This window comes from Mytilus galloprovincialis, chromosome 14, assembly GCF_965363235.1.
Source record: "Mytilus galloprovincialis chromosome 14, xbMytGall1.hap1.1, whole genome shotgun sequence".
Lineage (NCBI taxonomy): Eukaryota > Metazoa > Mollusca > Bivalvia > Mytilida > Mytilidae > Mytilus > Mytilus galloprovincialis.
Genome location: NC_134851.1, coordinates 10,976,114 through 11,043,252, shown reverse-complemented (window position 1 = coordinate 11,043,252; position 67,139 = coordinate 10,976,114). Strand labels below are relative to the sequence as shown.

The 67,139-nt window shown below is 33.3% G+C and overlaps 1 protein-coding gene and 1 long non-coding RNA gene across 4 annotated transcripts; one reads left to right on the top strand and one right to left on the bottom strand.

Annotated features, from left to right (window-relative positions):
• Positions 1-37,318: 37,318 nt before the first annotated feature.
• LOC143059672 (uncharacterized) lies at positions 37,319-57,632 on the bottom strand. 3 transcript variants are annotated; one of them, XR_012973552.1, is made up of 7 exons: positions 57,494-57,632; positions 57,065-57,166; positions 48,032-48,196; positions 46,995-47,262; positions 40,410-40,532; positions 39,665-39,758; positions 37,319-38,866 (listed from the first exon to the last, which is right to left on the bottom strand). XR_012973552.1 is itself a non-coding variant. In XM_076233210.1 (7 exons), the coding sequence occupies exons 3-5, from the start codon at positions 48,162-48,164 to the stop codon at positions 40,457-40,459; spliced, it is 360 nt and encodes a 119-aa protein (XP_076089325.1). In that variant the 5' UTR covers positions 48,165-48,196; positions 57,065-57,166; positions 57,494-57,626; the 3' UTR covers positions 37,319-38,866; positions 39,665-39,758; positions 40,410-40,456. The 3 variants fall into 3 exon arrangements, 2 of the variants coding, with proteins under 2 accessions (XP_076089325.1, XP_076089327.1); XM_076233210.1 differs by having other exon boundaries at positions 46,995-47,145; positions 57,494-57,626; XM_076233212.1 differs by lacking the exon at positions 57,065-57,166 and having other exon boundaries at positions 46,995-47,145; positions 57,494-57,625.
• On the top strand, positions 52,654-55,619 carry LOC143059673 (uncharacterized). The gene is made up of 2 exons (XR_012973553.1): positions 52,654-52,983; positions 53,220-55,619. It is a non-coding gene; the product is annotated as an uncharacterized LOC143059673 (long non-coding RNA).
• Positions 57,633-67,139: the final 9,507 nt, after the last annotated feature.

Below are 67,139 nucleotides of genomic sequence, written 5' to 3'. Positions count from 1 at the left end.
GTCGAAGCTACAATCCCTTTCCCTTTCATGAATGTGACCTATCGAATTAGACTATTTACCGGATTTGTTATCACATAACCAACACGACGTGTGCCACATGTGGAGCATCTGATATCACCCCTATTTTTGGTGGGGTTCGTGTTGCTTGTTCTTTAGTTTTTTATGTTGTGTCATGTGTACTATTGTTTGTTTGTCATTTTCATTTTTAGCCATGGGATTGTCAGTTTATTTACGATTCTCTGTCCCTCTGGTATATTTCGTCCCTCTTTTAGATGAGTGATATGCAAGATCGATACCGTTAAAGAACACTGAAACATCAACCGTAGTTGTGGCCAATAGATGACCTAATACAGGGCAAATTTTATTGCAACATGTCTGTCCTTAATGAAGACGCCTTTTTCAACAAATGATAATTCAAGCCCCCCTATTTATCCATTGCATGCAAAAACGGGGAGTGGACAGGGGATCCCGTATTTTTTTCCCTACGTCAACTCATACTTCCCAACACGCTCCTCACAATTCCCTCTTACACCCACAATCTTCTCTTTCACATTTAAAAAAAATATCACTATTTTTATTCCCCCCGTCTTTGTCTTCTGCCCGTTCCCAAGTCACAACATGCTCAACCTCTTTTAAAATACAATGGTTCTCCCTTACGTGTACGCCCTCTGCTAGACGAACATCATTATGTTTAACTCCAACAGACGATTCCTGACATAGTATTCACCATGTTCACATTGACGAAACTCTGCATGTAAAAGTAATATGTTATATGTGCCAGTGGTATTTTGTTCTTGTTGTAATTATTGTAGTTCTTAGATTTTTACTCGCCCTCTTCTCACTGTTTCCATCTTCCTTTTTCGTGTTGCCTAACTTCTTTTTCCAGCTACTTGAATATGTCCTCTTCTAGACATCCATCATATGCAACTGCTTAGTTAGTTATACGTTAAACTCAGCAAATGATTCTTGATTCACACTGATGAAACTCTGTATGTTAATATAATGTTATATATATCAGTGATATGTTGTTTCTGTTGTAATTATTGTAATTCTATGATTACACAAACTATTACATAACAACATGATATGATATCCTTAATGCAAAAGTTACATTTCCACCACGATAGGATACATAAATCGAATTATAAATAAATTGCAGATATCATGGATATATTCAAGAAAATTGTAAATTATTAAATCTGAATAACAAATGAGTGCACAGAAATTGAAGATTTAGAATTTATATTGTTTTATTATACAACGTCTTTTAATTTGTTTTATTAGATAACGTCATAATTTGGAGAACAACGAATTTTATTTATAGTACTTTTTTGTAAAATTGCGTGATATTTTAAATGACAAAAGGAGAAGTTGTCATTTTCAATAACGAAAACTCTGTATTGCATTTGATTTTAAAATTATTCTGTTTAATGAAGTTTCAAATATTACAATTATTCTAAATTGATAAATTGCTCGCCAGACAAATTTTCAATACATTAAGTAGCTTTTTGTGTCTTCAAGCAAAAGTATAATTCAAAATGTTTTATTTATATGGTAAATAAGATCTGTAACAGACTGGACCGAGACGAAAAGCATTAGAATACCACTGTCTTTTGAGCATGGAGATGTGATGAAGACATTATGCCTTCCGTCAGGCTATCAGTAGTCCCATATAAAGCTGTTACAAGGCTTCTTTAAACGTGCATAGAACATGCTATTCCTGCAGGATTGGATATAATACCGGACATGGTTGCATATTTATACATCCCACAGAGCAAAATGTGGACGTCCCACTTCAACATTTTGTTTTATGCGAGAGATGGTAATTCCAGGGATGACCATGAAATGTGAATATATACCCCAGTTATCCCTTGGAATTTTTTCACTTTACCTTACAAGGTAATTCAAAAGCCTCCATTTTGCTGATTGGAAATTGTAAGGTTCGTCGTTTGATCCATAACACCTTCCGTGTATTCTATACAGCAACATTTGGTTAAGTGGCAATCTTTTAAAGTTAACCAATGAATTTCTTCAAAGTCTCCAAATTTCATGTTTGTATACATTACAACACTTAAAGTAAGAATTAATGTGTATATCTAATATACAAACACTTTTCTAATTGTATTAGTAAATGTTTCGCCAATTCATTTCGTTTCAAGTCGATTATTAATAGTATACAGACATCAAGAAGAAAGAGCTGCAACCAAAACTATTGTCATAACAGCTCGAAATGGAATTAAAGATACTTTGAGTTTTATAATTATAACTGAATTATTAGTCTACACATCTGACGTCTCGAATATATATAAATAAAAAAGTGCTAGCTGATATTTTTATATACATTGATATACCATACTGCTAAATGGAAGAACGCAATAAAACTAAAATATTGGTGTTTTAAATAACAGTGTTTTAAGTTGTAAACTGATAACATGATGTATGTCTGGTCTATTATTACCAAAAATAGATTCCAAGCGTATTGAATATTGTACAGCATATGATTTACAGGAAAAGAGAGACAATATTATTGTAAACCACGTGACAAATTACATCTGTTTCAGACTCATTTTAAGGTCTCAATACTAAAACAACAGAGAAATGTCTAAAGCAGTTACGTAATATTTGTTATATTGTCTAAATTTTGTTTTGTAATTGGAAATGTATTTGTTGTTTCTCATTTAAATCAGACATAAATTTCAACAAGTTGGCGTCTGTCTTTTCTCCATTTGTTTTTATTCTCGTTACCAGAATGAGTCAAGATGTGAGCAGAATCTTGTCTTCGTTTTTTTCCTATTTGAAACCATTGCTCTTTGTCTTTATTCTTTACATATGATTTAGTTCTCTTCCAATGTTTCTATATTTTCAAATTCCTTTTTATATATTTTCTCTCTATCCTGTGTGGATCCATCCAGGCCCTCATAATTTATTTACATAAAGGCATTTACTAATGTTTCTTCGGATGTCAATTAACACTTTGTGTAGAAGATATTTTCGTAGAAATTATTATCTTGCTTTCGATGATAGATCTGGAATATGCAATTAATTACCCAAAAATGCATACTATACATATAACTGTTTTTGTTTGAAAGGATCAACATACTTGTTGGGTCAATAATCAATATACAGTAATTATCTACGTGTGTTTTATTCTGGTCAGTGTTTGCCGGGTGTCCGGAACCTTGTCAATTTGTCGTGCTTCGGAAACTTTGTAAGGAATTTTTTACCGCGACGAAAACCATGTCACTGTTTGCCGCGTGTCTGGAACTTTGTAAATGTTTGCCGAGTGTCCTGAACAATGTCAGTGTTTGTCGCATGTCTAGAACCTTGTCAAAGTTTGCCGCGTGTCTGGAACCATGTCAGTGTTTGCCGCGTGTTGTGTAACCTTTTCAAAGTTTGTCGCGTGTCTGGAACCATGTCAGTGTTTGCCACGTGTCTGGAACCTTGTAAATGTTTGCCGCGTGTCGGGAACCATGTCAGTGTTTGCCGCGTGTTGTGTAACCTTTCCAAAGTTTGCCGCGTGTCTGGAACCTTGTCAGTGTTTGCCGGGTGTCTCAAATCTTGTCAGTGTTTGTCGCGTGTCTGCATCCTTGTACGTGTTTGCCGCATGTCTGGGACTTTGTCAGTGTTAGTTGCTAGTTGGGAATATGTCAGTGTTTGCCGTGCGTCGGGAACCTCGTCAGTATTGATCGTATGTCGGTAACATTGTCAATGTTTGAAGCATGTCTGAAACCTTGTCGGTATTTATCCAGCCTCGAACACCTTATCAATACTGTCAGTACTTGTCAAATGTCGGGAACGTTCTGTTATCTCTCCTGCGTCATAAACCTTATAAGTGCTTGTCGCATGTTGGAAATGTTCACGTTGTTTGTCCCGTGTCCTTAATATTGTAGTTCTTGTTGCATATCGGGAACGTTCTCGTTGTCTGTCCTGCATGATAAACCTTGTAAATGCTTGTCGCATGACGGGAACTTTATAAGTTCCTGTCACATTTGGGAACCTTGTCACAATCGGAACACATATAAGAAGTTGTACAAAGGGGCAATCATTAACAATATGTAGTACTAAAAAGACAAAAAAACATACCGGCCACATAAACAAACACAGAAAATATACCATGTAAAAAGAACCCTTTAAAACTCAGATGGACATAGGCTTATGATCATCTGATCCTGCACCTCTAGCCGAGAGATCCGTCGCACCAATACTGTAATTGAAATTGTTTCAAAATAATGGTCTGTATTAAAATTATGTTTTTAAATCTGAGCTCATATTAATGATGCACCGCTAACCAAACTACTGGATCATTCAATCGGTTTATGCATAAAACATAAATAGTTTAAATCCTACATGCATTTTAATTCAATTTAAGGAATGGCTTCGATTATAGAGTAGCGTAACAAAACGAAAAATGGGAAGAGAAAAGGACATACAGATGAACGAAGAACCAACGAAAGAAGGACAAAAGAAAGCTAAAGGACATAAAAGACTTTTAGCCGTCAGCTTAGAAAATGTTCCCATTACGAACTTACTTTTAGCATGTTTAGTCACTTTATGCTTCAACCCGATTTTTGGACCTATAGCTGCGTACTATTCCCTAACTGCGGCCAAATTGTACAGTGACGGTGACAAAAGAGACGGTGAAAGACGCGCACTTATATCAGTGATGATAAGTTTAGTTTCTATAGTTTTCACTGTAGTACTTGTAATGACCTTGATATTGGTTTTCACAGTTTACACAGAAACAAGGCATTAATTTTTGTACTTAAATACACGTTTACAACACGGATTTACACGTTGTGCACGGTGCACGGACACGAATTCATACACGTTTGGCTATGCTTAGGTCTGAAAGACCTTCTACAGTACGAATTAAAACCAGTTTGTTTTTGGCGGGAAATGTCATCGTATTGTGACATGAAACAGATCAAACCACTAGTATAGGTTTTAACAGATCATTTGAATATATAAACACATTGCTTGTTTTACTTTGTTCATTTTAGTATAAATTGTAACATTTTAATACTTTACGGAAAGCAAACATAAAATCATTTCAAAATGGGGTTTTTGTAGACAAATTTGATTTGCTTTTATAAAACGCTATTCCGAACAAATAAAGGCAACAGTAGTATACCGCTGTTCAAAACTCATAAATCCATGGACAAAAAACAAAATCGGGGTAACAAACTAAAACCAAGGGAAACGCATTAAATATAAGAGAACAACGACATAACACCGAAACGTAACACACACAGAAACGGACCAAGCATCAGACAAAACACCACGAGAATAACAAATATAACATGAAAACCAAATACATGAATTTGGGATAGACAAGTACCGTGCCACGTCTTATCTCAATTTCTCAAAAATAAGAGAAAACACAAACGACTCAACGTCAAAAAGTTACAAAACTTTGCAGATGTGCGCTTTAGAGTATATCTTTGAGTTTCATGCTCAGATTGATTATCATAGGAAAAATTAATTCAATATACACATTGGATCTTTATGATCACTTATACCCTATACAATAGTGGTCTGATGAGTTAAGCCTTTTTCAACTGAATTTTATAGTTCGTTCTTATGTTGTACTGTTATACCACTGTCCCAGAAAAGGGGGAGGGTTGGGATCCCGCTAACATGTTTAACCCCGCCACATTATTTATGTATGTGCCTGTCCCAAGTCAGGAGCCTGTAATTCAGTGGTTGTCGTTTGTTTATGTGTTACATATTTGTTTTTCGTTCATTTTTTTTTATATAAATAAGGCTGTTAGTTTTCTTGTTTGAATTGTTTGACATTGTTTTATCGGGGCCTTTTATAGCTGACTATGCGGTATGGGCTTTACTCATTGTTGAAGGCCGTACGGTGACCTATAGTTGTTAATGTCTGTGTCATTTTGGTTTCTTGTGGACAGTTGTCTCATCGGCAATCATACCACATCTTCTTTTTTATATGAACATGCAAAAAGCAGATAGAAAACCTGAAAGGTCTAAATATGACAATATGGTAGTATTATAATGATTTACATTTTCATGATACATTTATATGTACATTTAGAATAGTTTTATATTTGTTTTATGTAGTTTTATAGACAATGCACTATCTATGCAGAGTTACCTATGCAAATGCACAGTGCCTTAGTATACAGTATACATGTAGTTTATAGATATTACGTTCCAAGCATTTACAACTGTCACATATAATATATATACATAAATCATGTTTGTAAATGTGGCATAATATGCACTATCATTAATATATTCATTCATCATGTGTAATTATTATAAAAATTTCTTTGAAAAAAGTGAGTCTTTTGTACTATTTTGAATTGATACTCAGTTGACTTAGTTTCTTAATACCGGTATGAGGGTTAAATAGTTCTTGTACATACTTGTGTTTCTCAAATCCGAGTACATGATGTGGTCCCATAAAATAGGGGCGAAATATATTAAAGGGACAGTCAAACTCGTAGATTGAAAATAAACTGACAACGTCATGGCTAAAAAAAGGACAAACAGACAAATTATAGTACATAACACACAACAGAGAAAGCTAAAGACCAAACGACACTAACCACAACAAAAGATGAGGTTGATATCAGTGTCCGGAAGGGTAAGCAGATCCTGTTCTAAATGTGGCACCCATCGGGTAGCTTATGTTATAACAAAACCGGTAAATAGTCTAAGGTATTTGAGAAATCTTGATTGAGAATACTGTTTTCCGTCAATATGAGGATCAGAATATTTATGGAGAAAACATACCCCCACACCTCTTCTTTATAATGTTTATAAACTTGCACCCGCTAGATTAGTAATAACATAATTGGAACCAATTTTTCTGCACCAGATGCGCATTTAGACAATAAAGGTCTCTACAGTGATGCTCGAGGCCAAAATATATGAAAATCCAAAGCTTACGTTTTCTGTTGGATAGTAGTCTCGCTACCAATCTTACAACATCATCTTATTTTATATGTTTATATAAACAATTCAATATTTTGTGACTAAAACATATGTATTTTATATTAAGGCCGTCTGAAATGTTTTACATTTGTCATTTCGTCGCCTTTTATTAAGGGCCTTTAATGACTATTCGGTATGGGTCTGTTCATTGTTTGAAGCCGTATGGTGACTTATGGTGTTAATTTCAGTGTCATTTGGTCTCTTGTGGAGAGTTGTCTCATTAACAGTTATACGACACCTATTTTGTTTTAAATATGACATATATTTCAAGGCAAATCAAAGCAAACACACATCATACCAATGTGATGAAAAAAAGGTAGGGGCATGAACATTAAGCTGATATTGCCCTCAACTTGAAGAGCTTCTTTGAAATGAGGACGTAAATGCGTCGGACTAGGAGAGTGATATGTTTTCACGTTAAGAACATTTGTTACATCAAATCTTTGAGTGGTCGATAGGTGGTCTAACGCAGGGTAAAATCCAGTGCAAAAATGTGTGAGATGTTCGAATTATATATTTATCAAAGGTACCAGTATTATAATGTAGTACGCCATACGTGCGTTTCTTCTACATAAGACTCACCAGTGACGCTCATATCAAAATGTTTATAAAGCCAAAGAAGTACAAAGTTGAAGAGCATTAAGGATCGAAAATTCCCAAAAATTGTGCCAAAATGTGGCCGCGTCTTGTCAGAATGATGACGACAATTCAATTTGCCCCGAGTTAGAAGAGTGATATGCAAGATCTGTACCGTTAAAGAACTTTGCAACATCAACCGTAGTGGTCAATAGGTGGCCTAATACAGGACAAATTTCATTGCATGATGTCTGTACTTAACATGGACGACTTTTCCAATTAATGGTAGTCTTGGCTCCCCTATGTATCCATTGCATGCAAAAACAGGGAGTGGACAGGGGATCCCTTATTCCTTTCCCTACCCGAAATTCATACTTCCCTTACCCGCTTTTCCTAATTCCCTTTTACACCCATAATCTTCTCTTGCACATTAAAAAAAAAATGTCGCTATTTTTATTCCCCTCTTCTCCCCGTTCCTTAGTCCCCCCTCATTCCAGTGTTAACTTACATCTGTCATGTCTGTCCACTCCAACAGACAATTCCTGACATAGCATTCACCATGTTCACACACTGACGAAACTCTGCATGTAAAAGTAATATGTTATATGTATCAGTGGTATGTTGTTCCTGTTGTTATTATTGTAATTCTAAGATTACACAAACTATTACATAACAACACGATATGATCTTCTTATATTAATGCGAAAGTTGCATATCCACCACGAAAGGATACATACATCAAATTATAAATAAATTGCAGATATATTCAAGAAACTGCAGTGGAGTAGACTGTAAATTATAAAATCTGAATAACATATGACTGCACAGAAATTAGTGATTTAGAATTTATATTGTTTTATAAGATAATGTCTTAATTTGTTATATTAGATACTGTCTGAATTTGGAGAACAATCACATTTATTTATAGCACTTTTACATGAAAATGCGTGGTATGATTTTTTTAAATGTCAAATGGAATAGTTGATATTTTCAATAAGTTAGAACTCTATATTAAATTTGATTTGAAAATTCTTCTGCATAGTGAAGTTTTAAATTTTACAATCATTATGACTCTAAATTGATATATTGCACGCTACACAATTTTTCAATAAATGAAGAAGCTTTTTAGTGTCTCGCGTATTTTTTTTTTTTTATTTGAAATGTTTTTTTTTACAATTTCAAATTTTACATAATAAGTCAGATCTTTAACATAGGGGATCTAGACGAAAGACCGTCAGTGAAATAGGACTGTCTGGCGAGCATTGTCATTAAGATGTGATATATAGCAAACATACATTTTGTCTTCCAACAGGCTACCAGCAGTTCCATAAAATGGTTCTAGATCTTTTATATATATCATGCAAACAGCATGTTATTCCTGCACGCGACATCTGATTAAATAAACCCATTCCGATTTGACGTGGCTGTGTCTTTGAACATCCCACAGAACCGAACTGACGTTCGACTTACGTAATGGTTTTAATGCTTGCCAGGGAAAGTCTAGGGATGATTCAGGAATGTATATGTATACCCCCAGTTAACACCTGAGATTTTCTTGTTTTGTATATCTACTTGTTCATAAATATTTCACTTTATTTAACAACGTGATTCAAAAACAGTTTACTCCATTTTGCTAATAAGGACTTGAAAGGTTTGTCGTTTGATCCATAAAACCTTTCGTAATTTCTTTCCATCGAAATTTGGTTAAGTGGCAATCTTTTAATACCAATGTATTTTCTTCAAAGTCGCCAAAGGAGTAGGGGAATTAAGGCCTGGTTTTGGCCCGAGAAAATAAAATGGTTGATAACTATTTCAAATTGGCGCATAATGGTTAGAATTCATAGGGTCAAGAACTATAAATGAAAAACATCAAGATTTTATCTGATGACGTCACAATTACGTCATTAAATGTTCTGTTTTCACAAAAACAATGAAAATACAGAATTAATGCTGTTTTCTATCTCTTCTTCTATTGTAAAAATAGCCTGTTATTCTTAAAACTATCTATAGTCATAAGAAGAGTGGATCAGTTTGACATTCTAAAGTTCCGTGAACTAAGAATTTAACACAAAATACCTCTCTGATTTGTTGTCATCCATAACTTTCTAACAACACCACGTTGTTTTTACGGCAGGGATCCGTTATCTGTTCACAAAGGAGCCGCGTACCACCGAATTGCGCGTAAAGGATCCGATATGGATAGACACCGTGAAATATAGAGTTGTTTCTTGGGTGCGCACATACTTTTCCCATCTAAAATATACTAAAAAGTTGATGACAAACAAGGAAAAATCATGACATTTTACAAAATATGCAAATTAAACTCATGATTTGTTGCCATTGTAACTTATTCAATGTCAATTTTGTTTTTTTGTTTTTCTGAATTCCTTGTACCTTAGTCAAGTTTTCAGTAATTTAAGAATATGTATGATAACTTTTAAAATTGCCGTAATTTTTGGGCCAAAAAAGGGCCTTATTGCCCCTACATTTCAACACTTGAGGTAAGAATTAATATTTAATATATCTAATATACAAACACTTTTTTAATTGTATTAGTAAATAATTTACCCTTTGATTTCGTTTCAAGTTGATTAATAACAGTATACAGACATCTAAAATATGAACAGCAACCAAACTATTGTCATGACATCTCGAAAATTGAATTAAAGAAACTTCGGTTTTATAATTATAATTGAATTATTATTCTACATCTCTTACGTCTCGAATATATAATATACTAGACAACAAAGGAAACGATACAAGGCAATGTACTTTCCATATAAATTGTAAAGAAATTGAATACACTGTACCGAGGTAAATAATTGCCCTATTGGTCTAATTTTTTACAGAGTGTTATTATACCCCGCTTTAAAAAAAGTGGAAGTATACTGTTTTACCTCTGTCTGTCCATCCATCCATCCATCCGTCAGTCCGTCCGTCCCATGAATATTTTTTCGTCGCATTTTTCTCATGAACTGCAATACAAGGATTTGTGAAATTTGGTTTCAGGGTTTATACAAGTCAGCTCTAACGTGTGGTGTGTTTTTCAGATTCATCTTTCAACAACTTCCTGTTAACAGAATAATTACGTATTTTTACATTTTCTTTTAAATTATCCACTTGCGGCGGGGGTATCATAAATGAGCAGTAGCACGCAGTTTCACTTGTTTTCTCATCACAACCATTAATTTAAGACAAACATTCAAATTCATGATTCCAAAATCTGTCGATACCTGTATATTGGCATTGCAAAATGTCATGTTTTTCTCTGACTGTTTATGACGTCTTTACACTAAATCCATTGGATGATGGTTGTGTACGGATTAATAATTTAGTCTTAGAAGCATGAATTTGTTTTATTAGTTGTTAGTGGCTTTGAACTAGCTGTGAATTAACTGCGAGTACTCTCAGATCTGTACCTATTGTCTTTTTGTTGCTGGGATGTACAAGTACTCGGCCACGTCAAATTGTATTTTTGTACATCTGATGAGTAAAGCCTTTTTTAATAGGTCGTTATGTTGTACTGTCATATCACTGTCCCAGGTTAGGGGAGGGTTGGAATCCCCCTAACATATTTAATCTGGCTACATTATGTGTGCATGTGGCTTTCCCAAGTCAGGAGCCTTTAATTCAGTGGTTGTCGTTTGTTTATGTGTTACATATTTGTTTTTGTTCATTTTTTTGTACATAAATAACGCCGTTAATTTTCTCGTTTGAATTGTTTTACATTGTCATTTCGGGGCCTTTTATAGCTGACTACGCGGTATGGGCTTTGCTCATTGTTGAAGGTCGTACGGTTACTTTTTGTTGTTAATTTCTGTGTCATTTTGGTCTCTTGTGTAGCGTTTTCTCATTGGCAATCATACCACATCTTCTTTTTTATAAATAAAATATTTGGAATTTTTATTCTTTCAAACAATTTTATTTTCACCATAAAATTCAAAAATCGATAATAGAACTAAACCTTTACACTAAACCTGATCTGCGGAAAATTTTGAATGTTTTTGCAGATATTTGAATACTTCATTGTACTTTGACCCCAGTGTTCATTAACTTGATATTTCTAAATTTCCAATATGATCAAATTCTTTTAACCACATGCAATTGCTTTGTAAATGAATGTTTATATTTTGGTTCACACTTGTGTATCGTATCTTTCGTTGAGTAGTAAAAAAAAGAGACAGAGTTGATATTTTTGATGTATACACAACATCGATTTATCTCATTGCTAAATGGAAGAAAGCAGTTAAACTAAAATAATGGTGTTTTAAAGGCAGTTTTTAAAGTTGTAAACTGATATATATGATATATGTCTGGTTTATTATTACCAAAAATAGATTCCAAGCGTATTGAGCATATGATTTACAGGGAACTGGAGACAATATTAATGTAAACCACGTGACAAAATACATCTGTTTCATACTTGTTTTAATGTCTTTATACTAAAAAACAGAGAAATGTCTAAAGTAGTTACGTAATATTAGTTTTATTGTCTTATTGTTGTTCAGTAATTGGAAATATATCTGTTGTTTTTCATTAAAACCAGCCATAAATTTCGACGTTATTTTCAATCCATAAACAAGACTATGTTTGGGTCCTCAATGCTCTTCAACTTTGTACTCCTTTGGCTTTATAACTATTTTGATCTGAGCGCCACTGATGAGTTTTATGTAGACTAGAAGTGCGTTTGGCGTATATAGCTGGGTACCTTTGATAACTATGTATACCACTGGGTCGATGCCACTGCTGATGGACTTTTCGACCCCGAGGGTATCGCCAGCCCAGAAGTTAGCACTTTGGTGTTGACATGAATACCAATTAATCAATTTCCCTTTACAAAACTTTGAATTTTTCGAATAACTAAGGATTTTCTTATCCCAGTAATAGATTACTTTAGCCGTATTTGACATACTTTTTGGAATTGTGGTCCTCGATGCTCTTCAACTTTGTACTTCTTTGGCTTTATAACTATTTTACTCTGAGCGTCACGTATGAGTCGTATGTAGACGAAACGCGCGTTTAGCGTAAAAAATTAAAAGCTTTGTATCTAGTTGTTTGTCATAACACTACATACCCAGAAAATAGCAGCCTACTCAAAATCTATTGCATGTCCTAGTGTGGAAAAAGTTTTTTTTTAATCAGATAGGTATGAAGACAAATAAAAAAAAAACTTTGACACTTCAGTTTTACTTTATCGAAAAGAAAGCAAATACCTATCCTACCACTGTCTCGACACTTGTGTAGGGTTAGTGAAATACTAAAATATTTTGAATTGTAGCCCGGCTTCGATATTTATTCCTGTTACCAGTATTGGTCTAGATGTGAATCCTGTCTTCGTTTATCCTTTTTGAAGTCAATGCCCTATTTCCATATTCTTCAAATTAATTTCTAATCTTTATTTTTCTACCAATGTGTCTGTATTTTCAAATTTCTATCCATTTTTTCTCTATCCTGTGTCTCCATCCAGACCCTCAGATTTAATAATTTGTATACTTATAACATTTTCTAATATTTCTTCTGATGTCAAATAACACTTTGTGCAGAAAAGATTTCCGTAGAAATGATCATTTTGCTTTCGATGATGGATCTTGAATATGCAATTAATTACTTAAACATGCATACTAGACATATAATTGTTTTTGTTTGAACAGATCAACATACTAGTAATTATGTACGTGTGTTTTATTCTTATTTTCTTAGTTGTTCACTTGGCTTAGTCACTTTATGTATTATATGTATCCTTACGTGTATATCGCACACCTCACTTTTAATGTTTTAGAGGAGATTGTTTAACGAGTTTAACCTTCTATATGTTTATATGTGATTGTCACATGAAAGGAAAATTGACAATGTTTGTCGAGCGTCAGAAACCTTGGCAGTATTTGTAGGGCGATGAAACCGTGTCAGTGTTTGCCGAGTGTCCGAAACCTTGTCGTTGTTTGTCGTGCTTCGGAAACTTTGTGAGGAATTTTTAGCGCGACGAAAACCATGTCAGTGTTTGCCGCGTGTCTGGAACTTTGTAAATATGTGTCGCGTGTCTGCAACCTTGTCAGTGTTTGCTGCGTGTCTGGAACCTTGTCAAAGTTGCCGCGTGTGTGGAACCTTGTCAGTGTTTGCGGCGTGTCTGGAACTTTCCAGTGTTTGCCGAGTGTCTTGAACTTTGTCAGTGTTTGCCGGGTGTCTGAAACCTTGTCAGTGTTTTTCGCGTGTCTGAATACTTGTCAGTGTTTGCCGCGTGTCGGTAACCTTGCCAGTATGGATCCTATGTCGGTAACATTTTCAATGTTTGACGCATGTCTGAAACTTTGTCGGTATTTATCGAGCATCGGAAACCTTGTCAGTACTTGTCACATGTCGGGAACGTTCTCGTTGTCTGTCCTGCATGATAAACCTTGCTAGTGATTGTCGCATGTCGGGTACTTTGTAAGTGCCTGTCTCATTTGGGGACCTTGTCGCAATCGGAACACATATAAGAAGCTGTACAAAGGAGCAAACATAAACAATATATAGTCGTAAAAAGACAAACAACATATCGGTCACATAAACAAACATAGAAAAAAATATCATGCAAAAAAAACCCTATAAAACTCAGATGAACCTAGTCTTATGATCATCTGATCCTGCTCCACTAGCCGAGAGATCCGTCGCACCAATACTGTAATTCAAATTGTTTCAAAATAATGGACTGTAATAAAATTATGTTTTCACATCTGTGCGTATAATAAAGATGAACCGCTAACTAAACTGATCATTCAATCGTTTCATGCATAAAACATAAATATTTAAAATCCTACATGCATTTTATTTCAATTTCAGGAATGGTTTTTGATTATAGAGTAACGTAACAAAACGAAAAATGGGAGGAGAAAAGGACATACAGAAGAACGAAGAACCGACGAAAGACGGAAAAAAGAAAGCTAAAGGACATAAAAGACTTTTCGTCGTCAGCCCGGAAAATGTTCCTAACACCAACTAATTTTTAGCATGTTTAGTGACTTTCTGCTTCAACCCGATTTTAGGACCTATAGCTGCGTACTATTCTTTAACTGCGGTCAAATCGTACAGTGACGGTGACAAAAGAGACGGTGAAAGACGCGCACTTGTATCAGTGATTATATGTTTAGTTTCTATAGTTTTCACTGTAGTACTTGTAATGACCTTGATATTGGTTTTCACAGTTTACACAGGGACGATGCATTAATTTTTGTACGTAAATATACGTTTACATAATTGACTATTTATACGTTGTACACGGTGCACGGACACGGAGTCATAAACGGTCTTCATACACGTTTGTCTATGCTTAGGATTGATAGACCTTCTACAGTATGAATTATAACCACGTTGTTATGGGCGGGAAATGTCATTGTATTTTGACATGACATAGATCAAACCACTAGGTTTTAACTGATCATTTGAATATATAAACACATTGCATGTTTTACTTTGTTCACTTTAGTATAATTGTAACATTTTAATATTTTACGGAAGGCAAGCATAAAATCATTTCAAAATGTAGACAAATTTTTAGAAATTTTTATCGTGAGCAAAGTTTAAATTGTGATTTGCTTCTACATGTTCTATAAAACCCTATTGTAAAACCCTGTCCTGAACAAAAAGTTAAAAAATTTTTTTAGCAGATGTGCGCTTTAGAGTATATCTTTTGAGTTTCATGCTCAGACTGATTATCATAGGAAAATGAATTCAATAAATACATTGGAACTTTATGATCACTTATACCCTATACAGTAGTGGTCTGATGAGTTAAGCCTTTTTCAACTGATTTTTATAGTTCGTTCTTATGTTGTACTGTTATACCACTGTCCCAGGTCAGGGGAGGGTTTGGATCCCGCTAACATGTTTAACCCCGCCACATTATTTATGTATGTGCCTGTCCTAATTCAGTGGTTGTCGTTTGTTTATGTGTTACATATTTGTTTTTCGTTCATTTTTTTATTTAAATAAGGCCGTTAGTTTTCTCGTTTGAATTGTTTTACATTGTCTTATCGGGGCCTTTTATAGCTGACTATGTGGTATAGGCTTTGCTCATTGTTGAAGGCCGTACGGTGACCTATAGTTGTTAATGTCTGTATCATTTTGGTTTCTTGTGGACAGTTGTCTCATTGGCAATCATACCACATCTTCTGTTTTATATGAACATGCAAAAAGCAGATAGAAAACCTGAAAGGTCTAAATATGTTTGGTTTTGACCACTGATGAAAATATGGTAGTATTATAATGATTTACATTTTCATGATACATCTATTTGTACATTTAGAATAATTTCATATTTTTTTTTATGTAGTTTTATAGACAATGCACTATCTATGCAGAATTACCTATGCAAATGCACAGTGCCTTAGTATACATGTAGTTTATAGATATTGCGTTCCAAGCATTTAAAACTGTCAAATATAATATATATACATAAATCATGTTTGTAAATGTGGCATAAAATGCACTATAATTAACATATTCATTCATCATGTGTAATTATTATAAAAATTTCTTTGAAAAAGTGAGTCTTTTGATATATTTTGAATTGATACTCAGTTGGCTTAGTTTCTTAATACCGGTATGAGGGTTAAATAGTTCTTGTAAAGACTTGTGTTTCTCCGAGTACATGTATGTATAGTGTTTTGAAACATATAAATCTAAAATTGCATTGCCTATGCAAAGAACCATATAACACGTAATACCAATCCTGTTTTTGTTTGGAGAAAAAAGACAGTTTGTAATACTTAAAAGTTTTGTCGGTGATTCTTTATTCCTGGACGACTTTATTGCGATTGTTTGGCAAAGTTCTATTATATATTTGTCTTGTTTTTATAATGTAAAAAAGTCTGATTTTCGATTTCCTATTTCTAGCCTTTGGATCGAAAATAAACTGACAACGTCATGGCTAAAAAAGGGACAAACAGACAAATTATAGTACATAACACACAACAGAGAAAGCTAATGACCAAACGACACGAACCCCAAAAAAACTGGGGGTGATCTCAGGTGTCCGGAAGGGTAAGCAAGATCCTGTTCCAAATGTGTCACCCATCGTGTTGCTCATGTTATTACAAACCCGGTAAATAGTCTTAGGTGTGGGAGAAATCTTGATTGAGAATACAGTTTTCCGTCAAAATGAAGATCAGCATATTTATGGCGAAAACATACTCCCACACCTTCTTCTTGATAATGTTTATAGACTTGCATCCGCTAGGTTAGTAATATCCTAATTGGTACCAATTTTTCTGCATCAGATGCGCATTTCGACAATATAGGTCTCTACAGTGATGCTCGAGGCCAAATATATGCAAATCCAAAGCTTACGTTATTAAAAGAGGGACGAAAGATACTAGAGGGAAGTCAAACTTATAAATCGAAAATAAACTGACAATGCCATGGCTAAAAAATAAAAAGACAAACAGACATATAAAAGTACACATGACAGAACATAGAAAATTAAAGAATACTAGAGGGAAGTCAAACTTATAAATCGAAAATAAACTGACAATGCCATGGCTAAAAAATAAAAAGACAAACAGACATATAAAAGTACACATGACAGAACATAGAAAACTAAAGAATAAGCAACACGATCCCCACACGATCCCCACAAAAAACTAGGGGTGATCTCAGGTGCTCCAGAAGGGTAAGAAGATCCTGCTCCACATGTGACATCCGTCGAGTTGTTCACGTTATAATACATCCGATAAATAGTCTAATTCGGTCACATTCATGATAGTCACATTCATGAATGGGAAGGGGATTGTAGTTACGACGTGAGGAACATATCCGATATCATCTGTTAAACATTTATTATATAACTCGTGATGGCGTCCGTAAAATTTACGAAGTTAATAAGGTTCTGTTGGATAGTTGTCTCACTGCCAATATACCACATCACTATATTTTATATGTATATATAAATATTAGATATTTCGGATAACAGATATGATCCTTCTTTATACAATTTGAGCGAACACCACACAGGCTGGTACAATTTTAAAATTTCCAAACACGGCGCAAAGATTACAAAGATATGCCAAATAAAAACAGTTATTTGCAAAGTGAACTGGCACAACTCTAAATTATCAAAGGTTGTGATAGTTTAGATGTTATAACTGCATGGAGGGCAGTCCTCAAAAAAAAAAAAAAAAAAAAATCAAAAATGCACTTACCGGTCCAAGTTTGGAAATTTAAAAATTGTACCGGCGTCTGTGGTGTTCGCTCAAGTTGTATAAATTTCAAGATGTTGATAGTTTCTCAGTTTGAATATATTGACATAATTCATTTGACATCGTGCTATTATTGAAGAAGGATATCTGTTATCCGAAATATCTAATATTTGTTCATTTTATAGTTATTTAATGGTGATGTTGTACCCTTTCTGACTTGTTATATATTATATTTTGTAGTGTACAGAATCATATTACATGATCCATCGCCCTGTAAGATTAATCGTTGACTATTTATTCAGTCATTATATATATATATATATATATATATATATATATATATATATATATATATATATATATATATATATATATATATATATATATATATATATATATATACAATTCAATATTTGGTGACGAATACATATGTATTTTATATTCAGGCCGTTATTTATCTCGTTTGAAATGTTTTATATTTGTCATTTCGGGGCCTTTTATTAATGACTATTCGGTATGGGGTCTGTTCATTGTTTGAAGCCGCATGGTGACTTATGGTATTAATTTCTGTGTCATTTGGTCTCTTGTGTAGAGTTGTCTAATTATACCACATCTGTTTTTTGGTAAATATGACATATATTTGAATGCAATTCAATGCAAACAAACATCATAACAATGTGACGAAAAGGGTAGGGATATGAACATTAAGCTGATATTGCACTCAATTTTAAGAGCTTCTCTCAAATGTGGACGTGAATGCGTCGGATTAGGAGAGTGCTATGAACGATGTTTTCACGTTACGAAAATTTGTTACATTAACTTTTTGAGTGGTCGATAGGTGGTCCAACGCAGGGAAATCCCAGTATAAAAATGTGTGAAATGTTCCAGAATGATGACAATAATTCAATTTGTCATGAGTGGGTTGCTGCGGTTGATTTTAAAGATTTTCTTGTTAGAGGGTTGCTGCTCACAAGGAAGTTATTAAACCAAGAGTTCCAAAAGGTGAAGTTGAAATTATCCCTTCGTAAATTTTACAAACGCCATCACGAGTTGGTTGATCGTTATGGAATGTGACCTATCGAATTGGACTATTTACCGGATTTGTTATCAAATAATCAACACGACGTGTGCCACATGTTGAGCATCTGAGATCGCCCCTATTTTGTGGTGGGGTTCGTGTTGCTTATTCTTTAGTTTTCTATTTTGTGTCATGTGTACTATTGTTTGTCTGTTTGTCTTTTTCATTTTTGTCGAGCCTGCAACTTTTGTTGCAGAAAGCTCGACATAGGGATAGTGATCCGGCGGCGGCGGCGGCGGCGGCGGCGGTGTTAGCTCACTTCTTAAAAGCTTTATATTTTAGAAGGTGGAAGTCCTGGATGCTTCATACTTTGTATATAGATGCCTCATGTTACGAAGTTTCCGTCAGTCACATGTCCAATGTCCTTGACCTCATTTTCATGGTTCAGTGACCACTTGAAAAAAAAGTTCAGATTTTTTGTAATGTTGAATTCTCTCTTATTATAAGTAATAGGATAACTATATTTGATATGTGCGTACCTTGTAAGGTCCTCATGTCTGTCAGACAGTTTTCACTTGACCTTGACCTCATTTTCATGGTTCAGTGGTTATAGTTAAATTTTTGTGTTTTGGTCTGTTTTTTTCATACTATATGCAATAGGTCTACTATATTTGTTGTATGGAATGATTGTAAGGTGTACATGTCTAGCGGGCAGATGTCATGATACCTTGACCTCATTTTCATGGTTCAGTGGTCAAAGTTAAGTTTTTGAGTTTTGGTCTTTTTATCTAATACTATATGCCATAGGTCAACTATATTTGGTGTATGGAAATATTTTATGATTTTTATGTCAGTAGCGCAGGTTTCTTTTGACTGTGACCTCATTTTCACGGTTCATTGCACAGTGTTAAGTTTTTGTGTTTTGGTCTATTTTTCTTAAACTATAAGTAATAGGTCAACTATATATGTTGTATAGAAGCATTGTTAGCTGTACATGTCTGCCTGGCATGGTTCATCTGACCTTGACCTCATTTTCATGGTTCATTGGTCTTTGTTTAGATATCTTGGTTAATGTTAAGTTTATGAGACAGTTGTAATAAAGCTTTATACTTAGGACTATCAACATAATATCAATGATTAGTATAGAAGGCGAGACATTTCAGTGTGTGCACTCTTGTTAGCCATGGGATTATCAGTTTATTTTCGATTGATGAGTTTGTCTGTCCCTCTGGTATATTTCGTCCCTCTTTCAAATGAGTGATATGCAAAATCTATACCGTTAAGGAACACTGAAACATCAACCGTAGTTGTGGTCAATAGGTGACCTAATACAGGAGCAAATTGTATTGCAACATGTTTGTCCTTAATAAAGACGCCTTTTCCAGCAAATGGTAATTCAAGCCCCCCATATTTATCCATTGCATGCAAAAACGGGGAGTGGACAGGGGATCCCGTATTCTTCTCCCTACGTCAACTCATACTTCCCAACACGCTTCTGAAAATTCCCTCTTACACCCACAATCTTCTCTTTCACATTTAAAAAAATATCACTATTTTTATTCTCCCGTCTTCTGCCCGTTCCCAAGTCTCAACCTCTTTTAAAATACAATGGTTCTCACTTACGCCCTCTGCTAGACGAACATCATTATGTTTAACTCCAACAGACGATTCCTGACATAGTATTCACCATGTTCACATTGACGAAACTCTGCATGTAAAAGTAATATGTTATATGTGTCAATGGTATTTTGTTCTAGTTGTAATTATTGTAGTTCTTAGATTTTTACTCGCCCTCTTCTCACTGTTCCCATCTCTTTTTTCGTGTTGCCAGCTACTTGAATATGTCCTCTTCTAGACATCCATCATATACAACTGCTTAGTTAGTTATACGTTAAACTCAGCAGATGATTCTTGATTCACACTGATGAAACTCTGCATGTTAATATAATGTTATATATATCAGTGATATGCTGTTTCTGTTGTAATTATTGTAATTCTAAGATTACACAAACTATTACATAACAACATGATATGATATCCTTAATGCAAAAGTTACATTTCCACCACGATAGAATACATAAATCGAATTATAAATAAATTGCAGATATATTCAAGAAAATTGTAAATTATAAAATCTGAATAACATATGACTGCACAGAAATTGAAGATTTAGAATTTATATTGTTTTATTATACAACGTCTTTTAATTTGTTTTATTAGATAACGTCATAATTTTGAGAACAACGAATTTTATTTATAGTACTTTTTTGTAAAATTGCGTGATATTTTAAATGACAAAAGGAGAAGTTGTCATTTTCAACAAACGAAAACTCTGTATTGCATTTGATTTTAAAATTATTCTGTTTAATGAAGTTTCAAATATTACAATTATTCTAAATTGATAGATTGTTCGCCAGCCAAATTTTCAATACATTAAGTAGCTTTTTGTGTTTCAAGCAAAAGTATAATTCAAAATGTTTTATTTATATGGTAAATAAGATCTGTAACAGAAAAGCATTAAAATACCAGTGTCTCTTGAGCATGGAGATGTGATGGATAACGAAAGACATTATGCCTTCCGACAGGCTACCAGTAGTCCCATAAAAAGCTGTTACAAGGGTTCTTTTAACGTGCATAGAACATGCTATTCCTGCAGTATCGGATATAATACCAGGCATGGTTGCGTATTTAAACATCCCACAAATCAAAATGTGGACGTCCCACTTCAGCATTTTGTTTTATGTGAGAGATGGTAATTCCAGGGATGACCATGAAATGTGTATATATACCACAGTTAACCCTTGGAATTTTTTCACTTTACCTTACAACGTAATTCAAAAACCTCAATTTTGCTGATTAGAAATTGTACGGTTCGTCGTTTGATCCATAACACCTTTCGTGTATTATATACAGCAACATTTGGTTAAGTGGCAATCTTTTAAAATTAACCAATGAATTTCTTCAAAGTCTCCAAATTTCATGTTTGTATACATTACAACACTTAAAGTAAGAATTAATGTGTATATCTAATATACGAACACTTTTCTAATTGTATTAGTAAATGTTTCACCCATTCATTTCATTTCAAGTCGATTATTAATAGTATACAGACATCAAGAAGAAAGAGCTGCAACCAAAACTATTGTCATAACAGCTCGAAATTGAATTAAAGATACTTTGATTTTATAATTATAACTGAATTATTAGTCTACACATCTGACGTCTCGAATATATATAAATAAAAAGTGCTAGCTGATATTTTTTATATACATTGATTTACAATACTGCTAAATGGAAGAACGCAATAAAACTAAAATATTGGTGTTTTAAATAGCAATGTTTTAAGTTGTAAACTGATAACATGATATATGTCTGGTCTATTATCACCACAAATAGATTCCAAGCGTATTGAATATTGTACAGCATATGATTTACAGGAAAAGAGAGACAATATTAATGTATACCACGTGACAAATTACATCTGTTTCAGACTCATTTTAATGTCTTAATACTAAAACAACAGAGAAATGTCTAAAGCAGTTACGTAATATTTGTTATATTGTCTAAATTTTGTTTTGTAATTGGAAACATATTTGTTGTTTCTCATTTAAATCAGACATAAATTTCAACAAGTTGGCGTCTGTCTTTTCTCCATTTGTTTTTATTCTCGTTACCAGGATGAGTCTAGATGTGAGCAAATCTTGTCTTCGGTTTTTTTCCTATTTGAAGCCATTGCTCTTTCTCTTTATTCTTTACATGTTAATACCTATTTATTTTATATGATTTATTTCTCTTCCAATGTTTCTATATTTTCAAATTCTCTCTATCCTGTGTGGATCCATCCAGGCCCTCATAATTTAGTTACATAAAGGCGTTCACTAATGTTTCTTCGGATGTCAATTAACACTTTGTGTAGAAGATATTTCCGTAGAAATTATTATCTTGCTTTCGATGATAGATCTGGAATATGCAATTAATTACCCAAACATGCATGCTAGACATATAATTGTTTTTGTTTGAAAGGATCAACATACTTGTTGGGTCAATGATCAATATACAGTAATTATCTACGTGTGTTTTATTCTTGTCAGTGTTTGCCGGGTGTCCGGAACCTTGTCAGTGTTTGTCGTGCTTCGGAAACTTTGTAAGGATTTTTTTACCGCGACGAAAACCATGTCACTGTTTGCCGCGTTTCTGGAACTTTGTAAATGTTTGCTGAGTGTCCTGAACAATGTCAGTGTTTGTCGCGTGTCTAGAACCTTGTCAAAGTTTGCCGCGTGTCTGGAACCATATCAGTGTTTGCCACGTGTCTGGAACCTTGTAAATGTTTGGCGCGTGTCTGGAACCATGTCAGTGTTTGCCGCGTGTCTGGAACCTTGTCAAAGTTTGCCGCGTGTCTGGAACCATGTCAGTGTTTGCCACGTGTCTGGAACCTTGTAAATGTTTGGCGCGTGTCTGGAACCATGTCAGTGTTTGTCGCGTGTCTGGAACCTTGTCAAAGTTTGCAACGTGTCTGGAACCTTGTCGAGTTTGCCGGGTGTCTCAAACCTTGTCAGTGTTTGTCGCGTGTCTGCATCATTGTACGTGTTCGCCGCATGTCTGGGACTTTGTCAGTGTTAGTCGCTAGTTGGGAAGATGTCAGTGTTTGCCGTGCGTCGGGAACCTCGTCAGTATTGATCGTATGTCGGTAACATTGTCAATGTTTGAAGCATGTCTGGAACTTTGTCGGTATTTATCCAGCATCGGAAACCTTATCAATACTGTCAGTACTTGTCACATGTCGGGAACGTTCTGTTGTCTCTTCTGCGTCATAAACCTTATCAGTGCTTGTCGCATGTCGGAAATGTTCACGTTGTCTGTCCCGTGTCCTTAATATTGTAGTTCTTGTTGCATATCGGGAACGTTCTCATTGTCTGTCCTGTATGATAAACCTTGTAAATGCTTGTCGCATGACGGGAACTTCATAAGTTCCTGTCACATTTGGGAACCTTGTCACAATCGGAACACATATAAGAAGTTGTACAAAGGGGCAATCATTAATCAATATGTAGTAGTAAAAAGACAAAAAAAAAAAAAACCATACCGGTCACATAAACAAACATAGAAAAAATACCATGTAAAAAGAACCCTTTAAAACTCAGATGGACATAGGCTTATGATCATCTGATCCTGCACCTCTAGCCGAGAGATCCATCGCACCAAAACTGTAATTGAAATTGTTTCAAAATAATGGACTGTATTAAAATTATGTGTTTAAATCTGAGCTTATAATAATGATGCACCGCTAACTAAACTACTGGATCATTTAATCGTTTCATGCATAAAACATAAATATTTTAAATCCTACATGCATTTTAATTCAATTTCAGGAATGGTTGTCGATTATAGAGTAGCGTAACAAAACGAAAAATGGGAAGAGAAAAGGACATGCAGAAGAACGAAGAACCAACGAAAGAAGGAAAAAAGAAAGCTAAAGGACATAAAAGACTTTTCGCCGTCAGCTTAGAAAATGTTCCTATTACGAACTTACTTTTAGCATGTTTAGTGACTTTATACTTCAACCCGATTTTTGGACCTATAGCTGCGTACTATTCCCTAACTGCGGCCAAATCGTACAGTGACGGTGACAAAAGAGACGGTGATTATAAGTTTAGTTTCTATAGTTTTCACTGTAGTACTTGTAATGACCTTGATATTGGTTTTCACAGTTTACACAGAAACGAGGCATTAATTTTTGTACTTAAATACACGTTTACAACACGGAATTACACGTTGTGCACGGTGCACGGACACGAATTCATACACGTTTGGCTATGCTTAGGTCTGAAAGACCTTCTACAGTACGAATTATAACCAGTTTGTTTTTGGCGGGAAATGTCATCGTATTGTGTCATGAAACAGATCAAACCACTAATATAGGTTTTAACAGATCATTTGAATATATAAACACATTGCATGTTTTACTTTGTTCATATTAGTATAATTGTAACATAAAATACTTTACGGAAGGCAAACATAAACTCATTTCAAAATGGGTTTTTTAGAGACAAACTTTTTAAATTTTTTTATTAATTGACCATAAACCCACTTATTCTTGGTATGGTATCAATATTTCTGACCTGACACTACCTACTTTTTATTGCTTAATTCTTTAGAATTTAATATGCAATTTTTCGGGTTCTTTGGGGAATAATCCCATGTAAACCCTCATCAGAGGTCGACCTTTATATATTTATTTCGTATCTAATATCATAGATAGATGTGTGTCTGTTTCATAACAGGTTTTGTTTTCAAATTAACTTCACGTGCATATAGGTCTACGTTGTAGCTAGTCTTTTTACAGACTAAAGAAACTGACCAAGTAGATCAACACCTTTGGTTAATTATTCATATATATAATAAAAAGACTTATTGTCTTTATTCACGTAATCTTATCTATCATAAATCTACACGAGATCTAATAGAGATAGTTGTTATCAGTGCTATACATTGGAATTCAACAGTAGACTGTCGTGTATGTTTTAACACCTATTTGATAATATACAAATGTCTCCATGTTTAACAATTGAATAGGTTTGTGTAGATACCATGTCGGGTCTATACATGAATATAACAGGAACCATTGGATTTTCCTTGTACGTGATCTCTTGAAATAAAAAGGCATCACGTCTTTTTACATATGTTTCAAAGTATTATGATTGTATACTAAAGCCTCCCGTGGTTGGGTATTGTGAATCAATGTCTTTGGCTTAATGATTAATTATCATGTTGCCAATATTCTTATTGTTTTTTAAACCTCTATCTGGTTTGGATTTAGAGTGTTTTGTTTTTTTATTTATTTATTTTTTTGGCAATCGGATCTTTCCGAATTATATACCAAAATTTTGTTAATACCGTGTTAGGATATTCAAAAATATTTCAGTCATTTGTTTTCTAATCTTTGGAAGTTGCTATATGCATCTATGCTAACTTGGTCTAACTATTTCGTTATGGTGAAATGTGCAAGACATGTATACTCATGATACTTTAGACCGTATACACATACTAATTTCTATATATATGGAAGTGTTTAACGACCTTGACTGGCTATACAGCCCTCGCACGGTCGGTATTAATTTCTCTTTAGTACATGTTGCTATTGTTTCTAGGAATTTTTGTACCTTCAGAAGGAATGAAAACAATGTACTATTTCAAATAGTTGTTCACTTTGTTCACCTGCTTTATTAAATTTATTAAATCCACCAATTCTCATTCTTAAGTGGAATCTAATATTATTTTTATAGCATATTTCTCTGTTTTATGTCTATAATTATGGTTAAATATAGCAATATCAGATATTTCCAGGGAGGCAACTCTGCCCATTGAAACGCCAACGATCTGTTGCTAGTATAATACTATAACTTTTGTTGTTCATTGACAATCTTATTTATTTGTTATTAGTTTCTATGTAACCTTAAACGGCTTGACATACTAATTATTGCCGATATTAGTTGCTTAACGTCCTGGTGCCAATATTTCATGTATGTTTAGGACTATGATATAGTAATGACAAGGTTGTTTGCTAGTATAATAGTATAACTTCCATAATTCATTGACAATCATATTTGTTTTAGTCAGTTTCTAAGCTACCTTGTAAGGTTTGACATGATACAGCAATGAATTATTAATTGTTGGCTGCTTAACATTCAGTGGCAAATATTTCATGTATGTTTAGGATTATGATATAGTAATGACATATATATTGATTGATTGTTGGTTGCTTAACAACCAGTGGCAAATATTTCATGAATATTTGTTTTAGTCAGTTTTCATGCTACCTTCTATGGTTTGACATGATACAGCGATGAATAATTAAATGTTGACTGCTTAACATCCAGTGGCAAATATTTCATGTAAGTTTAGGACTATATAAGATATAGTAAAGACATAAGGTTGTTTGCTGGTATAATAGTATAGCTTCCATAGTTCATTGACAATCATATTTGTTTTAGTCAGTTTCCATGCTACCTTGTAAGGTTTGACATTATCAGCGATGAATTATTGATTGTTTGCAATTGTTGCTTAACATCCAGTGGCAAATAGTTCATGTAAGTTTAGGACTATATAAGATATAGTAATGACATAAGGTTGTTTGCTAGTATAATAGTATAGCTTCCATAGTTCATTGACAATCATATTTGTTTTAGTCAGTTTCAATGCTACCTTCTATGGTTTGACATGATACAGCGATGAATAATTAAATGTTGACTGCTTAACATCCAGTGGCAAATATTTCATGTAAGTTTAGGACTATATAAGATATAGTAATGACATAAGGTTGTTTGCTAGTATAATAGTATAGCTTCCATAGTTCATTGACAATCATATTTGTTTTAGTCAGTTTCAATGCTACCTTCTATGGTTTGACATGATACAGCGATGAATAATTAAATGTTGACTGCTTAACATCCAGTGGCAAATATTTCATGTAAGTTTAGGACTATATAAGATATAGTAATGACATAAGGTTGTTTGCTAGTATAATAGTATAGCTTCCATAGTTCATTGACAATCATATTTGTTTTAGTCAGTTTCCATGCTACCTTGTAAGGTTTGACATGATACAGCGATGAATTATTGATTGTTTGCAATTGTTGCTTAACATTCAGTGGCAAATAGTTCATGTAAGTTTAGGACTATATAAGATATAGTAATGACATAAGGTTGTTTGCTAGTATAATAGAATAGCTTCCATAGTTCATTGACAATCATATTTGTTTTAGTCAGTTTCAATGCTACCTTCTATGGTTTGACATGATACAGCGATGAATAATTAAATGTTGACTGCTTAACATCCAGTGGCAAATATTTCATGTAAGTTTAGGACTATATAAGAAATAGTAATGACATCAGATTGTTTGCTAGTATAATAGTATAGCTTCCATAGTTCATTGACAATCATATTTGTTTTAGTCAGTTTCCATGCTACCTTGTACGGTTTGACATGATACAGCGATGAATTACTGATTGTTTGTTGTTTGATATCCAGTGGCAAATAGTTCATGTATGTTTAGGACTATGATATAGTAATGACATAAGATGGTTTGCTAGTATAATAGTATAACTTCCATAGTTCATTGACAATCATATTTGTTTTAGTCAGTTTCCATGCTATCTTGTAAGGTTTGACATGATACAGCGATGAATTACCCCTATTTATCCATTGCATGCAAAAACAGGGAGTGGGCAGGGGACCCCTTATTCCTTTCCCTACCCCAAACTCATTTTTCCCTAACTAGTTTCTACAAATTCCCTTTTCATCCACAATCTTCTCTTTCACATTTAAAACAAGAATGTGTCTATAGTACAAGGATGCCCCACGCGCACTATCATTTTCTATGTTCAATGGACCGTGAAAATGGGAGTAATTCATCTCTAATTTGGTATTAAAATTAGAAAGATCATATCATAAGGAACAAGTGTACTAAATTTTAAGTGGACTTTATCAAAAACTACCTCGACCAAAGACTTTAACCTGAAGCGGGACGAACGGACGGACGAACGGATCCACAGACCAGAAAACATAATGCCCATAAATGGGGCATAAAAAATATCGTTATTTTTATTTCCCCTCTTATCCCCGTTCTCAAGCCCCCCCCCCCCCGCCCTCATTCCAGTGTTCCCTTACACCTGTCCACCCTCTTTTAAAATACCATGTTTCTACCGTACTCCTCTTCTAGACGAACATCATTATGTTTATCTCCAACAGACGATTCCTGACAAAGCCTTCACCATGTTCACACTGACGGAACTCTGCATGTTAAAGTAATATGTTATATGTATCATTGGTATGCTGTTCCCGTTGTAATCATTGTAATTCTAAGATAACATAAACTGTATGCTGTTTCTGTTGCAATTATTGTAATTCTAAGAATTCTACTCGCCCTCTTATCCCGGTGTCCATCCCTCTTTCTCGTATTGCCTTACTCCTTTCCAGACACTTAAATATGTCCTCTTCCAGACATGCAACTGATAAGTTAGTTATTCGTTAAACTCAGCAGACGATTTCTTACATAGCATTCACCATGTTCACACTGACGAAACTCTGCATGTTTAAGTTGGTACCTAACACTACAGGGAGATAACTCTGAAAAATCAGCTAAACGTTTTAATCACGTTGTATTATTAAGGAAATATTAATCTTCTCAATGATCAAAATTGCCGTTTGCCAAACTGAAATCTATTCAACCAATTTTTCCGAGAAAATGATTGGTTCAAGTTTTTTTTTTTATAAAAATATATTTTTATATTTTTTTCAAATGGTTAAAGTAAATATTTTGTCAAAATTTTAAGAAAATTAAACGAGCCAAATTAATTTTAGTCATGGTGTTGGGTACCACCTTAAAGAAATATGTTATATGTATCAGTGGTATGCCATTCCTTTTGTAATTATTGTAATTCTAAGATTACACAAACTATTACATAACAACACAATATGATCTTTATAATGCAAAAGTTACATTTCCACCACGATAGGATACATACATCAAATTATAAATAAATTGCAGATATATTCAAGAAACTGCCGTGGAGTGGATTGTAAACTATAAAATCAGAATATCTATTTCACTGTTTTTTTGTTTTCTTTTTGAATCCATATCCTTTTTTCTTTTTCTTTTTATTCTAACACCAAATTATTTTTCTATTCTTTTTTTTTCTGTCAATGTTCTGTATTCTCAAATTCTCTTTTATCCATTTTTTTCTCTATCCTGAAACTCCATCAAGAACCTCAGATTTTAGTTGTGTGTAGCATTTGCTGATGTTTCTTCTGATGTGAAATAACACTTTGTCTAGAAAATATTTCCGTAGAAATAATTATCTTGCATTTCGATGACAGATCTGGAATATGCAATGAATTACTCAAAACATGCATGCTAGACATATAATTGTTTTTGTTTGAAAGGATCAACATACTTGTTGGGTCAATGATCAATAGACAGTAATTATGTACGTGTGTTTTATTCTTGTTGGGTCAATGATCAATATACAATAATTATGTACGTATGTTTTATTATTGTTATTTAGCTATTTACTTGGCTTAGTATAGGAAATACAATAGTCTCTTTCAGTATTATATGTATTCTTACGTGTATGTCGCATACATCACTTCTACTGTTTCACAAATGATATCGGATATGTTCCTTACGTCGTAACTACAATCCCCTTCTCTTTCATGAAATTGACCGAATTAGACTATTTACCGGATTTTTTATCACACAAGCAACACAACGGATGCCACATGTGGAGCAGTATATATATCTACTTACCCTTTCGGAGCACCTGAGATCACCCATAGTTTTTGGTGGGGTTCGTGTTGTTTATTCTTTAGTTTTCTATGTCGTGTCATATGTACTATTGTTTGTCTATTTGTCTTTTTCCTTTTCAGCCATGGCGTTGTCAGTTTATTTAGATTTATGTGTTTGACTGTCCCTTTGGTATCTTTCGTCCCTCTTTTAGAGGAGATTGTTTAATGAGTTTAACCTTCTATATGTTCATATGTGCAAGTCGCATGAAAGGAATTTTATAATTGCGCGTCGAAAAACATTGCAAGTGCTTGTCGGGCGCCGGGAACTTTTTTGTGTTAGTCGCGCGTTGGGAACTTTTTCAGTATTTGTCTTGTGTCGGTAATCTTTTTAGTTTTTGTCGCTCATCGGAAACGTTGTCAGTAGTTGTCGCATATATAGTGAACCTATTCAGTGGTTGTCGTGTGTTGGGTACTTTGTGATTGCTTGTCGCATATCGGGAACCTTCACGTTGTGGTCCCGCGACGTAAACCTCGTTGTGCTTGTCGCATGTCTAAAACCGTAATCTTGGCAAAGCTTGTCGCATGTCGCGGACCTTGTCAGTGTTTCTCAATTGAAACATACTAGTATTAGTAGGTATTTATAGAATTCTGTGTCAATGGCAGGTCTTGTGACAGTTAAACTTATTGACTGGAGCTAAGAGCTGGAAATACTTATTGGGAGTTATTTTAAATATTTTAAACCCTATATGCATTTTATTTCCATTTCAGGAATGATTTTCCATTATAGAGTGACGTAACAAATCGAAAATTGGGATGAAAAAAGGATATACAGAAGAATGAAGAACCAACGAAAGACGGAAAAAAGAAAGCTAAAGGACATCAAAGACTTTTCGCCGTCAGCCCGGAAAATGTTCAAAACAAAAACTTAATATTAGCATGTTTAGTGACTTAATGTTTCAATCCTATCTTAGAACATATAGCTGCGTACTATTCACGTACTGCAGCCAAATCGTAGAGTGACGGTGACAAAAGAGATGGGGAGAGACGAGCTCTTATATCAGTGATAATAAATCTAGTTTCTATAGTTTTCACTGTAATTCTTGTAACGACCTTGATATTGAATCTGGCATTTTACACAGAAACGATGCGTTATTTTGTTTACGTAAATACACGTATAACGGATTCAACTTATCATTTGAATATATAAACACATTGCGTGTTTTACTTTGTTCAATTTAGTATAATTGTAACAATTTTTAATATTTTACGGATCATTTCGAAATGAGAAATTGTTTTTCAAATTTAAGAATTTTTGTTGTTTTCATAATTAAAATTTTGATTCTGTGTAAAGGTTTTCTGCACATAAAAAGAACAAATGTTTGCAGATATGTGCTGAACAGCATTGTCTTTAATTTTTCATTGAAAAAAACTAAAAGCATTCAGACATTTGATCTTTATCATCTCTTTTCTATGTATGGCAGACTTTGCAAAAGAAAAAAAAAAGGAGGAAATTATTTTTAAAAGTATAAAATGTATGGTTTTGACGGTTCATTCAACCTATGCCACAAAATTATTATAATGAAGAAAAAGAAAAGATGAAAATATGGTAGTATTGTGATGCTTTATATTATCATGATGTGTGTATATGCACATCTAAAATAATTTCATATTTTTTTATGTAGTTTAAAAGTCCATGCACTATCTATGCAGTATTACCTAGGCAAATGCACAGTGCCTTAGTATACATATAGTATGTAGATAATGTGTTCCAAGCATTTTCAACTGCCAATATAATGTACCTAAATCATGTTTGAAAAAGTGGCATTAAATGCACTATCGTTAGAATATTTGTTCATCATAATATGTAATTATTATTAAAAAAAAATAGTTTGTTGAGTTATTTTGAGTAGATACTCCTCTCAATTAAAGCCATGGTATTATATATTTTGTTGACTGATTGACTAAGTTGCTTTATATGAGTGTTTAATAGTCTTGTCAATACCTTTTTATGAGGTTCGATTTGATCAGTTGTTATAGTTTTTTATGTTGTGGTGTTTATTATGTTGTTTGTCTTCTGGGCGATCGTTTTTTGTCTTTTTGGCATAGTATTGTCAGCTTATTTTCGATGTTTGATTATCCCTTTATTATATTCTGCCTCTCGTTTCAGTACTGCAACAAACTTACATGTTCAAAAATAGGTTTTGTAAATCATGAGTTGTGCTTCTCAAACCAGTTCACGAGTAGTTATAGGTTTTGAAACATGTGAATCTATAATCGCATTGTCTATGAAAAAATAACCATAGACCACGTAATGTTAATCCTGGTTTTTGTTTGGAGAAAACAAAGAGTTCGTAATATTCAGTTTTTGTCAGTGTTTCTTTATTCTTGAACGTCGTTGTTTCGAATGTTTGGCAAATTGCTATTTTCAGATTTGTCTTCTTTCTATAATTTCTTAAAAGTCCGATTTTCCTATTTCTAGCTGCTGATTTGTATTTTAAAACTGAAATTGACTTATTGTCCCAAGGTATGAGGGAAATCTGGATTCAGAACATTTTTTGGCCATCAAATACAGGCAACAGTAGTATATCGAAATTCATAAATCGATAGAGAAAAAACAAATCCAGGTAACAAACTAAAACTGAGGAAACCCATCAAATATAAGAGAACTACGGCACAACATAAACATAACATTAAAATGTAACACACAAGAAACGAACTATAATATAACAATTCCCATTTTCCCGACTTGGTACAGGGTATTTAAGAAAACAAAATGGTGGATTGAACCGAGTGTTGTGCCAAACCTCCCGCCTTAATGGCAATGTTAATTATAACAATAAAATGACATTACATGACAGGACTACAATACAACCAAATGGGAGAAAATATAGGACAGAGAAACACGAATAATAGCCAACAAAAGGTTCCAGGTTTAAAATTTAATACGCCAGACGTGCGTTTCGTCTACACAAGACTAACCAGTGACGCTCAGATGAAAAAAAGTTTGAAAGCCAAAATAGGTACAAAGCTGAAGAGCATTGAGGACCAAAAGTTCCAAAAAAATGTGACCAATACGGCAAGGGGTATCCTCTTGGGACAAGAACATCCTTATTATTTAGAATAATTCATATTTTGGCAGACAGCAAATTTTATAAAATGACTATATAATAGATATACATGATTAAACTGAAGTGTTGACTAGAGGGATCAGAATATTTAGGAAATATCATATCCCCATACCCTTTTGAAGTTATGTAATCGTTATCTATAGTGCTTTTAAACTTGCATCAGCTAGGTTAGTTGTACATTACACTTTTACACATGTATATATATATATCCTTTAAACCATCACCGATATTTATAGATTATCGTTGATCATCTCAACGAGATTGATTTTCTCGCTTGAGCTGGAACAGCGAAAGTGAGAAAAGCAATCGAGTTGAGATGACCAATGATAATCTGTTTATCGCTATTTTACCTATAACGACGTTGTCAATTTCATGTCAATTTCGTTAGCAACGCCACGTGGCTTCCTTAGTTTCTAGCGATAATTTTTCCATCTCAAGCGAGAAGCATGATATGAAAATTATCACAAAAAGAGATCAAAAGAAAAATGCACAAAATAGCGATAAAACAAGTAAAATGAAATATACTTGTTATATCGGTGATAGATCATACATGTGTGCCTATATACATGATATACGTTACATGGGTGACACATAAACTATCAGACAATTTTCTTACGAACATTTAAGTACTGTTCGCGTTAGTCATATATCATTTGTGTGTATGAAGAACATGTTATATGAGTATCCGGAGACAAGTGAACAATAAAATTAACTTCATAATTGTTTCTAACACTATCTTAAAGGTTCTTAATAGTTTCTTATTGATTTTATAAGAATGTTTGACCACACAAGTATCGTTAAGTTAAGTTAATTATTAGTTTTTTTCTAAATTAATTATAGCATTTTAAGAACTTTTATTTTTTATAAAATAAAAAATGCTATAACCTAATCATGCTAGTCACTGTGTGTTATACCATTCAATTTTGTTGTACTTCTGACGTATATATATATATATATATATATATATATATATATATATATATATATATATATAGCAGAGGCAAACGATAACAAAGGGCCAAACAAACACATACGCCAAAAAACAAGCTGATAATACCCTGTCAAAAATCAGAAAAATTACTGAGACAAATAACATAATACAAAACAAAACATAAACAGCAAGATTGTGTTCAAAGTATACGGATGCCCCACTCGCACTATCATACTCCATGTTCAATGGACCGTGAAATTGGGTAAAAAATCTAATTTGGCATTAGAACAAGAAAGATCATACCATAGGAAACATGTGTACTAAGTTTCAAATTGATTGGACTTCAACTTCATCAAAAACTTTAACCTGGAACTTGCACTTTCAATTTCTATGTTCAGTGGACCGTGAAATGGAGGTCAAAAGTCTATTTTGGCTTTTACTTTTGATTTAGATAGATCATATCATCAATCTTTAGGAAAATGTGTACTAAGTTTCAATTTGATTGAACTTCAGCTTCATCAAAAACTACCTCGACCAAAACCTTTAACCTAAAGCCACAGGCACTTGTCTCAGAAAAAAATTTCCTATATACCTTATTATAACACAAAGTACTTAACTTGCATTTTAGAAAAATGTCAGGTGGTGACGAAGTTCCGTTATATGCCGCTTTATAGGCTGTCAATCCCGCTAAAACTTGTTATATCGTAAATCTAAATTGATTTATCTTTACAATGGTGTATAACATGCCTACATTTGTTGTCGGAATCATCCGTAGCAATCCTACCAAAGTATGTCAATCGTAATAATTTTGCAAACCGCTGAAGAATTGGCAATACATGTCCGCAGCAAATGATTTATTATAAAAATAGTTTAAAAAAAACCTGTTAGTTTTCGTATGAATAGAACTTATAATACAGTTAGTAAAATTGTATAATATACCGTGAAAAAAATCTAACAAGTGTTGTTTGTGGTATGTCTAATAAGTTACAAATTTTTCCAAGACGTCAATGTCTTGCAGACTCTGTCTTGACTTTACGTATGAAATGAAACAAGACCAGATAACTCCGAGAACCGTTTAGACTTTTCCATAGAATTGACCAATCGGAAACCGAGATATACAAGGAGATGTGACGCGTTTATTGCCAATTCTTCAGCGGTTTGCAAAATTATTACGATTGATATATTTTGGTAGGATTGCTACGGATGATTCCGACAACAAATATAGGCATGTTATACAACATTGTAAAGATAAATCAATTTAGATTTACGATATAACAAGTTTTAGTGGGGTTGACAGCCTATAAAGCGGCATATAACGGAACTTCGTCACCACCTGACATTTTTCTAAAATGCAAGTTAAATACCTTGTGTTATAATAAGGTATATATAGGAAATTTTTTTCTGAAACAAGTGCCTGTGCCTAAAGCGGGACAGAGGGAAGTACGAACGGACGATACAACGAACGAACGGACGGATGCACAGACCAGAAAACATAATGCCCCTGTACTATCGTAGGTGTGGCATAAAATTTATAACGACTGAGCAAAACGAATCTCTCAGGAAAACCCTGGAGAGGTCTTGGGTGTCCAAGACAGAAGAACATATCCTTCTTCACCTGTGACACCCGCCGCCAATACGTTGCATTATGCAAAGCAAATATTTTGGCCAATTAAAGGGTGCACACTTTATTTACAAGAACACTGAGACTGCACAGAAAGCTGACTTTATGGATTAGTTATTTATAGAAAATAGAAATTTAAAATACAATACAAATTAAAAGCATCATGGTACACTGCTACTTTTGTATTGGTACTATTTCTGTACTTAAAATATGTAGTACTGGAAATTTACTTTCAATATTTAGTACTATTTATTTACCTTAAAATTATTATAATATTTAAGTACCTGCCGTCTACAGTACTTGATTTGTACTACACATTTTTGATACAGAAATAATACCAACAGTGATCACAATATTCCATGTTTGAAAATCATAATTTTAAGAGATTTGAAATAGACTAACTTTCAAAATGCTGAAAATGTAATGGTGTAATCAAAAATCTGTAGTACTTAAATTTCAAGCACAAATCAAGTACTGATAACAAAGTGACAATCAAACAAATACGCCAAAATACAAGCTGATAATACCATGTCAAAAATCCGAAAAATTACTGAGACAAATAACATAATACATAACAAAACATAAACAAGATTGTGTTCAAAGTACACGGATGCCCCACTCGCACTATCATTCTCCATGTTCAATGTACCGTGAAATACAAGTACCTAAATATTACAATAATTTTACAGTAACAAAATAGTACTCAATATTGCAAGTAGATGTCCAGTACCAAAGATTTTTGATACAGAAATAGTACCTCTGCAAAAGTAACTGTGAAGGTTAAAAGGGTAACATTAAGAACGGAAACCATGGTTGTTACGAGAAAACGGGAATCTGGGTTCGATTCCGGAGATGGGGCTTCCTAAACGGCTATCAATACAAGGAATGAATCAGCCGCGCAAACAATCCACTCCTGGAACAGGAAGGTAGTGACAAAAAATAACATTATCGAACTATTTCGAGGCCTCGTGATTTGAACGAGTAGGAGGTAAACCTGGTTCAATCCCAAATTTTTCTTCGAGAGTGTATACCGTATCTATACACTAATTATTAACACAACAATATAACAATTAAACACCTATTATTCCGATGATGTTCATTTGAAGAGATTTCCTAAAACTATAACCTGTATTTATGGACATAAGTTATATAATTCTTTTTGAAAAATAAAAATGCAAAGTTTTACAACCTCTCACCAAAATCCCAAAATAGATTCTCCCGTATTTTTAAAGTCGCTGGATTAGGTAGAAGACTAATGTGATTATATAAGATATGTGACACAACCAGACAATGTCACAAAAAAATCGACAGTTAAAAGGTTAACCTTATCAAGACGAATGTTTTGGTCCAACAATAAAAACAAAGGCATTGCGTATCTAATCGGCAGTGTCGAAAATAGAAGGGTACCTATGTTCAAATTTATCAAACTCATTAGGAATATACATTATCTAGATAAAAAAAAATGATCGACTCGAATAAACTCAAAACACTGCAAGTCGACGGGGGAACATTTCCCGATGCATCACCGCGTCAACAGAATTAACAATTGACAGAATGTCACAACTGGTTACAAGTGTGACTTGATTAATGCACGCATATATATCGTTCGACCTGCAGGATAGATAACAGAATTGTAGTCCAATTATAATTTTATTGTATTAGCCATTAAAATAACAAAAAGTTATAAATGTAAAAGTAATCAACAATGATGAAAACAACGAAAATGACCAAGATGATTTTGAGACGAGGAAGGTGAACTTTGTTAAATCAACGTTCATGACAACATTCTAGAAAAAAGGACATTTTGTATGTGATTTATAGTCCAACGAACTTTTGAAAAATATCATTTAAGGGACATCAACTGCAAACTGCATACTGCATGTCTTACACACTGATACAAACTCGAAATAGAGTTTTTAAAACATACTTCAAACGTATACCATAATGTTGAAGATATATCACAGAAAACTATATAAAATTCAAAGAATCGATAAAATGTAAAAATTTCGTGTGTAGTCATAAGTTGGAAATAGACTTTCGCAACATTAAACCCTTGTAGATTGAAAATGGACATGTGACCCCAATATAAATGAATTGTAAAAAAGACATACATTAACACCTGGGAGGGATGGGTTGATCACGTGCTATTGTATAATCATCATGAATATCATGGTTCTGTTTGATTTCATATTCAAGTTAAGCATTAAAGAGGTAACTCATCAGTTTACATGTACTAACAAATAACTTATTCCTAATGGCTTCCTAAATTTCTTTTTTCTTTCTCAAAAACATGTTTTTTAATCAATGAACATGCTGAGCGTATGCACTAGCGATCTTCACCTGAAATCTTAGCATTACTAGTCTAGCATATACTAGGGGCAATAAATTGGAAATAATGTCTTGTAAGACAATAAATATATCACTTGCGACTTTGTTAAATTTTGTTTTGCAAAATTAACTACCTGGTAGTAGCACATTAGTTTCAACATGTTCCGTTCTAGCAATTGTTTGATTCAAAGACTCAATATTACTCAGCAAAGTCACACCCTTTATCATAAGCGCCCACCCCCAACAACGTGACGGAAACATTACATTCATATATGAGAAAAATGAATAAGTTGGCAACTTGATCTTGTTTTTGGTTAGTATTGTTTGAGACAAACTGTTTTATAACCATCTGCCTATTGAATGTTTTACGATCCTTCAAACTTGTTACATTTACTTCAAACATACATATTTTATGTTTTAGACGATGTACTACGTTCACATTATAGCTAGTGTAGTTAACATATTGAACGGTAATATACAATAAAACTATTTTGGCAGCTAGGTTAACTTCTCACATACAATGGACTTTTTTGGCAGGTCAACTGTTCACATACAATGGAACTATTTTGGCAGGTTAACTGTTCACATGCGAGGTAACTATTTTGGTAGGTTAATTTTTCACATAAAGAGGAACTATTTTGTCAATATAACTATTGATACGCAATGTAACTATTTTATAGTAATACTATCCAATGTGAAATGGCGATGAGAGTAAGGCTGCTGTTAAAAATCACCACGACGCTAAGTCTATCAACAGCATTTTCCTGACGTCACAGGTTCACTTGATTCCGTCACTGTGATGGCAGAATTGTGTCTGTGTTGTTTCAGAGGACCTCCAACAAATATAGAACCTGAAATTAATACTGCTTGGTAAATATGTATGATTGATTGTTGGTTAAACTGTTTACGTCACTTTCTGTACTATTGTCTATATGAAATGTATTATACAAACATACCGAACTTAAACTATGGATGCAAGTGTTTACTTGACCAAAGCGTTCAAGTAACCGCTTATAGAACTGTTCGCAGTACCGCCACTCGTAAAAAAGTCATGAATGATTCCTATCATTAAAGGGAACGTTGTCAATTTCTCTTTTATTGTTCATTTTAAATGACCCCTTGTTATCTTTCGAGTCTTTTTATGTATTGCTTTGACGTGCTACATTGATAAACAAATTGTATGTTGTTATTTATGTATTATTGTCATTTTCTTTATTTTCTTTTTTTTTTTTTTCTTATTATGACATTGGACTCAGACTTCTCTTAAACTAAGTTTTACTGTGCGTACTGTTGTGCGTTTGTTTTTACTACACTGGCTATCTAGAGTATGGGGGGGAGGGGGGAGAGTTGATATCTAAAAAAACATGTCTAACCTCGCAAGTGAGGAGCCTCTGGTCTTTGTTAGTTCTTATATCATTTCTAATTTTAGTTTCTTGTGTATAATTTGGAGTTTAGCTTGACGGCCATTATCACTGAACTAGTATATATATTTGTTTAGGGGCTAGCTGAAGGACGCCTCCGGGTGCGGGAGTTTCTCGCTGCACTAAAGACCTATTGGTGGCCTTCGGCTGTTGTCTGCTTTACGGTCGGGCTGTTGTCTCTTTGACACATTCCCCATTTCCATTCTCAATTTTAAATGTGATACATACCTATATCCATAAAGAGCTGTTGTATGTTCTGGCCAGTCTTTGCGGATGTTTCCAAGAAATAAAGACCGTGTTCATCTGCAAATGTGTGTGCCTCCTGAAAACGAAGATTGAACTTATTATGTTTAGATTTAACCACAAAATAAATAACCAACAAAACTGTGGATCTTTAAATCTTGGTCTGCGAGCTACTAAAAAAGTACAATTTAAATATGTACAGGAACAATTTTACGGTTAAAGAACGGTATAACTGACAAACACACGAACAAAAAAGATAAAGTATATATGAAATGAAACCCATTAACGAAATAGTGTATTCTACATGTTACAATTAACGAAGATAAACAGTATCAAAAACCAATTGTCGATGGGAAGAGAGATAACCTATATCTTCTTACGTATACGTAAAACTTTTTAACATTAACAACTTGTTAGCTTATAATGTGTATGATAAATTAATTTCAGTCGTTCATCACCTATTTCTTCGTCTGTTAAAGCGCTTTTATAAAGGGACAGACCATTGCTACTAACCGAGTATTTAAATAATCCCCGCCTACTAACCCGATATTAAGATCTAAAAAAAAAACATGTTTAACCCCGTCGCACTTTTGGGCCTGTCCCAAGGAATATAAATGGTCTTCACACGGTTGCTATTACGGAGGCAAGAATGTAGATTACATGTCGCTAGCGTTCTTGTTCTCTCTGATAAGCAACGTTCCGTATCATATAGTTTTTATATATGTTTTACCTGACCCGTCACCTGTCGTTTTTCCAGTAGATCACATTTGTTACCAACTAAAGCACATTTAATAGTTTCAGGGGCACTCTCTTGTAACAGTCGGAGCCATTGGTTGATGTTCTCAAATGTGCTCTGATAAAATTATAAGTGAAATACAGATTAAAGTTAAATACGACAACAATAAATCAAGAAGTCCCTTTCACGGCCGACACTCGGCTAACCGAGAGATTGGTCGGTTAATCTATATTGAGTATGCGGCTATATCGGCGGTTGGTCTGTTAATCGGGTTGGCTAAAGTCTGTTAATCAGGTGTTATCGAGAAAATCATTTAAAGTTCAGCATGTTTCATTGTATAACTTTCTAAATATATTTTCATCATAAAAAGTATTCATGTCTAACAAAACAATTCAATGTACTGAATTCAGTGGTGTAATTATTATTTTTCTAGCTTCGATGTACGATCTATAAAATGAAAAGGCGGGTTACTCATCAATAAATTTATACACATTTAACACACATAAAATGTACACAAAATGACACATTGGTTAAATTTACTTGCATTCAATATTTTGAACATCGAAAAAAGAAAGGCATTATGTTTGTTAATCATATTGATATCACTGTGTGAAAAATCTACACGAAAATCTGTATGTTGGTGACATAAATCAATCTTTATTTAAAACCTGGTCTGTTAATGGGTCGGATGTATAAAACCCGGTCTGTTAATTGGTCTCAGTGTTAAGAGTTATGAATGACAATAAAAGTATAATTTTATTGCTATATGGGGTGTTATAGGATCAAATGGGTAGGCTCAAGACGAGCGGCTAAAATAGGCTCAAGACGAGCGGCTAAAATATACGAAAACAACACATGAGCAATGAAACATAACATACGGAAACAACACATGAAATTGAAAATTGATAAAAATGGTTTCAAAAAGTGTAATATTAAAGTAATATTAATTTCATCCAAGAATGATCGCATATATCATGTTGATTCTGTTTAATTGTCATGAATGACACAAATTTGTCATCTACAATGGTAACTTAAGAATACACACATGAAACACCGATGGCTGTTGATACAGTAACGGATTGCGATGTACTTATATTGGTCACAAATTCTAGAAGTTTACATGCGGACAACTATGGTGGCAGGTTAATGCCATTTTGCGTTTTCTCCTTTCATATTCTATATGAGAAAGTATCTATTTCAAATACATTATCAGACGTACAAAAACAAAAAACGGGTGTACCTCAAGGATCCGTATTAGGACCGGTGTTGTTTTTAATTTTTATTAATGATCTTCCTTTGTCTAATCCTAATCATAACACCGATTTATTTGCTGATGATAGCACCATATCAGTCATTGGACAAAACAAAAGTTGCATCAGTCAAAAACTTAATACGGTTTTACAAGATATTTTTCGCTGGTGTGATGACAATAAAATGGCTGTAAATGTATCTAAAACGAAAGCTATATGCATTGGATCTAAACAAAAGCTTTCCGTTACATCAAATGAAAACATTAATCTTGCTTTAAATGAACAACAAATTATAGAAAGTACATGTGAAAAAGTTCTAGGTGTTTTTATTGATGCATCTCTATCTTGGTCTTCTCATATCGATTACATAATCAAAAAAGTTAACTCTTCTTTAGCTTTACTAAAAAGGATAAAGAAATATTTAAATCATAAAGCTAGACAAATGTACTATAACGTTTACGTTTTACCTCACTTAGATTATTGTTGTTCAATATGGGGAAACTGTAATAACTTTCTATTAGATAGTTTACTAAAACTGCAAAAAAGGGCAGCAAGAATAATTTTAGACGAACATGATTACACCAAACCTTCAAGAGAATTATTTCACGAATGTAACATTGTGCCAATCACACAAAGAATACTTTATCACAAATCATTACTAATGTATAAGGCAAAACATGGCTTAGCTCCAGAATATATGTCCAGTCTTATTGTATCAGCTTCTGCAAACCAAAAATATAATACGAGATTTTCATCCTCAGATAATTTTATTATTCCAAAACCAAATACAGAGTTGTATAAGTCTAGTTTCTCGTACAATGGACCAAAAGTGTGGAATGCTCTTCCTAATTCAATAAAAAAATCAAATACAGTATCCGAATTTAAACATAAATACAAATCTATGTACTTTTAACATTACCATCATATTTTTACTGTAATGCCATATCATAATTGTTTATTGTATTTTAAATTGTACATAATCTTTATTTACCATTATTATTGATGCATTGTTTATTTGTTATGTAATTATTATACATGTAGTATTAAGAGAGCCTTATTGAAAATTGGTGTAATCCAAATGAGTTACTCTCTCTAAATAAAGATATTATTATTATTATTATTATTATATGGCGAAAACGCGAAATTGCGAAGTCGAAAACGCGAAAACGCGAAACCGATTTCGCGTTGGCGACTTCGCGATTTCGCATTTTCGCGATTTCGCGGTTTCGCATTTTCGCCTTTTCAACTTCGCGATGTCGCGTTTTCGCCCTATAGAATATGAAAGGCGAAAAAAACGAAAACGCGATTGGACTTCACCGGCCACCATAGACAACTGTAGTTCTCCTCTGCACTTATGAAAAAAGGAACTAAACGTAATAAAATGAATTGAAACTTAAAATAACCAAATGTAGCTGCATTCTCTCCTTTCCGTTTACTTCTTTAGAATGATCTGTAAACAACATATGATTAAGTAATAGAAGAAAAGAACCAATTGGATGATACTGAAGATTAGGGTTTAACGTCCAGTGACAAATATCATGTTCATTTGAGAACGAGAACACGTTATATGTACCCTGTGTTGTATTAGAAAGACACTTTCAGTTGGAATTGAGAACGTGCTACTTCGAACAGACACAAAAATTAAGGCTGATTGAAAACGTCAATAAAAAACTCATGCATATTCCAGAGCAGAGGCCAATCCATACAGGGCCGTAACTACCTATGAGGCAGGGCAGACTCCCCTGGATTTTTTACACCAAAATTTTTTTTTGAAGTAATAAAATGAAATATTGACAATATGTCCATGAAGAATTTGAATTTATATTATAAACAACACAAGTTTACAGTTTTAACAGTGTTATTATGATACGTGATATATGTCATTTTCCAGATTTTTTATCGATAGTGAAACGTTTGAGTATTTGTTTGTTTTTTGTTGTTTTTTTTGTTCGTGTGGCCGTCCGTCTGTTATTCAGTATTCGTACGAAAACACATATTAAACTTTGCTTTTCGATAATTTTGAATAAAACATAACTGTTCACATTTATTTAGAGACTCAATTAAACATTGGAAGTTCCCTTTGTATTGTGAATCTTTAATAAGGGGACGACCATTTGATATTCTATTTATTTTTGTAAACTAAGAGGACAGATTATTCATTTTCTGCACTATTGAAGCAAGATTTTTCATTTTCATTAAAGCAAGGGACTGATTATTCATTTTCACAACTATATTTTTGATATTCGAAAACATACAATTTTTAAATGATTTGTTTATTATAAATAATACATATAGTATAGTCAAGTCATTATGTACCATTTAATTAGATTAACCCCCCCCCTCTGTAGAAATGAATCTTTTAAATTCCCAATTGCATATACATGTATTGCATACACACATAGTATTAACGTTTAGTTATAACTAGGCACTTTTAAATGTATTGGCAAATAAACTACGCCGAGCGGAGCGAGGCCAAATTTTTTTTGAAGGGTTTTGGAGCCACTGAAGGCCCAAGAAGCTATAGAACAAATGATGCAAAATCATACTTTCTGGGTGTTCTGAAGACCCTTTCATTATCTGAAAATGAAGTTTTGTTTTAATAATTTTTTGACAGTATTTTGGTCTCAAAGCAAAATGTATAAATTCAGTGTAAGACTGAAGTTTCTAGGGACAACATCAAAAGACCAATGTGCATGATAAAGCAAAAATGGAATTCACATAGTTAAGTCTGTGGCTGCTGTTTTTTTTAAAACTCATTATCAACTTTATAACAAAATTACTAGATTACAAAAAGAATGCAACACTAACAGAATACAGAAGGGCAATCAATGAACAAAAGACAAATAAATAAGAAACATTGATCCCGAAAAATCAGGGCTATAAGTCTGAGGGAAAACAGAACTTTCTTCTTGCAAGGCCGTGAACACAATTTAATATGGAGACAAGCGTTTGGTTTTGAAATTTCCTACATGTAGTTATGGCCCTGTTAAAATAAAAGTGAGGTAAGGTTTCCTGAGACAATATACCTCAAGTTAAATGAAACCAATTTTTAGACATTTCAAGTATATTTAAATAATATTGATACTTTTGTTATTAAAAAAATTGGGAAGTGTTTCCCGATTTTTTTGGGGAAAAAAGGATGAATTTATGAAGAATCTGGTGCCATCTCATACTTTCGATTAGACTTGCTGAGTTATTTATTTTCTATACATTGCAAGTCAGGTAATTTATTTTCAAACTACCACAGAACAAACCATTTATTTTTGTGATTATCAAGGCTGAGTTATCTATTTTCAAAATCCTCCCCCCCCCCTCCAGAATATCAAATGGTTGTCCCCTAATATCGGAAGTTCGTTACCAGCTGAATCAGCAGTTGGATAATTTTTTTTAACGTTTCCCGATCGTACGAGAACATTATGGTCAATGCCTTAGTAGTTAAACACTCTGGCCATTCGTTGTAGCAGGGACTTTCTATACTAGTATATATACGTAGTATAGAAAGTCCCTGGTTGTAGTTATATACATGTTTGTTCAGCTTTCAAAAATATTGAAATTCAAGGTCCTCGATAAAAAAATATAACTTGCGTTCTATGATCTTGCTTTATATGTTTTTTTTAACTTACTAGTTTGATTTCTAACAAAAAGATTTTTAAATACAAATAATAATTGTTAACATAAAAATTGCTTCCAGGATCCAGCAATACTGTTTCTTAAAGAAAGGAAATCGAAGGAAAACGGTCATTTTTAGCTAGATTTTATTGAGAAAAACATCCGCGGTCACAATGTATTTAATGTTAATAATTAAAGATCAAAGTACGGCCTTCAAGACGGAGCATTGGCTCACCGCGAACAGCAATCTCAGCTTGTTTTTGCATAAAAATTGCTTCAAAGTTCAATCAATACTGATGTTTCTTAAAGTATGGAAATCGAATGAAAAAGAGGTAAATCCAGAAAAGCGTTTCGAACGCAATAACTTATTAAACGTGTTGTTTTCTATTTTTTAGCCATTTTAATGAGAGGAAAAAAAGGCGGGGGCTGCGCCCCCAACCCCTCTTTTAGGGGCCTCATTCGGCGGCCCCCAAACTCCTGCTTCCCCTGAATTCGAACCCTAGTTACGGCCCTGCTATATCACGCTATATTGAAGTAACACAGCCTTCAATAAAATGCAAAGAAAGTCAAAATAAAAATGCTCTTTCTAGGATATTGTAGCGCCGAATTGTTTACTCAGGAACATCTCATTCTTAATTTTTTCAAGGGGGAAATATAAAGGTAGCAAAATTATTGTCGTGGCTAAAAAACTCTTAACTGACACAATTTCAATTGTCCAACTCATTAACAGACTTTATTCCCATAATTTTCACTAAAATGTGGTATTATTCACGTTATTTTACAATTATGAAATATTTACTAGTGTCAATTTATTTTTTAGAACCACAGTACTATTTTATGTCCTTTAAATGATATCTAAATTTGTTTGTTTCGCCTTTTATTAAAAAAAATTGCTATGCGTATAAGCATAAATACTACATACTTGCGCGACGCCTTTTAGTTTTACTGAAAACTGCGCAGACTAAGAAATGTTTTTACAAGTGAAAAATGTTCTATGATAGATATCATTTTGTCAGACACTTTTCTTTTTTTGATTTGGTTCTTATAACATGCCAAAAATCTGTATATTTAATAGAGTTTAACATTAAATTAAGCGTTTTACTCTTAACAGACGTATAACCAACCCGATTAACAGACCAATCGCCCATATAGCCGCATACTCAATATAGATTAACCGACCAATCTCTCGGTTAGCCGAGTGTCGGCAGTGCCTTTGGTCAATATTAATTAAAATACAAATACAACAGCGATTAATCAAAAAGACTCTTGAGTCAATAGCAATGCACGTGCGTATATTTAATTACCAAAACTTATACATAGCAAACTTAGAAAGTAATTTAGGTGTTGTTTTTTTTTTAAAGAAATACGTACGATAAAATTGGTTAGATTATGTTGTTCTCAAAGTTAGCACAATCCCTTTTCAAAACAGAACCCGATTGGTTGACATTGATTTAAATTACAAGCAAATATAAAATGTATAGTTTAAAATGACATATAGCAATGTGAACTGCTATGTACAAGAACTAGTCGAAGAGTCCGATTTGAAAAGTGCAAGCTGTCTTTTTCTAGACGTCTATGCAATGAAATTATTCAATAGAACAATGGCATAGCCGGATTTAAAATTACATTAAAACGAAACAAAAACCTACTAAACATGATCATGCAAGAAAAGGAGAGTCATTACTCATTTCTATGAGGAAACTTTTATAGATCTTCTTACCCTTTCAGTGATATCATACCTACTATGGCGACATCTGCATCTCTAAGGTAAAAAGGAACGATACTTTTAAACCGTTCAGTACCAGCCGTATCCCATATCTGGAACATTATCTTCTTGTTGGCAACATACAGAGATCGGGTACAGTAACTTCCTGTAATATTTGGTGAACATGTTAGAATTCGACTAGTCCCAGATTACTCTGACGTCAAATGTCTGTTTTTCTAGACCACGGACCAGCTTGTCTTGCAAAATAGCCGTTGGACGTCATCTAATAGTTAACAATAAGATGCAGCTTTATTGCAAATATAAAGTTAAACAACCATTTATCAGTTAAAAAAGAACGATAATTTATAAAGGTCTGAATGAGAAGGTCTTCTTGAGTCGGTTTCCACAAAAAACAAACTTAAGACTGGTCGTAAGTCATGAACAATTCAATACCATTGCGACACATCTTTCTTCGTCAGGAAGACTGGTAGGTTCAGAGTCCGGATAAAGTTTTCTGATATGGCATGCCTTTTCAGAAATTGTTTTCGTAGTATGACATGCCTTTCTGTGAGTAAGCGCGTTAAAACTTAACGTACATTGTAAAATTCTGGTTTTATATCACGATTGTTCATATATTTCCACTTGTCGTTTACCAAGCATTGTTTGTTTTCTTATAACTTTAAAAAGTGCTAAGCATATGATGAAGTAAAAAAGAATCAGTTACTTCTTCTGATTGTATGTCCGCATTGGCCCTCCTCCTTGGGCCTCCTTTTTACGCACAGTTTACCTATGTTCTTGGTTCACCTAGTGCCTTTGCTACAGATGGAGATTAAGCATTCACGAATTTATAATTCTGACATATATTCTAGTACATGTATGTTATAAATGAAATTAGTTTTTGTGTCAAACCGTTTCCATGTACACGTGTTATAGAACATGGCAAGGCTCCGAGTTGATATCGTGTTTTGACGTATAATTGTGAACTTTTCATATATTATGACGTGGATCGAGAGTTGTCTCATTGGCTTTCTATTCTCATTAATATTAACTACCTCCTATGGTGTATCTGTAGTTATCTCCAAATTTGTCTTCTGTAAACCTAACAGACAGCGAAGTCTTACCAACTGCTGCATCACCAACCAGGACAACTTTAAGTTTTAATTGACTTGTACCATTACCATTCATTGTGTTCTTTCACATTGTTCTAACATTCAAGTCTACATAAAACAAAAAAGTATTGTAAGAAGACTCATATAAGTAAAACACATCAGAATGTTCTGAATAAAAGGGACTCGCGTGCACAAGCAAGTTGTTTGTAACAAATGTGTTTAGTTTTACAGAGGACACAAATAGATCTCAAAGATGCACAGTAGGAATCATCGACTGTAATTACAGTAATCAAGGTTGTCAGGATCTGTCGATATTTTATATATAGATGTCGTTTATATAATAGCAAATTATGAAAGCAATGGAACAACAAAATGCAAAACGAAAAAAGAGCTTGCAAATATCAGAATAACGAAGTAAAGCTGAAAACGGTAGTTTTTTTCTTTACCAAAGATGTTACGGTTCCCTCTTAGAACTATACAACTTGATAGCTTGATTGGTGTTAAACGTCAATTTCAACACTGTGGTGCTATTTAGTGATCATTGATGGTAAGTTGTTTTTATTGATGGAGGAAGCCGGTGTGCCCAAAGTGAATCACAGACCTTTGGAAGGAAAACTGACTATCCTTGTCAAGGAGTCGAGTGCACCTGCCCCGTGCGGGAGTCGAGTGCATCTGCCCCGTCTGGGAGTCGAGTGCACCTGCCCTGTGCGAGATTCGACCTCAAAACCTCAGTGTTAGTGATATATGTCAAATCGACTATTATGACCACTCGGCCACCAAGGCCTCCTATACTACATGAAAGGGCACACTCAGGTTTTTTAATGATAGGAAAGGTAGTTAAATTACATGGTGCTCTTATGGACAAATATCCTATAATCTTCAAAATTTGTTTTAAAAATATTTTTTTCAATAAATTTGGATTTTGACCTATCTGCATTAAGACCACATAGCTATATATGAACTTCTCCTTAAGCATCGACTCTTGGTGCTTACTGCTGATTAGTCATAATAAAACCCCCTTATTCTATGTTATTTGCTGTAAACGTCGTAGTTCAATGTCTGGGTTTAACTATTTTGTTTGTTTGCTATTTTTTAACATAGAGATTCCTCCACATAAACTACTTAAGGATTATGTACCCTTGTGTTGATTCAATGCTAAACATATGGACATTTTATAGAAAATCCACAGCCTTTATCCTTGTACTATGATATTTGGCAATTTGATGACTGATAGATATAGGATAATTGCATGCAGTGCTAGCATCGATTTCCTTAAAACAAGTTTATTAATGTAGTTATTGGTTAAAACAAATAAAAATATGGACCAAATCAAGTACACCTTTTAGGGTGTGCTCGACTTTAGTGACTCAGCACGAGGTATTTTGGAATTTACAGGTTGGTTAGAATTTTTTGTAAAAAATAAACACTAGCACATCATAGAAAAGCAAGTGAGTAATCTATGTTTCAAATTTTATAACAAAAATCTTTGTAATAATGGCTGTGGATTTTCTATAACAATCTTGGTTTATTTGCCACAAAGTACTCTTTTTCTTTTAAATGCAATGAAACAGTAAATATAATGCATTCCATCAAGTTTCCCCCTAGTATATGTACAAAATGGCCTGTCTCTATTATTCATTATATCTGTAGTTTTGATACAATTGATGTTTGAAAAATTCGTACAAAAATGGCTACAGAAGGGGTCATAAACCTTAAGCACCGTGTAGAACGCCACTTGCGGGGTGTCGGCTATGTTTGACACGGGGTGGCAATTTCGAAGCGAAGAAAAATTATCAAAATAAGTTCAAGTATCAAAATTTCTTTATTTAGAATTCTTAGTACCATATAATGTACTGCACGGAAGGAACTGAAACACAATCTATTTCCTGCAAGCAAAATCAGTTGTTTTCAGTGCTCTGTTTTCTCAAACACCTCTCCCTAGTTTTCCGTGTTGCAGAATTTGAGCCTTCATATGTAAATTTCTGGATAAAAAACTACTTTAGACGACTTCCCTCTGCATCATTTATATAGAATTGAATTCCTATTATGGAATTTAACCAAATACCAGCTTCATACTTAAAATTAATTGGTTTAAAAACTAGTTTTTCATCAAAATATAAAGTGTCGCTCGGGGTGTCAGATTTTGCATCTCAAGGGGTAGAGGCTTCCAATAAAAAACGAATAGATTTGCAGATAAATCATGTATATCGGTCTTTATCTGATACTCTTTAATTCAAACACATCTGCTGTAGTATAATAACAAATGAAAAACTGAAAGTACTTCATTTTGCCTGTGTTTTAGTAATATAAGACATGTGCTTTTGATTTCATAAATAGTAAAAATTGACTCAAAATATTTTGTTTTGAATCTAGAAATTGATTCATTTTCCTTTCCAGTCACTATCATAGTCAGATAATAAGTCACTGATGTGGCTCAATGCACCGAAACATGGAGAAACTCATAGAGCAGACCTCCATATAAGATTTTGCCGAAGCCACCAACTTTTATCCAAATGGTAAATTTCATAGGTGGACCAAAAAGTATTGAACACATTACGGAAAGCTTATGTGAGCGCAGAATGCCGACCCCTAAGACGAAAAAATAAGTATTGAAGACTAGTTCTAAGTCAAAAGATACTATTAGACTTCATCGCCATGGACCTTAATACTTAGTATTCTAACGTCTGACCTCTGTTTAAGATTTCTTGGTTCTAACATTGAAACATTTCATCATGTTCCATGAAGCTGACATGGTTTCTTTGATACAAGATGTCTACTGTGCTTTCATTTACATAATGTGATTGTGTTCAAAATATGTCACTGGCACTAAAAAGAACCGAGGTGCTAAGTTCCATTAGCTGACACAATGAACCACTGACCACAAACACAAATTTCGATTAATGCCAATTGTCACCCGCCATTCCTTCAAGCTTTTAAAGACCAAATTTTTGGCGGATGGCGTGCTCTTTACGGTCTTTCAATCGTAGGCCTAAATCTTTAAACGCCTCATGTGCTCTTTTACAAAGAAAAAGTTAAAAAAAACTTGTCTATACCCAATAATTGTTTGCTTTGTATTTATTTGATCTTCTGGTAGTGTTTTTCTTTCGTTGACTTTTCTTTTGTTGACTTTTATTTCATCTTCGAAACCGTCAGCACATATCATAAACTCATAATTTTGTTGGTTACCTAACATATTCAATACAGGATAAAGAATGCCTGAAAACAGTAGAACCAAGATATCTTATGCAGAGGTCACACTTCGGGATATCAATGTCCATGGCGATGAAGTCAGATAGTATCTTTCGGCTTGGAACTGCATAATTAATTCCTGCATCTTGGGGATCGTCCATTCCGCGCTCACACAAGTTTTCGGTAATGTATACAATAATTTTTGGTCCACCCATAAAATATAAGAATTTACCGTGGAAAAGTCTTTTGCCAGTTTTCCAAAACCTCTTATAGTTGTTTCCCGAAAACATAGTTCCGATGTTATTATTTCTTTTTGACATAAATCTGACCGTCCCAAAGAAAAGTCGAAAGGATACTTATTTGCTTTTACCATTCGGATACAAAATAGAAAATCAACAGCCATTTAAAGTTTTTTTTAAGATTTTGGATCACTTTTTAATATTGTTGAGAATAGAGTGTCATCGGCTTCAGGTCTCCTTCAAGCAGTATTGTCATTTGATGATAAAGATGCCGGTGAGTTTTTCATTGACGAGAGTAATCAATTTCGTTTCGGAGTGAGTGGTTTTTGCAGCATGCACAAGCGCTTTTGAGTGGAACCTGCTGAGGACCTTTGATGCCAATGATAGAGTTTGAATTAAAGAGTAGCAGATCAAGACCGATATACATGATTTATCTGCAAATCTATTCGTTTTTTATTGGAAGCCTCTACCCCTTGAGATGCAAAATCTGACACCCCGAGCGACACTTTATATTTTGATGAAAAACTAGTTTTTAAACCAATTAATTTTAAGTATGAAGCTGGTATTTGGTTAAATTCCATAATAGGAATTCAATTCTATATAAATGATGCAGAGGGAAGTCGTCTAAAGTAGTTTTTTATCCAGAAATTTACATATGAAGGCTCAAATTCTGCAACACGGAAAACTAGGGAGAGGTGTTTGAGAAAACAGAGCACTGAAAACAACTGATTTTGCTTGCAGGAAATAGATTGTGTTTCAGTTCCTTCCGTGCAGTACATTATATGGTACTAAGAATTCTAAATAAAGAAATTTTGATACTTGAACTTATTTTGATAATTTTTCTTCGCTTCGAAATTGCCACCCCGTGTCAAACATAGCCGACACCCCGCATGTGGCGTTCTACACGGTGTTAAGCCTCTTGTTTATTTAACAGTCAAAATACCCTTACTTGGTGCACTTGTCAATGTCAATAAATTATGATATTTTGCTATTGTTTAGTTGTTTGTTTCCTGTTATATAATTTTTGTATTATACATGTGACATATCCATTGTCTATGCACTGCATATATTATTGTTTACAATGCTATTGTGCGTATGCTAATATTGTGACAGATATTTGACATAAATTGTCATGTCCAGTTTTTAGTTCAAGTAAACTTCACGTTGGTCAAACTAACTTTCTTTGGTCAAATAACTTTCTGATAGAACAAATACTACTTAAATCTTTGTTTGAAAGTAAAAGATGAACAAACAAGTCATAAACTTCGGACAATGGTTGACATGGTCAACTTACGTCAATAATTTAACTTTGATAAACTATAGGGCACAAACTAGTACCAAAGTCAAATTGACCTCTAATTAAATAGTAACAAAGAAAGCCACGTTGGCATAACATCAATTTAGTGATTGCTATATAAGTAGAAATTCTGCTTTGAGACGTCAAAGTTTGAATTTTGAAACTTATAGGTAAGTCATGATTTTAAAAGTATTAAGATTTAAAGTAAAATATTTTTTGAACAAGTTTTACTAAAATAAAGATAATTTAAAGTTTTCTTAAATAAAGTTTTATCAAAATATTTATTGTTTTCTGTTAGGGAAATAATTGAAAATATTTGTTTTACTTTATTGTTGTTTGTAACTGTTTTGTATTATTTTTGTTTTTATTTATTTTATTAAAAAAGTTTGAATTTTGAAACTTATAGGTGTCAGTCGATCCCGGCCTGCCTCTACATCGACAACAACGCCCGGCCTGCCTCAACAGTGGCATTTACGTCCGGCAAGTTTCCCCCAGCATGTAACAACAAATAACCAACTCTCACGGAGTCATTCTTCTGTTGAGATAATGGGTCTACAAAGAACAACTAACTATGCAGACCAACATACTACATAATATCCACAATACGATCATCCTACATAATTTTGATATAATATTTGGTGGAGGCCCGTTAAAAGCTGACATGAAAAATCAACATCAAGACTTAACAGCATGCCAGAAACTAAGACAGTGTTTCGACAATTCGAACCGGAATATTTACAGTTGAACATTATTTTTGTACCGTTCGGACTATTCAATTCTATATATTTCCAGTTAATGATTTATTTGTGAATAATCAGAATACACCATTGAACAATGACACAAGCTGAATATCAGAGAACTGTTACATATTATTATAAAAGAAGAACTTTTATCAACATCAGTGACAATAATATTAAATTTATATTGTTGTGTATTTTCATTGTAAACATATATTTTCATGAAACTGTGAGTACATCAAAAGCTTATTTTTTTAAATCTATTTTTTTTTTAATTTAAAATTTTCAGCTATGAAACAAAATGTTCATTTTCATTTCACAAATCGTATTGCGTTTCATGTCTTAAAATTTTAAGAACAACTTTTCTAAAAGACTGTCTAAACAAGTTATAAAATTATGTTTTTTATAAGATGTTGTAAAATTTTATTCATTTAAATCATCCATTGAATAATTTTTCAGAATGATGTTAATTAGAACTGAATGTTTGTATTTCAAACGCATGTCAATATTAATATTTGCAATCAGTCGTCTTTAAGATTAGGTTCACTTCATTAAGGGTTACATAACGTAAATATCCTTGTTTGTGAGTTACCTATTAGGAACAAGTTAGTAAAAGTCTTGTTGCCGTTTACTGTACATTTTGGAAAATCTAATACCGGTTCAGAGTTATAATAATTCAATATATACATATATAGGCAAGCATAATGCTCAGGCTACCTGAATAGCAGGAACGCCACAAATAATAGATATAATGGGTGTTACCTCACAAGAAGGAACGCCATACAAAATATGCGCATGGGTCACTTCAGGAGCAGGGACGCCACAATCAATTGACAAAATGGGTTACCTCAAGAGTAGGAACGCCATCAAAATGATAAGACAGTAACTTAGAGACTGAATTGAGCAAAATCAAATTCTGTTTAAGATTAATCAAGTTTTCCATAATTCATATATTTTTGCAACATTTTGTTTAAACACTTTGCATATATTTCTAATAACATTTCATCAACTGTAAAGATAAACGTTCATTTGTAAGCATGTGAGTAACAAACTTTAAAGAACAACGATTTATAATTAATACTTAATAGTATTTTATCATCATAACATCAATTAAATTATAAAACAAATAAAAGATGAATAGTATGATTAAGGAATCTAAATAATGAAAAAAAAAAAGAAAGAAAGAAAAAAAAAAGAAAAATATTAAAATTAAGTTCAAGTTTTTTCCCCCGTTTAAAATCAAAAAGTAAATGCTGTATGTTTATGCATCCATTGGTTTTTCATATCTCAATTGCTTGTCTTCTATATTGTTTTGAGGTTTAAATATGGATATTGATTATTTACTTACATTAATAATTAAAAGTTATAAATCCATTTTCAAATTAATATAGTAAACATAAAAATACACAATTTCTTTAAAATCTTCTTTATTATTTATTTTATTTTGGAGTCCAAAATTTCGAAGGAGAGTGATGTATTGTGACAGATATTTGACATAAATTTTCATGTCCAGTTTTTAGTTCAAGTAAACTTCACGTTGGTCAAACTAACTTTCTTTGGTCAAATAACTTTCTGATAGAACAAATACTACTTAAATCTTTGTTTGAAAGTAAAAGATGAACAAACAAGTCATAAACTTCGGACAATGGTTGACATGGTCAACTTACGTCAATAATTTAACTTTGATAAACTATAGGGCACAAACTAGTACCAAAGTCAAATTGACCTCTAATTAAATAGTAACAAAGAAAGCCACGTTGGCATAACATCAATTTAGTGATTGCTATATAAGTAGAAATTCTGCTTTGAGACGTCAAAGTTTGAATTTTGAAACTTATAGGTAAGTCATGATTTTAAAAGTATTAAGATTTAAAGTAAAATATTTTTTAAACAAGTTTTACTAAAATAAAGATAATTTAAAGTTTTCTTAAATAAAGTTTTATCAAAATATTTATTGTTTTCTGTTAGGGAAATAATTGAAAATATTTGTTTTACTTTATTGTTGTTTGTAACTGTTTTGTATTATTTTTGTTTTTATTTATTTTATTAAAAAAGTTTGAATTTTGAAACTTATAGGTGTCAGTCGATCCCGGCCTGCCTCTACATCGACAACAACGCCCGGCCTGCCTCAACAGCGGCATTTACGTCCGGCTAGTTTCCCCCAACATGTAACAACAAATAACCAACTCTCACGGAGTCATTCTTCTGTTGAGATAATGGGTCTACAAAGAACAACTAACTATGCAGACCAACATACATAACATAACATCAACAATACGCATTCAAAATTAATGTTTGTTACAATACTAATATATGCCCCTCCTTGTTTGGCGAATAAAACTATTCCATTATATTATGTTCTTTTCTATTCTAGATTAATAAATGTAATTTGGAAGGACGTTACTAATGTGCGACAACGGCCAGCTTACTCACACATTGAGTGATTGATTGATTGTTGGTTTCTAAGCGTCCAGTGGCAAATAGTTCATACACGAGATCAAATAACAGTTACTACAATAGTGGGTCCTGTACAAATAGAGGTCATCCGGGATGAAGGTCGGGGAAATTAAGACTGCCATTGGAAAGGGTATATACATTGGATAGGGGGAAAATGCTTTACAACATGCCATCTATACGGACCCATCAAAGAGTTGTTACAAGGGTTCTTAACGTGCAGAAAACGACACACTCTCTATACATGATGCATTAGATTTAACGTCCTAAAAAGGGGCAGGGGTTTCAGACTGACCTAAAAAAGAGAGGGTTCCCAGCTCCCCTCCCCTGGACCCGCCTTTGGTGTAGTCACAAACCTGAGACCACCTATACGGTCACATCAGGGAGTGGCTAATAGAAATCTTCAATATGCAGTTAGCGTGAAACTCATCATATACTAAGTATCGATAATTGTTTAACCATGTTCAGAGGCATAAATTATCTAGGAGGCCTCGAAACAAGGCAACGTTAGGAGTTTTAAAAAGTATATGCATTAGCATAAAAGTAGCCCCATTGAAAGAGAGTGCCCCCTAAATAAGCCTCAAATGTATAAGTCCCAAATTAGGACATAACTGCATATTCATATATTCTCCACTTCCAAAAAGGTTAACTGCTTGTCGGGAACATATCTCAGTTTGATCATATTTGTGTGCAAATTATGCCTTGATGTCGCTATGTATAAAAAGAAGATGTGGTATGATTGTCAATGAGACAACTCTCCACAAGAGACCAACATTACACAGAATTTAACAACTATAGATCACCGTACGGCCTTCAACAATGAGCAAAGACTATACCGCATTGTCAGCTATTAAAGGCCCTGAAATGACAATGTAAAACAATTCAAGCGTGAAAACTAACGACCTAATTTATGTACAAAATGTGCACGACATGTGGGTGGTCAATGAGATATAAATGTCACAGACACCCGATAAGAGAAGCCAAATATACACAATTATTTCATATCAGCCGGTACTATACTCTATACATGTGAGACAATTTACAAATTACACAAACTTACCAAATACCGCTTACGCACATTCCACGGAAATAAAGGTAGCACTAGTACATGTAGTACTATTCTAATACTGTGTTACTGGTAAACAACACAGAAATTATTTACCTGCAAAAACCAGGTGTAAATTACACTTTAGATGTAAACAGAAATCTAAAAATAGTACATTTGTATTCTGTTCAAATATTGCATTATAAATAAACAGATAAAATATCTTATCTATATCATGATTTGATTATTATCTTTAACAAGATTAACATTTATTTATGTACTACAATAATATAAAATAATTTCTGCTTTACTTCCCATTATGGGTTTTAGTGTATTACACAAATCGGAAGAATTAAAATGATAAATATATGTACTCCTTTTTATGTGGTAATTTTTGTTGTCTATTTTATTGTGTATTTTCATAATTTAAATATTTCATTTTACCTCTAACTTTATCCCAATGTGGTACAACACAGCACAGCCGACGTATGAACGAAAACGAAACCAAAATTTCCCCACAGATTGTCCCACATTATATAATCGACTATTTCCACCTTTCGGGATTTTCAAAAAGTATGTAAACCACTTCATATGATTCATTTATAAATTGTCAATACGGATATTATGTATATTATAGATAAAGTGTGTTTCGGATTGAACAAGGAGTAGGTCAAGGCCGTGTGTTGTCTGCCTGGTTATTTTCCTTATTTATCAATGACTTGATTTGTGAACTCTTATCGACACATTGTGGACTACTAGTAGGCCCGATAAGCATACCAACAATCTTGTTAGCTGATGACACAACTTTATTAAGCGCAACTGTAAATGGTGCTCAGACATTATTAAACGTTGTTAACAGCTATGCGCTCAAATGGCGGTTAAAATATAATGCATCGAAAAGTAGTGTTTTGACTTTTACACCACCAAAAAAGACTCGCAACAATTATGACTCTGCAGCATGTCTTAACCTAGGTAATATTGTACTCGAAAGAAAACGTACATGCACTTACGCTGGAACACTTATTAGCTCAGATGGAAAAACTTTCGATAGATCAGATAAATCCAGTAAAAAGTTAAAACAGAAACTTCACTCACTATATACTGTTGGTGTTAATCCACGAGGGATGAGTGCCTTAACTAATAACTTGATATGGAAAAGAGTAATTCTTACAACTGCACTTTATGGATGTGAAACTTGGGGTCAGCTACCCTACCGTGAAACTGAAATATTGGTAATAACTCAAAGATATTTCGTCAGATTTATACTAATGATGGATAAACGTAGTCCGACTGACTCTTGTATTAGTAATGTTGGTTTGTGGTCTGTCGAAGGATATACTGATAAAATGAAACTTTTGTTTTTTGGGAGACTGTGTCGTGCAAAATCGACAACAATACATAAACGGATGTTTAATTTTCGTATGGGACAAATATTAACCGGTGAGGCCAGTCAAATTTCATTGACTTACGATTATATCAAAATTTTGATAAAATATGATTTTGATTCTTTTGTTGAAAACTTTGTGGCTGAAAATTTTTTTCCAGACAAGCTACTGTGGAGCAAAATTGTAAAACAGACTTTAGACATATAGAAGAAAACAAATGGAAACACTCAGTTGAACGGCGACCAGAACTTAAGCGATACCATAAAATACATACTTGTTTGACGGAGCATCGTTTGTTACGACTAGCGGTAACTTATCCATCACTAAATTCAAAATTTATGACGCTTGTGAAATTAGGAGCCATAGCTATTCAAACAGGCAAATGCTCCTTGTGTAACTTATATAATACGGATATACTTATGCATTATATACTTTGCTGTACATCTCTTTTACAAATTCGGACAGAAATGTTCTACAAAATTGTTGATATTCTTGACGTAGAGGATTCCGTTCGTTTCTTTAATCAAGATGATGACGAAATTATCGAGTCGTTACTTGGAAGTATGAATCATACCATGCAAACTATAAATGCTGATGTATGGAGCCTCTTGATGTGCCACATAGCAGATTATATGTATAAACTATATCAGGTCTTCAATTATGATCTTTATAGTCACATATTTGATCTTATCTAATGTTGTTCTTGTATGAAGTTGGTGAATTATAGACGTTTTGTTTTTGACTCTATTTCCTATGTAATTATGTAACTACCTATAGACTTTTTTTTATTGCTGTTTGTATACTTTGATGTTGTTTAGAATATGTAAATATGTTAGTGTTATGTTCTTGATTCTGTTCTTATAATATAAATTGTAAAATCTTCATATTATGGAGGAAATAAAGATAATCAATCAATCGATAAAGTACATATACATGTATATGTATATTGTCGTTTGTTTATGTAATTTATATACGTTTTTTTATATATAGATTAGACCGATGGTTTTCCCGTTTGAATGGTTTTACACTGTCTAGTAATTTTGGGGCCCTTTATAGCTTATTGTTCGATTTGAGCCAATGCTCCGTGTTGAAGGCCGTACATTGACCTATAATGATTTACTTTTATAAATTGTTATTTGGATAGAGTATTGTCTCATTGGCACTCACACCACATCTTCCTATGTCTATAGTTATATCATCATGTCAAACACTAGGTTTACAGGAATGATAAAATTGAGATTGGAAATGGTGAATGTGTCAAAGAGACACAAAGGACAAAACAAAACAGCCCAACGGGCCACCGATTCGTCTTTATCATGGGAAGAAAATTCCATACCAGGAAGAGGGCTTCAGTTTGCCCCTAATAAAATAAAATTATGTTCTAGGTCAGTGAAAATGGATGTCACACTGAACTCCAAAACATATAAATGAAATATAATTAAAATAAAACAAAAAAACATACAAGTCTAACAAAAGCCAGAGCTATGCTCCTGACTTTGGACAGACACAAACATGTGACGGGATTAAATATTGCCTGTGAGATCTCAACAATGAAGACATATACACTGTATATATCGTATAGGTCAGATATTTGCTCTATATACATGCAGGCTGATCATCCTCTTACCCTTAAAATCAACAAGAAAAGCAACACAAAAACCAAGACCAAAACCCATTCACGCCCCTCCCTTACAAAATAATCAATTAAAATTGAAAGATAGTTAAAATATCAATAAATAGATAAAATAAAAACAAGCAGTTCATTTAATGTTAAAGGTCCCTCTGGCGTCCAGTTAAAACTATTTCATTATCATTCAAGACATTTTTTTTTTAGATTGGTCACCGTCTTCATTTCGACATGGTTGTGTATAAATACATATAGTGTTAAAAATCTATAAAATCTATATATGCATTTTAGCGTGACTTGTAAATACTTCGATTCTAGTGTTTAATTTAGGACATTCTATTTTATCTGGGTTACAGAAGATACATGTATCAACTTTAAACTCAGTTGAAAAGAAATCCTTCTCAACTTCAACAAAACAATTATTCTAAGTGTGTTATTAAAAAATGTTATTTATTTTAATTCTATAAATTTATTGTTCCATTTACATTTTTATTTTACATTACACGTTTAAAAATTAATTATCGCACCATATATATTTTAAACAACATTTTCTTCAAGGTTTTAAATGAGAAAATAAATTATAAGATTTGAAAATGAAACTTTGATAATTTTTTCCCCTGATCTTGATTTGAGGGTAAATATCATTAGGAATAATTTTGAAGGTGGTGCACATTGGAGTGTGTCTGTTTTATTGATAATCAACGATTATACACTTTTAAAGCTTCAGTAACTCCAAACTAGGTATCAAAACGTCCGAGCCCATCATTAGACGTACGTACACAACCAAACTAGATTCCAAAACGTCCGTACCCGTCATTCGCAATTACGTTCACCACCAAAAAGGTCTAAACATTAAATGGGTTGTGTTTTTAATTATTCTGTTAATAGTGCGGTGACTGAAGGCAGATTTTTTGGAATTTAATCTCCCCACCGAACACACACCTACATAATACATCATTGGAAAGAGGAAATCGTGTACTATAATAATATGCCTGTCGTCAGGACTTGATATGGTCACATTTTTTTTAAATTGAGGTCAAAGGTCATATGTAAAAATCTGTGAAAGTTTGGAAGGGTTTCAATTTTGACATTTTTTTCTATTTCTAAACTCTACCTATATACAAATGATACTGTTTTGGCTTTAGTAATGTTTGTTTTTATACATAAACCTTTATCATTGAGATTTTTTTATCAAAAAAAATCCTAAAACGACGTTTTATAAACAAAACCTCAAAAATCAAGTTTTCAACCTATAAAATGTTTAGAGCACCTTAACCTTATGAAAGATATCAATTTCAGGTAAAAATCAAGTGTCATGCAGGCCAATACTTTAAAATTATTTTTTAAACTATCATAGTGGGTGAGTCATCAAACTAAAGCCATAGAACACTACAGTCAAATATGACCTCAAATTGAATTTGCGGATACTTCAGTTTTTTTTTATAGACTACTCGTTGCTTTTGGGTTTTTTCACAATTATTACTGCTACCACAGTATTATCTTTTGTTGTGTATTTAACTCTGGTTAATATCTATTACATTATAGGTTTTGTAACTATATCCCCCTTTTATCCCTTGCAACGTACCCCAAACTTCAAAAGTATTCCATATAAAAAAAGAAGATGTGATATGATTGCAAATGAGACAACTCTCCAAATGAGACCAAATGAGACATAAAACAATTATAGGTCCCGTACGGACTTCAACAATGAGTAAAATTCATACTGCATACGTAGTCTTCAATTCCCGAAATGAGTAATGTAAAACAAACAAAAAATCTAACGACCTGATTAATGTATAAAATAAATAAGAAACAAACAAATATAGTATATAGAAACAAACGACAAACACTGCATTACCGTATCGTGACTTGAAACAGACAAATACAGATATTGGCGGGGTTTAACTTTTTAAGGGCACACCAACACTCCCCTAACCTCGGGACTGGAACCGTGTGTACCAGTGCAACAAGCTTTATACCAAATCAACCGTTATCTCCAACATCTTCATTTTCATCAACCGTCACAAGACATGTTTTAATATTTCTACACATTTCACTCATGGCCACAGGTCTGCACATGAAAGGTTCTGCTCAAAGCAAACACGTTATTTTGAGTTTTTCTTTACAAGTACAGACAAGGTATTGTAGGAAGTCCGAAGACATTTGTTCCTAAAAAAATACCAGCTTCAAACCATCCCTATCAATTCATCCAGGATTTTAAAAGAGATCTAAAAGGGGTTTAGGAAGGTGTGATGACATCCATATGCTTGTCTGCAAAGATGCTGGGGAAACATTATACGAGACGTACACACTATCTTGAATTCGCTCAATTTCATGGTTGGCAACACATTAGACAGCGTCGCACTTTACTTTAAGTAGCATAAAATCCATTGGCATTCAATGTTTCAACAAGGTGTTTTGAACCAAACTCATGGTACATTTGTAAAGCCAATCCTAAATGAAAAGGAGTAAAACAAAAACGATTGTCTCAACAATTGCTTAGTATTTCCACAATTTCTCTGATGCCATTTCCTGAGAATAGTCTTGGCTGTATGCATTTTCATTGAGTAAACATCATAGAATGAATTGCAATAAATACGAAGGCATTGGCTGAATTAAGAAGGAAGAGACAATTCATCCGAAGTTGGGTAGTCTTCTTTAGAGTTTCGATGTCTTTTCTAAGTAAACTTGCAGCGGAATGAAATATCTGTCCGTTATTTGTGTCTATTACAGTTGACATTGAGATTTTGAGGTCAGTTTTCAATTGACGAGAAGCTTATATGGCATCTTGAATAGTTATTTTGCTACTAAATATTATGTTATATTTGCCTTGAACTTGTTGAAGTTGTTTGACAACTGAATTTCTATAGAAATAAATTAGTTTAGACTGCATTTTACATGTAGAATATTTTAAATTAGAATCAGCATGAAGAAATGATCTATATTTATCGAGTAACGGTGTCATGAGGAATGACCATTAAATCATTGTCAATATCCAAAATAAAATTACTAAAAGCAGTATCGTGTTTTGAGATATCTGCTTCCACGGGTTTGAATTTTTTTTAACGTTTTTAGCAAATAATTTGTAATGCAACCAAAATGACAGAGTGATTGAAGTTTAAAAGATGGACGGGAAACTATTTCAACTTTAACTTTATCTGACACGGATAAAACATTTTTAATACACTCATCGGATTCAAACTTGACTAATTTTTTATCTTTCTAAAATGTTTTGTTGCAACAAAATATACAAGCGCTCCAGTTTAACGACTGCATTCTAGAACGTTTACAAATACTCGAAACTGAGGGACAATAGTCAGGTAAATGTATGTCGTCATTAAATATTAGACTAGAAGCTTCCTCGCTCTAAAAGAGGGAAGAAATATGTTTACTTGTGTAAGTTTTGTAGCATGGACGATGATAAATTGCCTGCACGGACTTCTTCAAATTAACAGCTATATTGCATGAAACAGCTTGATGTTCACCTCATCCAATCTTCTATGCAATGCAGATACAAAAATTGACTTCCCTAAACTGGTAAATTGACTCAAAATTTCAATCGAGGTTTTTTTTATTCATATTATGCACTGCATAAAATGTAACGACTTTTGTCTTTTCTTTGAACTTAATGGAGCAAGTTGCAAAGGACTTGAATTATCACGGAATATTTACTGAAACTATCCGTCAATTATTTTGATTTTACAATAAGACTTTTCTGACAAAGTATATTTGATGTTTTATAACGAAAAAACATAGAATATAAACATATACAAACAAAGTATGTGGCATATATCAGTGCACTTTAATTGAAAATATTTGTATATAATAGCGAAAAAGGTGTAATTTCATATATCATTTGAGAGAAAATTATTGACTAATACACAAAATGTGACGGAAGGCAAGTGATTGAGTTCCGTGTTGAAATTGAAGATATTTACTCCATTCTTTTTCCATTGATTTCTTAAGGTTTTTTCATATTTTGGCTCCGAAATTTTTACCACTAATTAGTTTTATTAAATATTATATGCTTAAAATATTATGGGATAATTTTTATTACTACTATGAAGAGAAAACTAAAGTTTGAGTCTGAATTTGCAATTAAAATTACCTCAATTTTAAATAGTCTAAAGTTCGCAAATTTTATAGATTAGAAGAAAATAAAATACTGAATGGAATATTTTGACATATAAAAATAACTTCAGGAAAAACTATTTCAATTAAATGTAAGCAAACATACACATTTTTTCATTTTGAAAAAGGGGGGTTGAAACTCTCCAATATACTACCAGTCATTAAAACGACTTTTTAGAAAAAAGTGACCGTACGAAACTCTGACGACAGGGCAAAAACTAGAGAAGACATATTTGTCTTTAAGTTAAGACCATTTTTAGCCGTGTGTTATTTGGGGAGATTAAACTCGCGATCTAGACGACTTTTTACACTTCTGTCACCGCACTATAAAAAGAAGGCCGGTAACCACGTTTTGTCACTTGAACTGTTATATATATATATATATATATATATATATATATATATATATATATATATATATATATGTCAGGGTCCTTTATAGCCGACTATACGGTATAGGGTTTTCACATTGGCAAAGACCATACAATTGCCTATCATTGCTAAATCCTCTTCATTTTAACTTTGGTTCATAGTGGTCTCATAAGCAATCATACTACATCAACTTGTTCTTATAAGAATTTTTGTATGATAAAATTGAGAAAGGAGATGGGGAATGTGTCAAAGCAACAACAACCCGACCATAGAGCAAACAACAGTCGAAGGCCACTAATGGGTCTTCAATGTAGCGAGAAACTCCCGCACCCGGAGGTGTCCTTCGGCTGGCCCCTAAACAAATATGTATACCTGTTCAGTGATAATTAATGGATGTCATACTTAACTCCGAATCTAGGGCTATTTACAAAACAAAACAATACAAAACAAAACAATACAAAACAAAACCGAATGAAATTTGCCATAACGAAACGGAACGACATTAACATTTACTTTAAAAAATGTATAACACAAGAGGCAGACGATCAATGCGGAGAAAAAATGAATAAAAAAATAATTATATTATTGTCAAAGCGGAGATTTTACTTTTAAAATAAGAAACAACATGATTATAATAATTCTTAAATAGGAATCATTTTAACTTCCCTAGGAATAATTCCTTAAATAAAACGGACATATCACATACATGTAAGAGCTCAGAGTCATGTTCAAGAATAAGTTATCAGCTGCATAAAGATATCACTAGCTTATTTTGTTTCAATCTCCCATACAGACAGAGTTATCGTCGAGGAGGAAAGGACGATAACTCTGTCTGTATGGGAGATAGATTTTGTTTGCCTTTCATGGTTGTCGTTCTTTAGAAATAATCAAAACCTTGTTTTTGTAATCCGGATGAATATCTTGAATTTGACAAACGAGGTCTATTTTAATATGATTTATATTTAAAAGCTTATTGAAAACATAACTCAAACAGGCATTAACATGACTCCTTATTGATTCCCTTTTACTGGTCTTGGTTTTTATCTTCCTTTATATCTGCTCAAGGAAGATGACCATGTGAATTTAGATGACCGATAAATAGAACAGGAAATTTACCATCGTTATGATTCTTTGTTCTATTTATCATACATCTAACTGAAACTGACATAAGTTATCGCTCCGCAGGAGTCCTGATTGATCTAGAGCTGCGTTTCCATCCTTTTGAATATACAATTATTTATAGATACTAACAGGCCAAGAGAATATTAATTAAAAAAAAATGTTCAACTGAGACCAAATCTATCAAAAAGAATAAAAATAATAATAGTGTTATAGTATGTCCCTCATGTTTACACAGTGAATATTTTTTTGAAAAAAAAATAATGCTACATATGAGCACCATTAATTTATCAATGATGTCTTTGAATAATTTAGTACCTAAAATTATTCTGTAGTGAATGAATATATGCTTGCATGGTCTTGTTTAACAAGGATTTTTATATTTTGTATCAGACAATGACCCGTAATAAATATTTTACAATAATCTAGTTATTACTAAGTAGAAACTTTAATATTTTATCATGTTTGTTGAGTATGGTTTTATCGGTCTCTTCTATACATTGCATAACTTATCAAATGGAAAGTAAGACTTGCAGAAGAGTTGATATGATAAACAAACTGTTCATCAGTACTAATTCGATCATTATTGGGTTGAAATGAAAATTCCCCTTTTCTCTAATTATATTGATCTTGACCTCCTTGGCTTATGATGAAATGTGTCGTCATGAGCTTTTGGATTTCAACTATTAACCAATATTAATACAAATAAACACGTGACATTCTTTTATTAGTGAAGTTTTATTTTTTTTCGCAGATAAATCCTGCAGCGACACAGTCGCAGCAAATATTATGGAATCTATAACCGTGATTTCCAGCGAAAAGTAAACAATCTTCTGGTGAAGAAAAGGATCCATTTGGTTCTGAGGAATCGAAAGCAAAGTATGTCATCTTGGTCATCTTTCCATGTTTAATCCATCTCCAATCGCCGCCAGACTTATATCTGTTTACGTTACGTCCACCAACGTAGAAATGTTGACCTTGAATGTATAAACAAAAAGTACATAAAACAAGAATGCGTCGATAATACACAGATACCCCACTCGCAATGAATTTTTCTATGTTCAGTGGATCGTGAAACTGGCGCTTAGTTTTTCACGAATTAATTAAGAAATGTGTTTCAATATTGCATTCCTTAGAGATTTGCGAAAATACAAACATATCGCCTAAAATTGATCGCCAAACTCAACCAAAGTCAACTTTGTCTGAGGGAGTTGAAACTTTAGTTTCTTCATAATTTCAAAATTTATAAACGGACAATTTTAGAAAAGTTTGTTAAATCATGTCAGTACAGACGTATTGAATACTGAGCTGATGATGCCCTCGCGGACAAGTGTGTTTCATCCGATTTGTGTTTAGCATATAAAATACGTTTAAACTGATACCACATCGCGTTCTGCAACGATGAATACATCAATGAAGATAAAAAAAATAAAAAAAAAACGTTTTACGTAAAAAG

What these genes read in the sequence shown, in the direction of transcription:
- LOC143059672 (XM_076233210.1), bottom strand. Translation starts at nt 48,164, where the DNA reads ATGAATGGTAATGGTACAAGTCAATTAAAACTTAAAGTTGTCCTGGTT. An exon ending in CTACAGATACACCATAGGAG is followed by an intron (nt 47,146 to 48,031) that starts GTAGTTAATATT and finishes CAAATATTACAG; the next exon opens with GAAGTTACTGTACCCGATCT. An exon ending in GGTATGATATCACTGAAAGG is followed by an intron (nt 40,533 to 46,994) that starts GTAAGAAGATCT and finishes TAATTTTATCAG; the next exon opens with AGCACATTTGAGAACATCAA.